Source organism: Cornus florida, unplaced genomic scaffold (genome assembly GCF_030987335.1).
Source record: "Cornus florida cultivar Cherokee Brave unplaced genomic scaffold, ASM3098733v1 CherokeeBrave_3.0.0_Hap2_Chr08, whole genome shotgun sequence".
Lineage (NCBI taxonomy): Eukaryota > Viridiplantae > Streptophyta > Magnoliopsida > Cornales > Cornaceae > Cornus > Cornus florida.
The window spans coordinates 51667831-51739919 of record NW_026775578.1 but is presented as its reverse complement, the minus strand read 5'-3'; the positions used below and the strand labels follow the sequence as shown (position 1 = coordinate 51739919).

Here is a 72089-nt window from a genome sequence, read left to right as displayed (position 1 = left end):
GTTATCTTTGGTGAATCGAGGCATTTGAAATGGAATCGAATTGTTTGCCATTTCTTCTCTCTCTCACAAACTAGCTCTGATAGCACTTTGTTGGAAATAGTGGCCTAGTTATACACACAACTCCATACTATTTTGAAGAGAATAAAAATAGAGGAAGAACACTTTTTATTTCACTTTATTGAAAATGAGTACAATGCATGAGTTTATATAGGCTTAAAAACATAAATGAAAATGAAAATTAACACCCCACTAACATATCATTTAGTAGGCAAAACTCCCACTAACCCACTAACATGACCATTTAGTAGGCAAAACTCCCACTAATCCACTAACATGACCATTTACTAGTTGTAACTCACATGCCTCCCACTAACTCCAATAAAAAAAAACTCACATAAATATAAAATATCAAATAAAAAAAACACCCATGACCTTCAAAGACATTTTAAAATAAAATAAAATTTAATTTCTAACATCATCAACCAATTTACCAAGCAATTCAGAGTTAGAAAGTGATCTCAATTCTGGGGTTTTGGAGCTGAGCAGCTAATCGCAATTGAAAGGCAAGGTGGAGTTGATGAAGGTGATGAAGAAGAAGAAGTCCACGGAAATGAGTTGCACTTTGACCATAAGTTTGGCGGACAAGGCAATCAGAGATTTAAATTGCAGATGAAACTTGAATTCCACGTATTCTTGGGGTTATTTAGTGCTTGGCTTTCCTTAAAACTATTGTGATCATGTAAATTAATATTGGGTATAGGACCCAAGGTGTAACTTTTTGAATATTCATTTTATTTATTTATTGTTTTTAATATCTTATATATATTCTTTATATAAATATGTGTCTTGGAAAGATGGAACGCTTTATATTATTTTGAGTCTGTTTGGTTTGTGAGCCACTAGATTACGAGTAAAAAGGAAAAAAGAAAATGTTAAATCGCAATGACTTCAGCTTTGGTGAATATAAACATGGCTCCATCTAAGCCTTTATCATAGGCCATGTGAAGATTGAGATTTTTTATTTTTTTTTTATTTTTTTTTTATTTTTTTGGTAATTTCAACTAGGCAACATTAAAATTTCATGGATACATTACTCAAAAATGGAAAAATAACTATTATATATTCCATTCCTCTCAAATTAAATGTCCTGTTTGGAGAATGCGTAAGGCAACATTAAAATTTCGTGGATACATTACTCAAAAATGGAAAAATTATTATTATATACTCCTTCGATCCCAAATTATATGTCCTATTTGGGGAACCGCGGTTCCCCACACATGACATCTAATTTGGGACAGAAGGAGTATATTCATAAATTGTGAGTCACGATTCCTTAAATAAAACATCTAATTTGAGATGGAGGTAGTAATATTTAAAAAAAATTAGTGGGGCAACCATACACTAGGTCCATGCCTAAATGGGACCTAGTCTTTTCTTCATAAGCAGTTACACATTTTTATAATCACAACCATGCTGAGGTTTGAGGGAACTAACCACATAGCCAAATACAAAGCATGGATGCTGCAAGAAATCGACCGTTCCTCAATATCATTTGTTTGTTTTTTTTTTTTTCTTTCCAAAGGTTAAAGCAATTGACATATATAGGCATGCGAGAAATCGACCGTTCCTCAATATCATTTTTACCTCTTTTTCCTAATGTTTTTTTATTTTTATTTTTTATTTTTAAAGGTTAAAACAACTGACATATATAGGATGGGGAATCGAACTTGGGCCATTTGGCCACAAGCACAGCGCGCCCTCATTTTCTTAATGTTGCATTATATATCACTATACTATCTCTTACCTACCGCCTAGGATTTCTTGCACAGGTGCATCTACATATATAGTCACCATGTATAGATGACTTCACCATCAATTGCATACTCTCAAATCTTCTACAATATATAGGACCTTTATTTACACTTTGTAGGTACCTGATTTTTAGGCGGGTTCCAGATCATCACAAAGTAACAAATGGTGAGGTAATTCTTGCAACATGATGGAATTCGAGGTGGATTGAGAGAGGTGGAAGCCCAGGCAAACTAGAGAGAGAGAGATGGCAGTGTATATATGAAAACACCATTGACCCCTTGATCCATCTTTAAGGGTTGTATAGACAACCCCTTTGAGAGAGAGAGCTTAGAGCTCTCCATGTTTAGGAGGAATTTTCCTCCTCTTATGTCTGCCCCCCTTTTCTTGGCCTTTGGTTATTTCCTTTTATAGGCCAAGTGAGGGTGGGTGATGTCATTAATGACATCACAAGGTCCATTAACAAAATAATTAAAAAAGATTAATTTCTTAAATAATTATAAAGTAATGTTAAATAAGATGGAGTTAAATGCTTAGGAGTCAAGATGGTATTTCTCTCCCTACAAGTCAGGCCGAGTATCGACTCGGCGAATCCTGAACTTCAGCCACCAAACCAAAACCTCCTCAGATCCCAGGAAATCCTGAGTCCTGCTCCCAACTCAGGTCTTCGTTCTTTTGTTCGAAGTATGTTGATGCCGTGGTAACTTTGACCGTTGACCATGTTATGTGGGTCATCGCTACTGATGTGGCATAGCTCATTGACCATTTGACCGAGCTGTGTAGGCCGTTGTTGATGATGTGACATTTGCCATGTGGACTCGAAATATAAGTATCCACATTAGTCCCCCTGCGCGAGTGAGTTTTATAGAAGGTAGAAGGTTAGTCGGGTAAGATGTGTTGTAATCGTAAAGGAAAATAAGGGATCCTTCGAGATTCCTAGAGGAGAAAATAAAATTTATAAGAAATACGTTTAAGCAGCAAAGCGTGTCTCTATATAAGGTATCTCATCTTGGGTAAGTGCTCTGAGTCCTTTAATGGACTTGATTTGTTTAAAGTCTGAGGCTCTGGGTCGCTTGATGGAAGTCGGATCGAGGAGGAGTTCATCGATCGACTAGTGATAGTTCAGGACTGGGTTGCTCGATGGACTTCGAACGGTGAAGTTTGATTGATGCCTTAGGTTACTTGATTAACTTTTATGATAGTTCATTCGAGGCTCTGGGTCACTCGATGATTTCAAGCCTGGTTCTAAGTTGAGGTTGTTGGTTATTTATTGATGATATATCACCACAAATATATAGGTATCTATAGTAGGGTAGTCCCCCTGCGCGAGTGAGGATGCCATGATTGGTTGACTTGAGGGTGTGGCTCGTCGAGGTTCTGGATAACTGGGTATGGATGCTAGGGGGTAATGACCTGAGGGCGTGGCCCGTCGAGGTTTTGGGTTTATTGCTGGACTATACATGGTGTTGGGACAGAAGCTCTAAGCGCTCAAATGTCTAAGTCAGAACGAGGCTCTGGATCTGTCAAGTGACTAATCATGGTGCTAGGACAAAGGCACTAGGCGCTCGATGTCTGAATCAGATCGAGGCTTTGGGTCCGTCGATTGACTAATGGCGTTGGGACAGAGGCTCTGGGCGCTTGATGTCCGAGTCAGATCGAGGCTCTGGGTTCATCGATTGACTAATCATGGCGTTGGGACAAAGGCTCATGACGCTTAATGTCCGAGTTAGATCAAGGTTCTGGGTCCGTTGATTAACTAAACATGTATATATAATTAAATATATATGTGTGCACACAATGTAGATTTATATATGTGTGTGTATGTAGATCTATATATATGTGAGTATATATGTATATATATTCGTTTTAGAGCCAAAGTTAAACATTTGTAGCAGTTTTGAGCTATGCGAACATGCACTCAGCAAAATTTAAGACATAAGGTACAAAGTGAGAGTATCAGGTTAATGAGCATAAAGATGAAATGTCATGTCATGTGATACATCTGTGTAGATTGATTTAGTAATGGAAATCTTCATGAATAAGATTTAAAAGGATGTTTGATATGTATTGTAGACATAAAGTGAACTTAAAGTTCATAAAGTATAAAGCTTGTTTTAAGAATGACACAAAAAAGTGAACTTAAAGCATAAAGTGAACTTAAAGCTTGTTTTAGGTATATATGTATACATGTACTGAGAGGTAGCGGGAACTCAATTGAGGAGGGTAGATTTGTTGTTCAATGTTTAGATAAGGACTTGTCAAAGGTCTCATCATTGACAACATGGTAGTAAAAAAAATAAAAGATTTTGCCGTCGACTAGACTGTAACGAATTTTTGTGTCGTTAAGTTCGTGAAGATGGATGGGTGCTGAAATTTAGTTTCATTGAGTAATTCATTGATATTACCCAAAAGATCGTGTTTTTTATTGGGTGGTGGAAGGTAAGTAAAGATTTATTACATATGTAGATATATATGTATAAATATTTTTCACGTCGAAACAGACATGTTTGCCTAGGAAAGGACTATAGAAAGCTGTGTTTCGTGACTGTTTTGTGGCAGCAAAAGTCATGTATGCAAGGATACATATTGAACATATGTATGATATATATAGATGTGACTAATTACATGGTAGAAAATGTTTTAACTATATATGTACATATAGGTCAAAGTTGAAGAAGTAATGTACAGTAGGAGTAGGAGTAGGAGCATAAAAGAATATTATATACTCCGTATATATAGGATTATATCTATGTGATGGGTGGGTACTGGGTAGTAATAGAAAACGTGAAATAAAATTGATTGTGGCGTGTAACTTGTACATTAGAGAAACCTCTTAGACATGTGGAACATGTGCATTAGTCTGAGTACTATGATGGTAGGTGTAAGAAAAAAAAATATATCTATATCAAATGTAGTCATATTTATGTGACTAGGAGTATGGAACAAATATATATAAATGAATTTATAGTACAGACAGAAGATGTGTGGGAATCGCACACATATAAAGTCAATGATGTGTGAGAGGTTCGGTAAGGAAAGTCTTTTTCTCAACAGTGCTACAGTTGAGTGTGCGTGTGTGTAGTTTGAAGAGGAGTGTCAGCAGCTAACTCGAGTAGTGCTCAATGCTTTCTGTGCTCACAGAGGCGATATCACTCAGCAAAAACGCAGAGTAAAGCCACCCTTTATTCTGTGGAAATAAACGAAGCTTGGAAGGTGAAAACTATTACAGACCCAAAACTCCTCCCAAGGGCAAGTCTCAGGCCAAGTATGAAGCTGTTACTTTGCCCGTGGAGCACGAGGAAAGGCTTGGAGAGATTGAGCAGTCCCTTCGATGCGCTACCGCAACCAATGGGAGATAGTCATTAAATAATGATTTGTCAACTATAAGTCCGTCGATGGACGGCCAACGAAGGAAGTGGGAGCACGCAATCGACGGGCGACGTCGTGAAAGCGATGGGTTGAAGAAAGTCGGCAGCTACAACTGGTGCGAATTCGATGGGCCTTGCCATCGACGGGCCTGAAATCGACAGGTTGTCGACAAATGAACGGACTTCATCATGAACACTGCGCACAAGATCGACCGGCGTTGTTGTCAGACGGTCAGCAAGAAATCGACAGGCTGCGTCAATTAAAACGGGTTCAACAAAAGTCGATGGTTGTTGCCGGAGATCGACGAGCGTCATCGATAAAAGCAGTGGCATAGAATGGTCGGACAAACTGGTTTGTAAGAAATCGACGGTATAGTTAATTGAAAACGGCAGGGTTTGTCAAAAAATCCCAACAGGACAGGTCATCGACGAGTAATTGATGGCGTCATCGAAGGGATGGAGGCTATCGACATGGTGCACCCGTCAGGCTTAGCTCCAAAATCGACGGTCATCAACTGGTTTGTCATCAACAAGGTCTGCTTGCTCAGAATCGACGGGAGGATGACAAATCGAGCGAAGAGTTGCATGAAATCGACGGGTGGATGACAGACGGATACATGCAATCGACGAGGTTTGTTGATTAAAACGATGGCATGGCGGGACATCGACGAGTTGGTATCGACGGGTTGGTGTGGAGACGATTGTATGAAATAGATGGTTGTCGTAAATCGACAGGTGAGTTCTTCGATGGGGTCATGAAATCAAAGGGCTCAACAGCAAAAAGAAACGGCAGTGTCGTCATCCAAAATTGATGGATCATCGTCTACAAGGACGGCGAGCATGCAACCGACGTTGGTCGATATGTCACCCAAAATTGAGGGGTCATCGATAATTACAAATAAAAATGTTGGCATGTTCAGCGATTGCATAATCTGTGTTAATACTTAGATTATGTAATGCAGAGTTCTGGGTATGCAAAACAAATGAATGTTAAGTGTGAAGAAGCACTAGTAAAGGACAGAGGAATGTGTAAGGTTGGTTGTGAGGATCACTGGTCATCAACAAAACTGGTGGTCTGAAATCGACAAGTTTTGTCGACGAGAATGGTTGAAAGAAATCGACGGATCGCGGACAGGTGCACTACGGATTCGTCGATTAGGTACCCCAAAAGTGAAGACGTCGAACAAGTGGTGTCCTAAAATCGACTGCTATCGTCGATAAGGCGAGGAGCCAAAAAACAAAGTTCCTTCAGAAAATGGATGGCGAAGGACTATATATATATTTGACATCTGTAGTTTGTGTTGAACTTTTAAAGCAGTATATGGAATAGTAATAAAGGAAGCAAATATATATATAAACTTTGAAATGTGATACACCTGTACAGTGTGTGTGTATATATATATATATATAAACAAGTCATGTCTATGGGGATTAGGGGCAGACTTTAGACTTTTGTCCATGAGTAGAACGGGCCATGGTCCAAGAAGGTATTTGACAGCTAGTATCTTATACAGATGCATGTATGTATGATAAATGAGATATCCATTGATGGGATATGGGCAAAATGGTGACAGAGAAACAAAAGTATTGCTTACAGCGCGCTGGCTCATTATGGAGATGTATGTGTGTGTGTGTGTGTGTGTGTGTGTGTGTATAGCCTCACTAAACGTGCTTTATTATATTTATTGCCTAATTTATTGTACTGGCAAAGAAAGAAACCGTAGGCCTTTGTCTTATGTAACAGTAAAAAATAATATTAAATACTAGATATTTATTGTGTTCATAGACAGAAGAGTGTGAAGGTGGGTTTACAGGAAAAGAGCTAGATAATTGTGTTTTATGCTTCCTGGATGAAAGAAATTGACGTATTGTCCCTCAAATCAATTGATTGTGAAAGATATATATATATATATATAGGTGGGTTTACAGGAAAAGAGCTAGATAATTGTGTTTTATGCTTCCTGGATGAAAGAAATTGACGTATTGTCCCTCAAATCAATTGATTGTGAAAGATATATATATATATATATATATATATATATATATAATCTAATTATGATTTGGGTGGATACAAGCAGCAATAGTAGTTCTGTGAGATGCAAGATACGGAGATATTAAGATCCGCATAACAACACAAGTAATAAAGTGTGCATGAGCAATATTTGTAAGAGGAAATATATTGAAATAAAGAAAGGAATAGAGTGGGATCACCGTATGAAGCGTGATTGCGCCCCCAGACTAGTAGATCAATGGAGGGCTTTTGAGTTCTTTCATATCCACAAAGGACTCTTCTCACAATTTACACGAGAATATCTCCCCAGCAGAGTCGCCAAATGTAGGTACCTGATTTTTAGGCGGGTTTCAGATCATCACAAAGTAACAAATGGTGAGGTAATTCTTGCAACATGATGGAATCCGAGGTAGATTGAGAAAAGTGGTGTGACGACCCTGGTTTTTAGGCCAGCGTGCCTGTGATGAACCGTAAGGATGATCCGATAACGGATCCGAATGCGAAAGCGAAAACAGAAAATAAGACTCTAAGAAGTCAAAGTGACCTTCCATGAGGTCGTGGAACTCAACAAGAACTGATGCGGAAGCAAAAGATCGAAAATATGACAAATAAGCCCCCAGGGGCAAAATAGTCATTTCTAAAAACTGTAGATTCGGGTGCCACCGAGCACACCGCTGGAAGGGCAACGAAAAACTAATCAAGATGGACTCAAGAATCGCATGATTCGGAATCCGAACGAAAGAGAAACGGCATGACGAAGAAAAACGAGCACTTAAAGCAAAAAGGGTAAACTGGTAATTATCCAGAAAGAACCGGGTGCAATCGAGCACACCGTTGGAAAGACAGCGAAAAATTAGTCAAGTTCAAAAAAAAATTCACTTGAATCAGAGTCCGGACGAAAGAGAAAAGCTCAAAAGAATAATTGATGTCGCGGCGGCCCGACGAGGGGCCGTGGCACACACGGCGCCTATGCGCGAGCCCACCTGCGTGCATGCCGGCGCCCAAAGACATGGCTGGTGCCAGCCCTTGGCTGCTGCTACATTTTTTTTTATCTGCCCAGAACTGAGGCTTGAAACGAAGGTCAAGACGAGTTTTTCTGGAAAAATACGAAGAAGAAACTCCCCCTAAAATCGAGTTTTCTACCCGACCATGCAGACGGAATCGAAAAAAACTCACTGTGAAATCCCCAAAATGCCCCTAGGTCGAAACTGAACAAGAGGGTCATAAAGCTGCTAAATGAAAACTGGAAGCTGAAACTTCACGAGGGATTTCCTGTACCAAGACGACATTTTCTGGAAAAACACGAAGAAGAAACCCCCCTAAAATCATGTTTTCTTTTCAATCATGTCAAAAGAAGAAAATAAAACTGATGTGAAAGGTCCATAATGCCCCTAAATCACAATATGCAAAAAAAATGCGAAATGAATTCACAAGAGGCTCAAAACACAAACGATAAGGTTTTGCCCGGAAATGACCATGCACACAAACGTAACTTACCTATTTAGATGCGCTACAATGGTCCATGGCTTAAAAATATAGCCGATACAAAATCCGACCCCCCAACGGGCAAAAAGGCAAAAATGGACTTGGAATGGAAAACATGGAATCCAAAAATGTAAAATGGAGTCAAATAACCATTTGGCCCTTGGTCACACTTCATACAAGATTAATAAGACCCTATGAAAGAATGAAAATGGAATTCCCACACCCGATGCAACCATGGTGAAGCAATGACTTGCGATTTTTCAAGGTTTTCATAATATTTCATGAATTTAAAAAGTTGTATAGAATATAATACACATGTCATTGGCCTTCGGCCTCATCTCATACATGTCAAATACATTGAAAGGAGTGCACTTATGTACACATTACATGCATGGAATCAAATATACATATTTTGACATATAAGTCTACAAAATGACATTTCATGCTAACATTTGCATAAAATGGAAACTTGAAAGTTACACGACATCCAAGGAATGCTAGGCTTCACGAACTAAGTCTTCAGACCTGAAATATGCCCCAGTATCGTAGGGGTGAGTAACATAAAGCTACTCGTAGAAGATGAGCATGCATCGACCTAGCATTTTACAAATTTATCACCTTAAGGTGAAACATGTTAAAGGGGCTCATGCCACCTAACGTTTATGTCCAAGTGAAACTCGGGGAGCATCCTAAGCTACCTTAGAGTCTAAGCAACAAGAATCATGATATACATACGTGTATGAAACGAATCATGGTTGAGATAATCTAAAGAACACGACAAGAAGAATGCTTGAGCATAGATTAACATGAATTGCATTTTCAATACAATTGAACTAGGTCTAGAGTAATCCATATAACATGACAAAAGCATATTTGAATACAAGTTAACAAGAATCACATTATCCATGCAATTCAACAACAAAAGAGCATATTATACAATGCAACAAGGTTTAAGTTCTCAAAGCCATCAACTTAGAATCTAAAGCACACAATAACAGTAGTGGTTCATGCCACCTAACGTCTATGTTATAAATGAATCAATAGGATCAATCCTAAGCTTTATTAGAACGTTAAAATACGATTTTCAATATCGATACAATTTAACCAACATTGGAACTACCAATACAACGCATAAAGCATAATTTCGCAAAGTTAACATCCTGTAACTTAAAATGGAACGACAAATAAGAAATAACAAGTTACAACATCATCTAGTTATCAACTTGAAAATGAAATGCGAAATCAAATAAAGTGGATACTCGGACGTCACGCCGGATCAGACCGACAACATAGTTACTTTAGATTTACTAGCCCATGGGTAACCTCCCTATGTGCGCACTAGACCATATAGAGGGACTATCCCCCGTACTATAACCACGTCCTAGCCATAGTCAAACAACGACATCCCCAAGTTTCCAAAATCAACAAGTTGTGCAACAACGCATATATCAACAGGAATATGCAAGATAATCAACTATCTACTAAGCACAACTAAATTTGGAAACCTATACAATACATGCTCTAAATCCACAACTAATATGATATGATGAATGTCGAATCTTTAGTGTGCGATTCGTTACACGCTATGCATGAAAGATGTTAAACACGAAGTGTGCAAATCATTACACAAGGCAACAATATATTCAATAAGGAAAGCATATTATCACGAATACAAACATAGCAACTATGTTATCCAATATTCAAAACATAACCAAATGAATATACAACAAGTCTAAGTCTATGATTTGAATATAGAAACCACTTCTAAAACACAACTAGATCATGGAGCAAATTAAAAGAATTTAAATAGATAAACACAATTAAATTCTCTAAATTCCGATTCAATTCCAAATAACCTCAATTTAATACATGTTAAAGGACATCGTATGGTCATCACCTATATCTATTCTAAAACTCAATTAGGTTGTTAGAACAACAAAGTAGAACTTTAATTAAATCATGCTAATTTAATTACCAAGGTTCTAAAACAACTTCTAATAGTCCCAAATTAATATATACTAGTAAACAAGTCATGGCCAATACAAATATCAAGTTAAAACCTTAATTAAGCTAATGGGACCACAAAATAGATTTTAATTTCTCTAGATTTTTAAACTTAACCAAATGCTCTCAATTTAACATATCTTAGAGAATATGCAACGGACTAATGTAATATCACATTACAAGTTTATTTCATTCAATTTAAGACCATGTGACTTAACCTTTCACTAAAATTAAATATAAATTTAAAGTTGCAATTCTCATGCAATTAATCCCAATTTAATATATGTGAACAACTATACCTAAGCTTAATTTTCTAGCATGCCACAATACAATCCCAAGTTGTATATCACCATGAGGATTAAATCTTAAACATGGAATTTAATTAAATAAAAGGTTTCAAAACCTAACCAAATATTCTAAATCAAATATATGTGAAACTATATGGCATGTAAATCAAGAATATCAAGTCGGAATTCAAATAGAGTGAATAGTGCACTCGGGGCAAATTAATTAATCAAATTAATTAATAATTACTAATTTTCAAAACACCTCCAATCACTTTCAAATTCAACTATGTTGGAGAGCATGCTAATGCCTAATTTAGTATGCTAACACATATTGATTTTAAACTAGTTAAGGTCATGTGAATTAATCTTTCACCTAAGATAAATATTAAATAAAATCTTTAATACTTATTCAAATGTTCCAATTTTAATACACGACAATGAGCATATCAAGGGGCAATATAAAATCATGCTATATGTTTAAATCAAGTCATGAGTAACTGGGAAAATTAGATCCCGTACAAGAAAAATAAATAATAAAATCTTTAAATTTTATATTTAATCATGCCAACAAGTAGTATAAGCATCACAAGCATGCTATATAACAAGAATTTAAACCTAGAACATCTCCAATCTCAATTTGAGATGAAAATCCCAAAGGCCCACCAAAATAAAAGTGATCCGAATTCGATGATACCGAGAGGTTTTGTCGGGGACAATACCGTGAACATAACCCCACCAAAACCCCATCAAAATCATAACTTGATCTCAAAACCAAACTCAAGAAATGGTCAAAACTGAATTCTAATAAGGGGGAAAGGTAGAGCACGGCGAGGGGAACAACAAACGTTAAGGCCGAAGACTTTCCATTAAGGAAAAGTGAACCAAAAGAGAAAAGAGAAGATGGCAGCACCCCTTGGGCTGCCATGGGAGCTCCAGGTTGTGCATGAAGAGGGGAGAAGATCAAAAATGAAATGTCTCACCCCCCTTTTATAGAAATCTCAAAAAGTGCCCTGAACGGGCCCCGCCGGGTCCGAAAAAGTAAAATTTGAGCAGACGTTCTCAAATGGAAAAACTTTATGAATGAAAAAGATTCAAAATGATAAAATATGAATAACGGAAGAAACGGATTCAAAAACCGAGTCCCGAGAAAAAAGTTATGCCCAAAACAAGTTTGGCAAAAACCGGGGCAGAAACCTTGAAACTAGAAAACATCGACCAGGAGGAAATTCCAAGAGTACACAACTTGATGAAATGTGAAAATGAATCCCGTACAAGGATCCAGGCTCAAAAAAAGACATTTTGCAATAACTTTCGTTAATTGCACAATGGCCCCTCCAAAAAGTGAAAACTGCACTTATGAATCAGAATGAAAATATCTTCAAAAAATATTTTCTTAAAAACCCCTGAAATAAAATATCTTCAAAAGATATTTACGAAAAACAACCCAAGAAAAGAAAATAATTTCAAAGAATTTTACATCCATGCCCCCTATGGATACCGGGAGTAACCAGAGTACTTTCTTGCAAAAGTAAAGATACGTATTTCGTGGAAACCACTCAAGATGAAGACACATGAAGTCAAAAACCAACTCCGAGCATGAGAAGTGAGGTTGTGCCAACAATGTGACAAATGGGGAAAAGACAGAATAGGGAAAAAGACGAAATAGGGAAAAGGACGAAAGACGCATAGTGTCCGAAAAGTGAAAATGCAGAAATGATTCGGTCCTCAAAGGAAGTTGTCAATCCACAGAAAAGAGTCTCAGGAACCAATTCCGAGCACTTGAGATGACATTAAGCGACATGAAATAGAGCTCAGAAAAGAAAATTAAATGAAAAAAAAATTCATTCGTAAAATTTCAGGAAAAAGGAAAGGAAGGCAAATGACCGGGTCGTTACAGGTGGAAGCCCAGGCAAACTAGAGAGAGAAATGACAGTGTATATGTGAAAACACCATTGACCCTTTGAACCATCATTAAGGGTTGTATAGACAACCCCTTTGAGACCATGTCTAGCAGGAATTTTCCACCTCTTATGTCTGTCCCCCTTTTCTTGGCCTTAGGTTATTTCCTTTTATAGGCCAAGTGAGAGTGGGTAATGTCATTAATGACATCACAAGGTCCATTAACAAAATAATTAAAAGAGATTAATTTCTCATAAAAGAGATTAATTTCTCAAATAATTATAAAGTAACATTAAATAAGATGGAGTTAAATGCTCAGGAGTCAAGATGGTATTTCTCTCTCTACAAGTCAGGCCGAGTGTCGACTCGGCGAACCCTGAACTTCAGCCATCAAACCAAAACCTCCACAGATCCCAGGAAATCCTGAGTCCTACTCCCAACTCAAGTCTTCGTTCTTTTGTTCGAAGTATGTTGATGTCGTGGCAACTTTGACCGTTGACCATGTTATGTGGGCCATCGCTACTGATGTGGAATAGCTCGTTGACCATTTGACCGAGCTGTGTAGGCCATTGTTGATGATGTGGCATTTTCCATGTGGACTCGAAATATGGGTATCCACACACTTCATTCAATGCAATACAATATTCATTTATATATATTTTTAACATGGTGTCATTGTCTATAGATTACTGATAACATGCTTATTAGATTAGTTTATCATAATAACCGTCAGGGATAGAACTATCAGCCCCATCTTCAGTGATGGTCAATCTTTAAACTTACGCTCCTGCACATGCTGTCAGGAAGGTTCCAAACTCAACTATGGAAACTAAACACGAGGGTTGCACTCTTTGCGAGAACCCAACACCTTATGGCACGAGCTGACGATAGCCATACACCACCTGTGTCTACGTTCTCGAAGGCACCCCTCTTCCAAGAGGATTCGTGGCATATCAAACCCTGGTAAGGTTCTTCGCTTTGCATTAAATTAAACCACATGTTCCACCATCTAGGGTGGGAGTTGTGCCATTGGTGGCCTTATCAAAATCCCACTATAATCTCCATTCACATCTCTGGTGGATGGCCAACACCACCGTCTTCGGTGGGAGTCCGACCACGATGGACATATCAAGCATCGAAGATTGTGGAGGAAATCAACATCTAGTTGGAGGACAATCAACAATAGTACCACTTCAACAACATTCTCAACAGCCTACTTGGTCAGTTGTCATGCCAAATATAGTCAACAGTGCAGCAGTAGTGTCATGTCACCTTCAATGTCAGTTGCCATGTTAAACACAGTGAGGTGCCACCAATAGTGTAACGTCAGTTGTTTCGTCATACCTCTTTTATTATCTTGTCTCCAAACTTAAGTTGGTTTTACACTCACCATAAGTTTGAGTTTGAAAAGGACTATTAGATTATATATCACTATAATATCATTTAATTACCTACCAACTAGGATTTCTTGTACACTTACACCTACCGGTTGTCAACATATATAGATGACCTGATAATTAGTCACCTAACCTCAAAATCTTCGCCAATATATAGAACATTTATGTACTCTTCATTCAATGTAATACAATGTTTATTCATACATGCATTTAACACCTAACATGATAAAAATTGAAGATATGTGAAATATGAAGTATATCACAAGAATGGTCATTTGCAAGTAAGTTGATGAAAATTATAATAGTTATTCCAATGTGCTTTCAACAAACCTCTTCAAGTTTTTAGATTTCTCCAATAGCACATGAACAATCACAATGCTATATAGTTCAAGCACACAAACACCTCCCCCATATGGTGCTCAGGCATAGATTTCTTCGCCGTCTCAACCTCCCATGAATTGTTGACAAGTTTTTCTTATTATGAATAAATTCTGTGAAACATATCAATTGATTAAGGTAAGAAACTTATATTTTAAAATTCTCATAAACGCTCTCTGAATCCAGCATTTGATGGCTTACACATGTTTTTGGTAAACTTTTGACAAAAATCATTTCATTACATGTCAAATCTAATGTTTTTCATTCTTTTTGATATTTTAAAACTCTAGATGAAATCTCTTTTCAATGTAATGGAACCGTGAAGTCACATGAGATGCCTTCAAGGATTTTTTTTAATAGTTTTGGTATTACCATAAAAATCTTTTAATCCCACACTTACAGCAAAATAGTATTGCTGAATGCAAACATAGTCACACCACCGTTTCATCGATCTCGATCTCTAAAAATGGACTTATCTTTATTCTTTCTGTTGGGAAACGTGCTAGTTTTAAAAACTTTTCGAGGGATTTTAATTCATAGATTTTGATTCATTACATAGAGACAAGTTTTATGCAAAAATAAAACATGATGTATCATTCAATTAAAAGATTGAATACTTACATCAAGGTTTGAGTAAACCTTAGATCTCTCCTCTAAAGTGAATGTTCTCACTTATTGTAGATCCCTTTTGCTCGACACCTTTTCCATAGATTTCCATCTCCATCTTCTTGGTAATGGTCTTGCCTTTAGGTATCACTCATAAGCCTCCATGAATGACCTTGGAAAACTAGGCTTGTGGGAGCCTCCATTAGATGAGAACATAAACCCTAATTTTCTAGAGAGAGAAAATAAATTCCTTTTTCCTTCTCATTAAAAATCACCCCTAAAATATACATAGACCATGTATATTTATAGGCAACATAAAGATAAAGAAAAGGAAACAACTAATCCTTCTCAATCTCTAATTCACATGTTTCAAATCTAATATGATTCCAATATCAAGTTGGGCTATGAGTGAGAATCCATTGGGCCTATTATTTTATTGGCTACAATGAATTAATGATTGGCCCGGTCCATGGACCCAATTAAATTAATTCATAAATTAATTTCTACTCCACTAAAAGAAATTAATTGAACTCCAATTAAATAATAAATAACCTCTAAGTCAATGTTGCACTTTGACCCCTCTATGCATAATTAGTTATCGGATAAATAATGCCATCAATCCGACTACTTAATTAATATATTTATTTTGGTACCTTTGATTATTTCTGGCTCGATCACAATAAAACATTTGTTCGACAAAAATAATAATTTAATAAATAAATATATAATAAATCATTTTGTTTAAAATCATACGAAGGCCTTCGAATTTACTTTGTGATCAATCATAATCAATACAAAATAAATACAAGTAGCAATGATGCAAATATTGAAAATATAACCCTCTAACTATTAATTACATAACTACCCGAAGTGTCGGTCTAAGGATCCCGAAGAATCCGCCGAACAAATCAAAGTAATTATTAATTAATAAAAGAGTCTATACTTTTCTCATGCTTAAGAGTCAAATGCCATGACGGTGATAGGGAGTAATTGCATACGACGGCTCTCGCAATATATCTCAACCTAACGCGGATCCAGTTCAAGTCTTAATTAATTATGAGTCCATCCATAATTACCGACTATGAACAATTTATAATTACTATTTATATATCATGCATTGATTGCCATCACATACATATACATAAATATTTCTTGTAATTACATGGACACTATCAATTTCATAGTGAATCGAAATATAATACATTGAATTCACCAATTGTATAAAATATAAATATTTCAGAAACGTCAGGAACATATGTCAATTAATCCAAACAGGAATTTGCTATGCCAGGGCATATAAATCCCAATAGCTCCCACTTGCCCTCATAGCCAATTCAAATTGCACCTAACTCTAATGTTATCCAGATGATGATCAAAATTATTGATCAGTGACACCTTTGATAATGGATCAACAAAGTTGTGTTCCAATGCAATGTTCTAGCTACAAGTACATTTTCTTGCCGGATAATATCATGTAGAACATGATACTTCCTATCAGTGTATTTTGTTCATCTATGGAACCTTGGGTCATTGGTTTGGACTACTTCTGCACTATTGTCGCAATATAGCTCGATAGGCAGGCTAGTATGCTCCACAACCTCTAAATCAGTGAGATCAAACCAATAGGCTTATATTGCCACCTTTAAGGCTGCAATATATTCCACCTGCAGGTTTGAGTCAACAGTTGAAATCTGTTTGACAATCTACCAACTGATTTCCCTTCCATTAAGTGAACATACACTAAGTCATGAACCTCATAGTATCTACTTCTGATTGAAAATTAGAACTAGCATACCTGACTAGGACCATATCATCACATCCATAAATGAGTATGATATCATTGATTCTCCTTAGGTACTTAATGATATTTTTCACAATAGACCAGTTGTCAAGTCCAGTATTGGACTGATCTCTACTGACTATCCCTACTATGTAGCGGATGTCCTGTTTGGTATAGACCATGGCATATATGAGACTCTCATATGCCGAAACATATTGTTCTAGTCTCATTTGCTCAATCTCCTCTGCTAGTCTTGAAAAACTACTTATTAGAGAGAGCGATCCATATCAATAAAGCAAGAACTCATTCTTTGAGTTATGCAAACCAAACCTGGTCAAAACTTTATCAATGTAGGATTATTAAGATAAGCCTATTTTCCTTTTAACCTGATCTTGCAAAAGCTTGATCCTAGGAATATAGCTTACATCTTGAAAATCCTTCATTTAAAAGTAATTGAACAACTACCTTTTAATTGATGACAAAACTTCCACGTCATTATAAATGAGTAGGATGTCATCAATATATAGAATTAAGAAAAATAATGACATTCCCTTGTACACTCATGATTTATTCACTAAGAAATCTTCTGGTATCTTTTTGTAGATTAACTTGCCTTCCATAGGAATCACCCTACTAGAAAGTTCTACAAGATCCCAGAATTTATTAGAATACATAGATTCCAACTCTGATTTCATAGTAACTCACCAAAACGATCTGTATCCACATCGGTTCACGCTTCCGTGTAGCTTACTGGGTCCAACTCATGTTTAACAGGGATGTCCATAATGGTCTCACCTAAAAACATGATTCTGTCGAATTGGATGATAATCTTCCCACTACATCAATGTACCGATGCAAGAATCTGTGTAGTAGATGATGCTAACGCATCAATAGGGAATTCATATATTATTCTCAATCTCTATAATAAGTGTGTTCACATGTGGTACATCTGGTACTCATACCAAATTCTCTAACATTATGCTACTAGGTATGTGATTCATAATATGATTCTCCTATAGATAAACAGTGAGTGAAAACAATCAACTTTTATCTTTGAGATCATAAAATAATCCATCCTAGTGACATTTAGAGTAGCTATCAAATCTAGCATGCCTATGATCTGATTCCAACTTACTTGTCCATATCAAACGCACGTGTGCAAGACTACCCCATATGTGCATATGATTCAAACTAATATTTAGTCAAAAACACAGCTCAACGGTATCCTTGAGACAGACTAAGATGGAATGCAGTTCATAATGCGCATCGATGTCATTAACGCTAAACTCTTAAATGAAAGAGATAATGTGGCATTACTGATCATAGATCTAACCATGTTAAGTGGAATTCTGTTATTCCTATTTGACACCTAAATTAATTTAGCGTCAATTGCGGAAAACTGGTACACAACACCCTCATTGACCATATAGTCTTTGCACTATCCCAAGAAATACTCAAATACTCGATCAGATCGAAGTGTGTTGATAAGTTTACCTAATCTGTGCTCCACATCAGTCTTGACCCTCTCGGAATATACCAAAAGTATAAGACTTGTGTCGCAACAGGTAAATTTATCCAAAACGTGAGTAATCTTGATTGGATGTTCATAAGACTACACGTGTACGTGTGTACCGACTCCAATTGTTCTTTATGTTTATTTCATTTGGCTGATTAAGCCCTTAGAGTTATCTATCCTTCAAAACAAGATTCACAAGTTTGGTTTAAGCTCCTCTGCCTCACTAGGTAATAAACCTTCTTTAACCAATCTTTAAATCTCATTTTGATTGATTACAACCCAAAAATAGACACCAAAAATACAATGAGTCAGGAATAACAAATTTTCTCTTAACATTCAATCTAGAAGATGCAACATTAGTTTCTACATCCTGCAAATCTTAAGAGCTTGTGATTATAGTATATTAACCATCTTTCAATGCACCAGAAGCAATCACATATCTATTCAATTTTATAAAACCAGTTTTACAAAATAACAATCTAGTTTTTATAAGCCAAAAGTGAAATAAGAATGAGATTGCGTTTCACTTCTGTGCATAAAGATAGTTCTCTAATACTAATATCCTCATACTCTCTAATTTCAGATGTAATACTTCCACTGACTTAACTACAACCTTGGCATCAGGTCAAAAGATAAATATATATCCATATCATCAAGGCTTCTGGATTCCTGAAATCCTTACAATAAATTGCAAACATGTTTAGTGGCTCCAGAATCTATCCATCAGGAATCAATAGATACAACCACACAACATGGCTCAATGATTAAATATATATTTTCCTATGCCACATCATTGCTTAGACAGTTTGTCCTTTAGTGTCTTAGTTAACGGCAAAAGAAACAGTTTCATTCGCCCTCAGCATACACTGCCTTATTCCCTTTAACCTTTTAGATACCTATGTTTTGTGCTAGCCTAGTCCTATTATCATCCTTCTTCTTTGCTTTGCCCGTCCACTTGGGCCTAGAAGAAGATGGTATAGACTAGGTTAGATTGATAGGAACGCCCATACTCTTGATTATCCCTTCATCTGTTACCAATTCTATAAGAATATCAGCGAGTGTGAACTCAAACTGATTCCTTATTTAGTTCACTATAACAGAATCGAACGAGTTTGGTAACAAGACAATAATCATGTCAACTTGAAACTTACCACCCAAGTCAGCCCTATTGATCTCCAGCTAATTTTAAATAATAAACAATCATTTTCCAAAATTTGATTTCAAACTGGAGTTCATGAGGCTATCTTGATGGTATTTAAATTTGACACAGTACTTAGGCATATGCTCTATCTAATCTCACCAAAATATCTCATTGACATTTAATATGATGCTTGAAGAAAATAAAATAATACAAATGTTAGCTTTGGAGTATATTCGAGCTAAACTCTAGAATATTGCACCAAGTCATTTCATTTGCCTTATCTAATTTATTAAAAGCATTAATGTCAAATTTGGTATCTCAAAGTAAAAGAGATAGGTATAGGAGTAATAAACACATTTTGTACCCTTACGTTGTGAATAAAATATCTAAGTTCATTTTCCAGTCATTATAAATAAGGTCCAATATCAGAGAATATGTAAGCAAGCAGATAAACTAGATTAGACATAATTAACCTGAATATAAATGCATTCATACAATATGCAAGGTGAACTATTAATAATGTCATGCATATTTAAAATTAAAATGAGCTTGTTAACCACATAATACAATAAATCTCAATCGAACAAGAGATCATTATCATTATTGGTGAACAATCCCTTTTAATTAATGCGGGTCCCTCAACTCTGTAGCATAATAAATCAACTAATCAATATGTCAATAACTTATCCTGTTGGAGGAGTTCATTATTACTATTATTGAGATTCATTTGCTATTAAGCGAGCACTTAATAATTGTGGGTCCCTTAACCACTGCATGAAAAATCGAATAACCAATACGCCAATAACTTATTCGGTTGGCGAAGTTCATTATTGCTATTGGCGGGCAAATCCCATCATTTTCATATCTCTTAAGACAATGCCTTGTCTATCATATGAAATGATTCCCGATTTAATTTAACCTTTCTAAAATCACCTAGTATAGACCACTTCGTTGGGAAGCTAACACTATTGATTTTAGATTGAGTGTATAACGTTATTAAAACTCTAACGAAAAATTAAACATTAAATATATTGTCATTATAATCTAGACTCTTTAAATCATGCGTAGGGCCTTATTTTTAAAGATCTAATTACAATGAACATTTAATATTTGTATTTTCATGAGACAACCATTCTTGTAATATTAAGACTCTTCAAATCATACGTGGGGCCTTATTTTTGAAGATCTAATTACAATGGTGTTAATAACGAAGGCCATGGGGCAATGTATAAAAATCCCCGCTCCCACTCAATTTTTAATCATTCATAATTAGGGTTTTCATTTTATTCATTTACATGATATAATGCATGCAAAACGTCTTGATTTTAATCCAATTAAATTTAGAAAATATTTGGACTTTAAACGATTCACTAATATTTAATTTAAAGCACACTTTAAAAATAATTTACAAAAAAAAATAATTTTGCGTTTCCCAATAAGTGCCCTCAAATTAATTAGTAATCAAATCCAATTAATTTTCATAACTTAATTAATATAAATCAAGCCATTTAAATAAATATCATGGATCCAATGCATGAATAATAATTAATTAACAATTATATATTCCATGCATTTCATACATCGCATAAATAAACAAATAACAGATAAAGCAAATAAAATGGCCAATGGAATCAGCTTTTAACATTTAACCACTCTAAGTATTGCGCGAGGATCATCCATCGGCTTGCAAACACCCACATAAGGCTGGTACGCACCGGGAGAAGCAAAACACCGCTTGGAACGCGCCTGGAGGGCCCCACACGCGCTTACACGCGCCTGAGGCATGCTGCAGGTGAAGGCACGCGCCCCCACGCGCTGGCACGCGCCTGGGGCGCGTGGGACGCGCCCCCACGCGCTGGCACGTGCGTGGGGCGCGTGGGACGCGCCTCCACGCTCCTGCACGTGCGTGGAGGCCATACCTCCTTGGCTGGCGCGTGCAATGCACGCGCCAGCATATGTCTCCTCCTGGCGCGTGTTCCTCACGCGCCAGGCTCACCCCACCTGCACCACATCTGATCCCAGCCTTCTCCGACGCCTCTTCTCGCCGCCGGCGATGCTCCGGCCACCGGAAAAACGCCGAAAAATTTCAGAAAAATCAGAAAAATTCCCAGAAAATTAAATTAAGCCTCAAAAAATTCCAGAAAAATTCTAAAAAATTCGGAAAAATTTCAGAAAATTACTGAAGCATAATTTAACCCTTTTGGACCTTCTTGAAGCTTCATAGCATCCTTTGACGAAGATTACATGGCTTTAAAAATATTTACAATTTGAAATACAATGGAAAAAATTAAATTACATCATTGAACTTTCAAACGGCTAAATCAAAGCCTTAATTACATTCATCCAAAGATAAAATTACATTAATTTAACCTATAAGCTTCATCCATGGCCCAACCATACATCATCATTCATTCACAATCATTCATACATCATTATGTATCAATATATATCAATATATTAAATCATACATCAACATACATCAATAAAAATATATATGAATATAATTTTGGATCCATGAATGATGATTTTCATAAAATCATAATCTCTAGTAATGAATCAAACCATGCTCTGATACCACTGTTGGGAAACGTGCTAGTTTTAAAAACTTTTCGAGGGATTTTAATTCATAGATCTTGATTCATTACATAGAGACAAGTTTTATGCAAAAATAAAACATGATGTATCATTCAATTAAAAGATTGAATACTTACATCAAGGTTTGAGTAAACCTTAGATCTCTCCTCTAAAGTGAATGTTCTCACTTATTGTAGATCCCTTTTGCTCGACACCTTTTCCATAGATCTCCATCTCCATCTTCTTGGTAATGGTCTTGCCTTTAGGTATCACTCATAAGCCTCCATGAATGACCTTGGAAAACTAGGCTTGTGGGAGCCTCCATTAGATGAGAACATAAACCCTAATTTTCTAGAGAGAGAAAATAAATTCATTTTTCCTTCTCATTAAAAATCACCCCTAAAATATACATAGACCATGTATATTTATAGGCAACATAAAGGTAAAGAAAAGGAAACAACTAATCCTTCTCAATCTCTAATTTACATGTCTCAAATCTAATATGATTCCAATATCAAGTTGGGGTATGAGTGAGAATCCATTGGGCCTATTATTTTATTGGCTACAATGAATTAATGATTGGCCCGGTCCATGGACCCAATTAAATTAATTCATAAATTAATTTCTACTCCACTAAAAGAAATTAATTGAACTCCAATTAAATAATAAATAACCTCTAAGTCAATGTTGCACTTTGACCCTTCTATGCATAATTAGTTATCGGATAAATAATGCCATCAATCCGACTACTTAATTAATATATTTATGTTGGTACCTTTGATTATTTCTGACTCGATCACAATAAAACATTTATTCGACAAAAATAATAATTTAATAAATAAATATATAATAAATCATTTTGTCTAAAATTATATGAAGGCCTTCGAATTTACTTTGTGATCAATCATAATCAATACAAAATAAATACAAGTAGCAATGATGCAAATATTGAAAATATAACCCTCTAACTATTAATTACATAACTACCCGAAGTGCCGGTCTAAGGATCCCGAAGAATCCGCCGAACAAATCAAAGTAATTATTAATTAATAAAAGAGTCTATACTTTTCTCATGCTTAAGAGTCAAATGCCATGACGGTGATAGGGAGTAATTGCATACGACGGCTCTCGCAATATATCTCAACCTAACGCGGATCTAGTTCAAGTCTTAATTAATTATGAGTCCATCCATAATTACCGACTATGAACAATTTATAATTACTATTTATATATCATGCATTGATTGCCATCACATACATATACATAAATATTTCTTGTAATTACATGGACACTATCAATTTCATAGTGAATCGAAATATAATACATTGAATTCACCAATTGTATAAAACATAAATATTTCAGAAACGTCAGGAACATATGTCAATTAATCCAAACAGGAATTTGCTATGCCAGGGTATATAAATCCCAACACTTTCAACCCTCCATGTCCATGCCAAGAAATATTGGTTTGAAGTATTTTTATTTTTATCTAAATTTTATTTTTAATTGCCTTACATCACATGTTTTGTTAGGTACATCACCATATAAAAACTGTTTGGCTCTCAACTTGATTATAATTTATCCCGTGTATTTGGTTGTCAGTGCTTTCCATGCCTACAAATTTAGTTCTAAATCCATTGATCACACAAGATTATCATTGCTTAGAACCACTAAACGTATTTTTTTTTTTTGCCTAATATATCAAAGCCTAAAAAATTAAGCCTTCCGTCCCAAATTAAGTGTTGCATTTAGAGCAATAGATTTGCACACAGAAGAAAGCTTCAAATCAATCTGTTTTTTTTATTATTCTTCCATAAATTTAATATTCCATGACACCAAACCCATCTAAGTATTCTAGAAGCAATCGATCACCAACTTTTTCTTTTTATTTTAATAGTAAGCCAGAGCTTAAAATTGTCCTATATAAAAAATTCAAGAAAGATAATTTAGCTTGATCCTTGCCTAAATTAATTCACTTTTCTAAGATTACCACTGTAGAATTATGCATCATTGATTTTTTTTTTTTTCTTTTAAAAATAATTTATTTTCTATAATTTTTAAAAGATCATTAAATTATAGAAGTTTTATATGGATCATTGATTTTTTTTTTTTCCTTTAAAAATAATTTCTTTTCTACAAATTTTAAGAGATCATTAAATTACTGAAGTTCTATATTTTTTAGATTTGAAGATGTATTGAATGGTTTATAGCTGTAGACACTGCAACTCTTAGTGTTTTTGTTTCCCTTAATCTTGATTGATATTTTTCTGCAACTCTTAGTGTTTTTGTTTCCCTTAATCTTGATTGATATTTTTATGGTTTTTTGACTATCACATATAATAAATATTAATAATAATAAATAAATAAATAATTCGCCCATCCATTCCCCGTTGGACCATAGTCACATGCTATAATCTCCTAACAACAAGGTAAAGAGGGTCCCAACTTCAGCACCTTTTTTAACGGATACATAAGTGAACTGCAACCGAACGGAACTCTTTTCCTTGCTGTACGTAGGTGAGAATCCATATATGAGGGAATTCAGATAAAGGGTCAACTCTTGGGGCCTTGGGCCATTAACTATGTAATAAGACAATAAGGAGGACGACGGAACACTACAAAATGCACCTATCCGCAGAATGGATTGGGAAGCAAGGGGGAACCACCAGAGGACCTCCTTTTTAGCTTGTTAATCTTCGTAGACGTTTATGAATATGCCGTTCCCCCGATTGGGCCATTTAATGGGTTCGCGCATAAGGTATATTGTCTGAAAATCGAACAAACGCTCTTCCACTTACTGGTTAGTAAAGCTCCGGGCTTGTTGGAATCAAAAGAAGCCCTAGCGGTGTGGCCCGTTTCCCCGGAATGTCGCCCATAAGTGAGTGGCATCGTGGCATAGTCTTCTCGTTGATCTTTGAACCTACACACTTCAACTCGTGAATCACTTTCCGAAAAGAGAGAGAAGCTCGCAAAGGGTTGCAGAGAACCCCCTCCCCGAACTAACTATTTTGCTGTAGCTCGTAGACTTCTTAGCTCTTCGCTTGACTTTTGTTGAGAGCATAGGCCTTGGCTTCGTTGGGAGGCTCGCGTAGTTTGTTACGTCAGCTCCAAAAGGAGAAGTTGCGTTGGAATCGAGAAAGTTCCGCGGAGTTCATAATTGCATAAAAGGAGTCAAAGTAGTGGCTACGGCACGTTGAGGCACTTCTTCGACGGTCCCCGTCCGCCCGGCCAGCCGGCCCGCTCTGAAGAATTAATGTTTAGGCGGGTTGGCTTGGCTGGAAACTACAGAAACCTTCCAAAGGTTGTTATTAGGTCGTAGAGCAGGGCGACGTAAGAAGAGGATGGCTATTACACTGCCAGGCAAGCAATCCCAAGGGTGACTGTTGTGAGGTTCCGTGGCGACAGTTGTGAGTCAAATCTTAGTCTTTGGCTTTCCTTCGAGAAAGGCACATGATTCGGGATCTCATAATCATTTGAATTCCATTTTAGTGATTTGAAGCAATCCTTCTAAAGAAATGTTGTGATCTCAATCGGTCAGCCTAACAAACTTACAGCACACAAGCAAGGCAGATGATAACTCTCCTAGGGGAGAGGAGAGTAGGTAGGTCATCTCAGTCAGCTGGTGGGTTTCTCCCCCTTCCCAATGCATCAAATCAAACCACTGACAACAAGAAGTTGGCACATACGATAGATCTGGTTCTAACTAGCTATAGTTCTATTCTATTTTTTTTAACAAAAAAAACTATAGTTCTATTTTTATTGAGTCAATTGGTACATGGTCATACAAACGCGTTACAATTGCCAGCACCTAAAGAAGGTACTCCTGAACTAACTAAACACATTAACTCCGCGTATACGCAATGCTTTAAACCTATCTTTCAGGAAGGTCTCTCGTGTACCAATACCCCACAATGTATAAAGCTCATTGGTACTCTCTCTACTTCACAACATCAGCTCTTTCACATACCTAGCAATATTTCTGAGGCATCTCTATAAAATTTCCATTTTTCGCTTACTATATATTTCTAAAACCCATCAATGGCAGAGAAGGATCAACAAGTCCATCCCATGCCTCAATCCAACAACACTCCCGCCAAGCAGGATGAAGAGGACGGCGGCACATTGCTATCCAAAGAGCTTCGTCGCAAGAAACGCATGAAATGCTTGGCTTATGTTGTTGCCTTTGCGGTGATCCAAACCAGTATTATATTGCTCTTTGCACTCACGGTCATGAAAATCAAAACTCCCAAGTTTCGCGTTAGGTCTGCTACATTTGAGAGCTTTAATGTTGTGGCAACAACTAGTCCTCCTTCATTTGACATCAAGATGAATGCTGAACTTGGTGTCAAGAATACAAACTTTGGTCACTATAAATTCGACAACAGCACTATTTACTTCTTCTATAAGGGTACAGAGGTTGGGAGTGCCGTTGTTTCGAAGGCACGAGCTAGAGCTCGATCCACCAAGAAGTTCAATGTTCTTGTAGGCCTGTCATCAACCAATTTACCAAGCAATTCAGAATTAGGAAGTGATCTCAGTTCTGGGGTTTGGCAGCTGAGCAGCCGATCGGAATTGAAAGGCAAGGTGGAATTGATGAAGGTGATGAAGAAGAAGAAGTCCACGGAAATGAGTTGCACTTTGACCATAAGTTTGGCGGACAAGGCTATCAGAGATTTAAATTGCAGATGAAACTTGAATACTATGTTCTTGGGTTATTTTGTACTTGGCTTTCTTTTAAAGTACTGTGATCATGTAAATTAATATTGGGTATATACCCAAGGTGTAACCTTTTGAATATTCATTTTATTTATTTATTGTTTTCGGAATTTTATATATGTTGTAAATTGATATTGGAAATGTCACGTGCCTTTAATGATTAATTATCTTAATAGTATTAACTTAAAAGCCTTTTATCCCGACATATTAGAGTAACGTGGTGTTCCGATTCCCGAATGCAAACACGGAGACAACACCATCACAGCTTGCCTTTATTCTTTTAACCTTCTTTGTCAAATACTAATTTGAAGCATTTTCTATATCAATCTATATTTTTAACCGTCTTCCATCACATGCTTTGTTAAGAAAATCACTGTAAAAAAACCATTTGGCTCTCAACTTTATTATAATCTTTCACGTGTATTCAGATGTATGTGTTTTTTAAACCCTCAAAGGCTAGTCTAAATCCATCGCATGTATATTTTTTTGGTTATTGTGAATTTTTTTTTGAAACACTAACCGTCTAAACTTATTGTGGCCAATATAAACGACGGCTAAAATATTTCCACGCGGAAGGAAAACTTCAAATCAATCTTATTTTTATTGTTGACAAGAACTGTAGCCCTTTTCTTCCACCGAAATGCTTAGTTTAGATGGCTCTAATATGACAAATCTCAAAACATGTTACTGTAATTAACCCAACTAAGCATTCCAAGAGAATCATCAATCTTATACCATCACACCAAACCCAACTAAGCATTCCAGAAACAATCATCAATCTTTTCTTTTTATTTGAATAGTCAACATAAGCTTATAATTATTCCCTAAAGAATAAAGTTACTTTTGATCCTTCCTTAAATTCACACACTATTCCAAGATTCCCACTATAGAAATTTTTGAAAAAGAAGATTCCCACCATAGATTTATGCATTATTGATATGTTTTTTCGTAGGTTAATATTAGCACTCCCACTATTGTAGGTTCCACTCTTTTAAAATAAAATTAGAGATAATTACATTTACCTTTCTTGAGGATAGACGTAATTACAAGCAGTACCCCTAACGTTTTAAAAATATCACTTACCTTCCTTCAATGTGATCGCCGGTAAGTTGTGTTAGAAATCTATGTAAATGTACTAATATACCCCTATTATTATATTAATATTAATAATTAATTATTAAATTACTCTTTTACCCTAACAACTTTTTTTATTTGAAATTTTTTATTTTTTATTTTCCATGTTTGGAGCCTTAAATCTGGGGAGCCACCATCGTAACAGCCATAGCCACCGCCTCCGCCATTCCTAACTCCACCACAACCACCACCATAGCTCGGGTCCCGGGCTTTGTAAGCTGTACAACGATTTCTAACGTACAGGTGAACGACGTTAGATCCATCATCGAGCGACCCAGTGTAGAGACTTGCAATCTGGGCCCATATCAAGCAGAGAATCGGCTCTTTGGTGGCGATCGGAGCAGCGGCTTTGACGAATCTGTTTCCGGCAAACTGAAAGAGGAACCCCCTGCAACGGCGAGCTGAGGATGAGCGGCGGTGCTTGGCGGGTTGGTTGTGAGCGGTGGCTGTGATGGCAGCGGGCACAATTGATCGGAATTTCCCAGCTAATGTGGTTCTCGGGAACGGACGGAACCTGGCCGGTGTGTCACTCTATGCCGGAGAGCCTCTAAATGGGAAAATGTATCCTCGAGAAACGGCTTTTATGTGATATTTAGCGCCGAAAAATCGTGACGTCTGTCTGGGGCTATGGCGGCGACGGCGGTGTCAATTTCAGTGAGAATGATCATTAGCTGCAGCAACCCGGGACGGAGGTGGTGAAATCAGAGCCGTCAGAGAGCAGCGATCGAAGTAGTGGTGATTATTGGAGTGCCGGTGAGACAGACTTCATTATAACATTACTATGATAGGCTCCCCTACCTCGTTCAATATCTCCTTTGTTTATGGATCTAATTGTGCTATTGAAATGAGGGTTCTATAATGTTGCATCAAATTCGCTGATTTGAGTTGTGAAACCCACTGATTTGTATTGGATTTTTTTTTTTTTTTCGTTCGTTACAGATGTATATGTGTGCGCGTGTGCTTGATTTGGTGCTTCATTCGCGTGCTCGGACAGCTAGATTGTGAATTGGGTTCAGTTAGTTCACAAATTAAGAGGGACGATTCGCGGCTGCTCGCGGTACCGGCTAGGACAAGAAGACGGTTGTGATGTCCGGCAACGGCGAGACTGAGTTTGGCAGATCCGGCGAAGACTAGATGGATGGGTCGACAGATCTTCAGAAGGTCGCAGAGAGGGAGAGAGAATGTTTTCTGCTCCTTCGGAGTTCATGCGTACTGATTCAATGCATATGGCGGTGAGGTAGCCGATGATTGGCTCAATCAGGGGTTGCGCTCACGCTGGAATTCTAATTTCAAGGAGGAACTCCAACGAAGGATTATTATGTATGCCTCAGTACCTCCGTCAAGCCATCGCTAACGCCATTCAATCAAAGACATCAATGCCAGTGATCGCCATTACCCCCTATCGCCGCCGCCACTCTGCCTTCCTAAGCTCCTTAGTCTCCATGGTCATGTTCTTTGAACCCTTGAGGCTCTGTAATAATAAGTTTTAGAGAGAGAAAATGTATACACAGAATAATCAAATGTGATATTTGAGAGTGTACGAGGGTAGAAATGTCTTTGTAATTATAATAAGGGCAAATATGGTACTTCATGCTCAAAATTTGCTGACATCATCAAAAATCTTTATTGACCAGCATTGACCATCACCGGAAGGGGCTAAGTGTTACGACGGAACAAACCTTGAGGGAGAACGGTGTAATTTTTGAAACGTTGAGGGTATTGTCTGTAATTACGCCTAACCTCAGGGGAGGTAAGTGTAATTATCCCAATAAAATTATCAAAGAACTCCTAATATACACTATTTTGTTTAGTTTTTAAAATTTTCAATTTCGTAATTGCTTTTTTATTTTTTATTTTTATAGTCTCTCTGACCTCTCTTTAAAAAGTAAAAAGTGGATACTGTTAGACCACTGGCCGTGGGTAACAAGGAGACATTCATTGATTTTACTTTTGCCTTTTTTTTTTCTTTGGTTGATTTCTTGACGTTGAAGTTTTTGAGGACTGGAGGCTACTCACGATGAAGCAAGATGGAGACTGAAGTGGACCATCAATTTATCCTTTGAACATCATTGAATCTTTGTTAAGTTCGTTTGAATTCTTCTCCGGCCGGCGGATGCTCCGTTCAAGAAAGTCAGTAATTACTTCTTCCAAAAGTCGTATAATCTCAAACTACACCCTCTGATCCAAACTATAAACTAATTAACAAACAATACCCAAAAGCAAATCTAAACAATCCCACTTTTAACATAACCACACCATCCAATAGAAGACTGAAAAAATTTCTGAAATTTAAGAGCAACAGAGATGTGATGGTGATTTGGTTAGTTTGGAGTAATAAAAACTAAAATATTCTTGGAGAGAAGCTTTGATGATGTAAAGAATGCGAAACACTATTGATGAGAGGAGGGATAGGGCATTTTTTAATCAAGAGGTGAAAAGAGTGAGCATGTGGTAGAGAGAGATGGAAGAGGACGAATTTTAGGTTAACGTAGAGGGTCAAATATGACATTAATTTTGTTTTTGGGTAAATTAAGGACTTTTTAATAATTTTATTCTGCTATTTGCACTCCACTAAAATACTTTAGCGCTCTAACCTCTTGTTGTAATAAATATAATAACCAAACTACCCTCTTAATATTTTAGTTCATAAAAATTCTTTGTTTCTCTTTTTTCTGTATCCAGAGTTTTGTTCTCTCTTTTTCTGATAAAACTCCATCTTATACCTAACTTCAACCACCACCACCACTACCACCGCCTTCCACCACCACTGCCTCCATCGACTTTTGATCACCATCACCCGCCACTTCCACCACTACAATCGCCACCGCCTTTTATCACTGACACCGCCTTTCTTTGCTGCAACCACCGCCACCGCCACCGCCACCACCGCATTTTACCACAACCATTACCTTCCACCACCACCACCTTTCACCATCGCCATCGCCACTGCCTTTCACCACCGCTATTGCCTTCCACCACCGCTACCGCCTTCCATCGTCACCACCTTCCATCACCATAACTACCACCACTACCACTGGCTTCCACCCCCGCTATCTCCATCGCCACCGCCTTCCATCGTTGCCACGGCCTTCCACAGCTAGGGACGGAGCCATAATTTTTTTTCAGGGGGGCACATTGTACACTAAATACATATAAAATAATATTTATGGAGTATATATACATAAAAAGAAATAGGTGGATATGTATAGATAGAAATTGATATTTTTGGAATGAGGTAAATTAATAAATTACATATATAGAATATAATGAAACAATTTAAGAAAAAAAAAAATAAGGAAACATATAGAATATACAAGGGGAGGAGAAATTTGAGGGGGGTCACTTTTACACATTTTCAAAAAATATATACCTATTATAGGAAAATATATATCTATCTACTAAGGAAAGGAAAAAATCCAGGAGGGGCACGTGCCCCCTCTGGTCCTATACTAGCTCCGTCCCTGTCCACCGCCATTACCTTCCACCACCGCTACTGCCTTCCACTGCCACCGCCACTGCCTTCCACCACCCCACCACCACCGCCACCGCCACCGCCACCGCCACCGCCACCGCCACCGCCTTCCACCACTGTCATCGCCTTCCACCACTGTCATCACCTTCCACCACCCCCTCCACCACGACCTTCCATCTTTACCACCATCCTTCCAACATCATCATTGCCACCTCCACTGCCCTCTACCACCATCACGGTCACCTTCATTGGCTTCTATCACCGCCACCTACATCACTATCTCTTTCCACCACCACCACCACACTACTACCACCACCTTCCACCTCATTGTCGCTGCCTCCGCCTTCCACCATTGCCACCACCGTCACAGTCCAACACCACTACCTCCACCACTACCGTTTTCCACCTCTACCACCATCGTTACCACCACCCACCACCGCCACTGTCACCATTTATTTTTAAAAAATATAGAAGAATGTCATTTTGTTAATTTAATTTATTTGTTAGTAAGAGGGATATTTTAGAGAACTCAATTTGAAATTTATTTCATTTTAAATTTTAAATTGATTCAACAAAACACTACAATGATTATTATCATTCAATTCCTACACAATTCATATTTACAACCAAATAATAGAATGGGAATGGTTATTTCATTCCATTCCCATTTTCATTCCATTCCATTTATGCGCACCAAACGTAACATTAACTTTTAATTTAGAAATTGGCAAGGCCCTGCCGATTTAGAAATTAGCCTACCAGAACCAATGGATTTGGTTTGATTGAAGAGATCTGGTTAAATTGATTCTTTAGTAAAATGATAATATTGAGGTCCTCGCTAGTGAGGATTTACAACATATTCACCGCTAATGTGGACCAATAATGAATGAACACGTCCTATTTTAATTACCAAGTCATAAATGGTAATCAAATCACTATCTCCGATTTATTAAGTGAATATCTATCTACCTTCTTTGATTCGGTAATTAAAGATCACATGTCAATTTATTATTAGTCCACATCAGTGGTGAGTATGTTGTAGATCCTCACTAATGAGGACCTAGGTATTGTAAAAATAATGGAACAGGCAATTGTAGAAAGAGAGATCACGGAAATTTCTTTATGGTTCTAATTGACTTAATTAAAAGAACTTTTAAATCAAAAGAATTGCGAAAAAAAAAAAAAACTTGGAATTGAAATGAAATAAAAATGGAAAGCAATTATAGCTCCTATAAACTTATTTAACGGAAATTGAAATTCTAAGAATGGAAATAATAATAATAGAGGTAATGAACTACTAAAGGAATTAGTCCTGCAAAAGGAAATGGTAAAAAATGAATTAGTCCTGCAAAAGGAAATGGTAAAAAAGTCTTTGATTAAACTAAGGAAGTTGAATAACATTATAATAACTAACTAAGATAACTGAATTAAACTACCAGACTAGTAAAGAAACTAAATTAAATTAGGAAGCATTGTACTAAAAAGAGAAATTCACCAATTTTTTCTATAAATCACGGCTTACTTCCCTTGAGACTGGTTCATATTCCAAAAGACACCAATTCTGATGCATTGCATTCTTATATGCTACGTTTGGTATGCAGGAATGAAATGGAATGGAATGCTCATTCCAACCATTCAGTTGTTTGGTGTGCATGAATGGAATGGAATGACCATTCCAATGGAATGAAAATCCATTTCAGAGAATGAAAATCTATTCCATTAGTAAACCTATGGAATGGCCATTCCATTCCATAGTAAGATAAAAGATTTTTGTAATATTCCCAATAAGCCCTTAATCACATTCCAATAAGGCAAAAATATTTCGCATTCACCAAAAATCTTTCACATTCCATTTTTCATGTTTATCGGCTTCTTTATTAGACGTGGTAAAGGGCTTTCATCTTCCTTCTCTTCTGAATATACCCAGAGCTGCCATTGACAAAAAAGTTGCAGGACTTTCAACCAAATTACAAGTATTAATTTCTTTGTTTATTTATTTTTGATAAGTAGGTATTAAATCTCTTTTATCTTCTGAGTATATCACTTTTATTATTATTATTATTTTTTTTTTTGTATCTTTGTGTTGAAACATTTGTGTAATCATCTGGAACCAAAAGTGGACTAGTTTGACTTTTGGACCCTTAGTCAAGTTCATCAAGTTCATCGTTGGATGATTGGAGAACCTTAGTTGATTAGAATTTTATCAAAACTAGAATTTTCAAGAAATCTACAATAAAAAAAATTAAAAAAAAATTACATAAGTACTTGGAAATATTACCAGGTTTTTTTGTTAGGTTAATGATTTATTTATTTCCTTAATTTATTTGAGTTGATCTTATGGTGCAAGATTTTTTATATATTATTAAGATTGATATATCATTAAATATATATATATATATATATATATATATATATATATATATATATATTATTTTTTAGCCTTTACATTAATTTCTCAGATTAAATATTCAATCATGGTGAGTTGGTTTAGTTATAATTTTTTTATTTTTCTTTCCTCCAATGAAAAGGGCATTTTTGAGAAAAGGCATTCCCTTCCAGATTTAATGATACTCAACCAAACAATAAAATGGTAATAATCATTCCATTCCATAACGATTCACCGTGTCACACTAAACATTAGAATGGTAATACTCATTCCATTCCATTCTCATTCTCATTCCATTCAATTCCATTCATGCACACCAAACGTAGCAATAGTCTTTTGGTTACTTTTCTTACACTTGTATTTTGAAATATGTGGGGGATTTTTGTATATATATTAGGTATTTCAAAATACCTCAATATATTTTATTAGTGAATAGTTGATATTTTGTTGCCATTAACGTTCACATGATTGAGTCTTTCAACCAATGTGCATATAAGATTATCCATTTGCACGGTACCCTAATATCCTCCAACTACACATGTTAACGTGATAGTTACCCTAATATCTGTAACTTCAGATAATAACATGTTACCCTAATATTCTGGTACTATGCAAATATATCGTGCAACGTGTAAAAGACTGTTGTAATATCTAGCTATAAATACCATTCAACGTCTCACCATTTCAATACATAAACACTTTCACTCCTACATGTTACTCCTAATCTCAATTCTTCCAATTGTTTTGAGCTGTTATTTGTTCTGAGAGTTTGGCTAAGTATCATCATTTGCCTACTTGTTGTTCTGAGACTTCTACCAAAAATCATTTTTTGTTGTTGTATCTTAGAGGGTTGAACGCCGTAACCTGCTACACCAAGAGGGTAGATCCGCCCCTCTGAGACAATGTCTCAAAATCAGGAAAATTAAACAGGAAAATTTTCAAACTCTCAAAATCATATTAGCAACCATGATCCCCATATATCAGTTTAATCACATGTTTAACAATCCCGATTCCTAAAAATCATTTTTAATAGTGAACTCACAATTTTAAACATGTTGCTTACTATTCAAACTTATATCTAACTCATGTTATCCCTTAATTCACAAGTAAACCTTTAAAATTCTGATCCCCAAGGTATTTTTTTTTCTATTTTCTATAAGTATGTATCTATTTCATTCGTCACTCATTTTTTTAACTCTCTTTTTTGTCAAAAGTGTACTATGCAATGCTCAGGTCTATTAAGTTTTCTAAATCAATTATGTAACGAATTTTCAACCAATTACTTCCACACCAGACGGTTTTAGTGCATTAGGTGTCAAAACACCCCTAAAGACCTAATTGCTCAAGTAATCTAGGAAACCTAAATTACTTAATGAGTACTCAAATGTGACGCATTTTAGCACCTAAGAAGGTATTTTAGTCTAATCATCTATCTTATTTTCATGTCTTAGATACTTATTTGTGTTATTACCTATTTCAGGTGAATAATGTTCAAACAGGCTAACAAGAGCCATTTAGATCATTTTTGGAGCTAAGGAGCAAAGTCGAAAAGAAGCCAAGAAAATGCACTAGAGGAACTTCGATCGATCAAAATGGCCTCCAATCGATTGAAATGAAGTCAGTGCCAGCTCAGCTAATGGGATAAACTCTGGAAGATATTTTGGGTGCTGCGTTAGCTTTGATTGATCGAAGCTCTAGTTTTCGATCGATCGAAAATGCTACTGGCAGTGACTGTTTAATTCCCGAGCGCGCCGTTTTCTACCTAACTGTGCAAGTTGCGAATTTCTTCCAATGAGAGGCTATTATTCTGACTTGGTCCTTACTCAAAGGAGTGTAATTGGTATTATTGAACAAGAATTGTAATAGCTAGATAGTTTTAGTTTTACAAAAGATATAATAGAAAATTTTACTCTCAATAACTAGGGTTTTTGGGAAGAAAGTAAGGATGAAGATGATGATGCCAACTTCCAAGCTAGCCCTTGAGGGTTCCATGACCACTACAATGAGTGGCTAAATCCTTCACTTGGGGCTAGAGATAGCCCCTAAGTTTGTTTCCTAGACCTAGTCTTTTGTATATTTTTATGAATTTAATTGTAACAAATGTTTTGATCTTGGATTAATATATATCATGTGGTTTCTACTTGATGTGTATAGATTTTAATGCTTTCAATTGATTCTCTATCTCTAACCATATGTCTATGTATGCTAGAATGGATGATTCATATGCTTTTCTCTAGATTTAATGAAATTAATGCATGTCTATGTGTGTTGATGATGTTAATCTAGAGATGATCAAAACATAGTGCTTAATTGAACATTCTTGTGATTTATTTGATGGTTCACACTTGTTTCTTGATGGATTGTCACACCTTTAGTTTAATTAGATTAAATTTTATGTCTCTAGCCTAGATGTAGTGTAGTTGCTTTAAATTCTTAGATAGGTGGACAATCTATTCTTGTTTCTTGATGTTCCATACTTATGAATGCAAATGATGTATGCTTCTAGATAATTGTGGTTTTATTGAATGGAAATTGGTCTCATTTGATAGGTTGTGTTTTTCATTATATTGGCTAGACAAGCTATACTTATTTGCCGTCCAGGCTTAGTATCAATAGATGTCACACACTCACCCAAGTTACAATTTAATTTCCCTATTAATGTACAATTGCTAGTGTCCAGTGAAGTCAAGCTTAGAGGTGAACTCTAAAGCCCCAAGTCCTCTTTCCTATATCTTTTCTCTACTTTCTAGATTGCTCTCTTTTACTTATATTAATTTTAATTACATTGTAATTTAATTAATCAACCACAACCAATCTTTGATCACTCGACCTACTAATCCAACCTTAATTTCCGTCACAAACACACCTCCTTTCCCTTAGGACGATACCTACTCATCCTAGCTGTATTTTTAGTTAGAATTAGTTATGGTTCTCTATAAATTTTTAGACGTTGGTGTCGTAATCACACCAATAGTTTTGGCGCCGTTGCCGGGGATTGGCACTATCATGTTTGGAAATTAATTAGGAATTAGTACTCTTTTAATCTTATTTTTATTTTTATTTTATTGTTGTTACTTATTGTGTTTGTTCTTGATTGGCTAGGTGCATTGAGCCAAGGAGGCAAAGTAAAGGGAAATTAAAAAGCAAAGAAGCAAGAAGCCAAGTGAAGCTAAACAAAGAGTATAAAAAGCTTAAAAATAAAAATTTGCAAAGCAAGCAAGGCAAAAAGAAAGAAAAAAAAAATTTGAAAAATCATTTGAAGTTGCTTAAGGACCTTTTGTGAGCTTTTTTAAACTCAATCTTTAGTTAAATCGTGAGCCCGCATGGAGGCATGTTTTTCTATTCTTAGATAGATCTTGAGACCGCGTGGAGGTAATTTAATTTTCTTGCATATTGTTGAAAGCATAGGAGTATGGGATCAATGTATGTGGAGGAAGTTTGTTGATTGTTGATTTGTTGTAAATGTGAAATGCTTGTTTTTGTCTTGTTTGTGCATATATGGTCGTAGGTCGTTAAATCCTGCTCTTGTCCCACTTAATTTGACTCTTGAATGCATTGTTCGTAATTCTAAGGGAATAGGTAGATTAATTGACTCCATTTCATCAATGGAAGAACATAATGAGGACCATGTGGAGGACCTTGGTCACATTGACCAACAAGGTATCCTCCACCCCGATGTGCATTATAACAATATTCAAGTACCTTTGGGCATGCCAAGACCATTTCTTCAACAACAACAAGGCCAAGTTCCATTGGGAATGTCTAGGCCAATTTTTGTTCCACAACCTCCCATAATTCAAGGCAATCAAGGTGCTTATGTAGCACCACCAATTGTGAATCCTCCTCTTGCTTTAAGAGACCATTATGTGCCAAATGAATACAATGCACCCACTTGCATTCAATTGCCCCCATTTAGAGCACATCATTATGATATTAAACCGCAAACCATTCAAATACTTCCAAACTATCATAGACTTCCAAGTGAAGAACCTTACAAACATTTGGATGAATTTCTTGAAGTGTGTTCTACCGAGAGATACACGGACATGCCGGAAGAGGTTTTAAGACTTAAATTTTTTTGTTTTACCCTTAAAGATAAGGCAAAATATTGGTTCAACAATCTTAGGCCTTCTTCGATAACTTCTTGGGCGGAAATGCAACAAGAGTTCTTGAACAAGTACTATCCGGTTTCTAGGACCAATGCCACGAGAACTTCAATTAGAGAATTTTCTTAAGGGGATGGGGAATTATTTCATGAGGCATGGGAAAGATTCAATGACTTGTTTAGGAAATGTCCACATCATGACATGCCTAAGTGGCAATTAGTTCAATATTTCTTTGAAAGTTTGCCGGATAGTCACAAGGGTATGGTTGATGCATCTATTAGTGGTTCTTATCTTGATAAGCATGAGGATGATGTGTGGCGTCTTTCTGAAAGTATGAGTGAAAATTCAATGCATAGATCCTTATACTCTAAAAATGGTAGAAACTTAGGTGGAAGGAAGAATGTTGGCTTATATCAAGTTGACAATTTTAATGACATCGCCACTGAAATGAAATCATTATCTCAAAGGTTTGATCAATTCTTGATCAACCATAAATCGGTGAATCAAGTGTCTTCCTCCCCTAATCATGTTCTTCATCATAATTCTAATGAGACATGCATGACTTGTTCTAGTGTTTTACACTCTACTTCCAATTGTCCCCATGGACATGTGCAAAGTGATCACCAAGAACAAGTAAATGCCACTTTTGTTCACCAAGGGAATAATCCCTATGGCTCACATTAAAATTCTGGGTGGAGGAACCATCCAAACTTCTCTTGGAAAAGCCAAGGGGAAGGCTCAAACCCTCCCCAATATGGTTTTCAAGGCAAGTATATTCCGCCCCTAATGCAAGGCTAAGGTTTCCAAGGTTATAGTCATCTTTTCAATCACATGGAAACCAATTTTCTAATTCTCATTTTCCTAATCAATCATCTTACTCGCAAGAAAATTCTAGGAGTCCCGCTTTTGAGGAAAAAGTATTGATCGCATTAGGCACTTTAGAGGCCAATACTCAATTGCTTCATTCCCATTCTCAATCCATTGCTAAGCCAGAAACCCAAGTCAGAAAAATAGCTAGTACCTTGAATGCTAGAGAGAAAGGGAAGATGCCTTTAAATGCCTTACCAAAGTAACAATTTGTGGTGGAGACCAATTCTTCATCGGAAGGTCACGCAATTGAACATGTTAATGCGGTGACAACCTTGAGGAGTGGAAAAATTGTTGATAACCAAGTTGGTGTCCAAAATGAAGAAAGTGAACCGGTACAACCTAAGGTTGTCACCCGTCACGTTTCACATCCTATTCCTCATTCATTGCATGTGCATGACCCCTTTGTTGAAAAAGTAATGGAAAATGATTTTAACAAAGTTTTGAAAGATGATCTGAAAAATTCTTGTGACAATTTGAAAAAGTCTTATGTTGAAGATGCTTTGAAGAAAGATTTTGAAAAGTTTTTTGAGCCAAATACTCCATTTCTAGATGCCTTAAAAGGATCCATTTCTCTTGAAAAACAAAAGACCAAAGCAAATGAAATTATTGAAATATTTAGGCAAGTGAAGATTAATCTTCCACTTTTGGATGCAATTAAGCAAATTCTGGCTTATGCCAAGTTTTTAAAATATCTTTACACCCAAAACAGGAAGAACAAAAGCCAAGTACCAAAGAAAGTGGTCTTGACAGAGCAAGTAAGCTCCATTTTGCAACATAACACTCCCAAAATTTAAAAACCCCGGTTCACCTACTACTTCTTGCATTATTGGTGACTATGTCATAAATCGGGCTCTTTTAGATTTAGGAGCAAGTGTTAACCTTTTTCCATATTCAGTGTATGTCAAATTTGGCTTAGGAGACTTGAAACCGACGTTGGTAGTTTTGCAACTTGCCGACCGATCTATTAAAAAGCCCCACGGTATCATTGTGGATGTCTTGATTAAGATTGATAAATTCTTTTTCCCGGTCGATTTCGTTGTCATTGACACGGAACCAGTCCCAAATCCCAAAAGCCAAATTCCCGTTATCCTTGGCCGTCCATTCTTGGCAACCACAAATGCCAACATCAATTGTAGGATGGGGATAATGAAAATTTCATTTGGGCATATGAAGGTGAAATTGAATATATTTAATCCAACCCCAAGTTTGAATGACAAGCATGAAGAATTATGTGTTGTAGAGAAGTGTTTTGAAAATGAATTTGATAAAGTTAAATCTTTGCTTGAAAGTGGAAGTTCCAAAAGTTCATTTTCCAAAAAAATTTCAAAGAATGTTGTTTTGAAACCAAAGCTTGAAAGAGCAGGGAAGCCCAAAAGTTGCATTGACAAAGGACAATCAATCTCGTTTGATTCAAACCCAACAAGTTCTTTAGGGAGCCATTTGTTGGGTGGGATTCAAAATGTCATTCACTCCGTCAAGTAGGGGATGCCAAACAAGATTTTTAATCCGGACTAAAAGAACCCAACGTCTTGCTAGAGACGTTAAAGACTAGTGCATTTCATAGGGTTTGACAATCCTATTCCCCCCTCATTTCTATTTTTATATGTTCTTGGGTCGTCTAGATAAGAATTAAATTGAAAAATCCGGCTTGAGAGCCATTTTCTGCATTTTGAGTACTGCTAGGGACATTTCGATCGATCGAACTTAAATTCAATTGATCGAAGTCCCACTTCGATCGATCGAACCATTTATTTTGAGGATTCTTGAATTTCCATTTCGATCGATCAAGGGCAGGTTCAATTGATCAAAATCCAAGTCGATCAATCGAAGTTAAGTGTTTGATCGATCAAATTACTTCGATCTATCGAAAATACGAGATTTGAAAATTTTCAGAAATCTTCTTTTTCTTTTCCTTTTCTTTTCTTTTTCTTTTCTTTTTCTCCTCCCCTATTCACCTTCTCCCTCACTCAAACCTTAACCCTAACCCTAACCCTCCTCCATATCTCTCTCTCGCCGAGCCTCCATCTCACTTTTCCATCTTATTCTCTCTCTAATCTCTCTCAACCTCACTCCCTCACATCACTAATCTCGTCTCCCTTCTTTCACTCCGGCGAGACCCAAGGAAGCCGAAGCTCCTAAGCCTCCATCGTCGCCGGCAAGTTTTGGCCCAAAAGTGGATAAAACAAGTTTTTTTCAAGACTCTTTCACCTCGGATTCCAATATTTTCATCACCTTCGGCCGATTTAAGCTAAAGAGGGTTCAAAATTTAGCTCCAGCGACCACCTGCATTTTCTAGTGAGTTCTGACGAGCTCCGGTCATCTTCTCCGGCGCCAGCGAGCTTAAAAAATTCCAGTTTTGATCCTGATTTCTTCCTCCACTCTTCTCTATTATCTAAATTGTCGGGTGAGTTCCAAACTTCCCAGTTTTCATTTTTGTATTATTTTATTTTTATTTTTATATCATTTTGCTTTTTTGCTTTTATTTTATTTTAGCATGTTGATTTTCATCTTGTATATATACTTGTGCATATTTAAAAATCCAAAAGTAAAACAGAAAATTAGAAAATAACAAAAACAAATAAAAAATGAAAAAATGATAATAATAATAATAAAAATCTTGTTGCCAATGGTTTTAAAAATTGCTGAAGTATATGACTTGAACTGGAATTTCACATTTCTTATATGGTGATGGGCAAGCATTAGAATGATTTCAAATGTGGTTGATTGTAGTTGATAGAAGGAGAACGGGCAATTTTCATTGGATTTTAGGTTTGGTTGTGGGCGGTGTCCCTTATTAATTGTTGAAATTGATTATGTTGATTGAATTGCTGAATTTTTGTGTTAAAAATTGTTTGGGATGTCTAAATTTAAGGGGAAACCATACTGGATTTTTGAAAAATTTCCACACTTAGACTCAAAGGGGCATGAGATTTGATTTTTGAATTTTGAGTTGGAATTTGGAAAGGATTTTACAAGTTGAAAAGTTGATGTTGATTTTGAAATGGCTTTGAAAGTTTGGATTGTATGAGCATAGTTTCTTCTTGTCCCATATACTTGTCTTGAGAATGAAATGCATGGATTTGTTGTCTACATTGCTTACAAGTATGACTTGATTCGATTTTGTGCTTTTGAACTAGAAATGCTAAGTCTTGCCTTCAATGCATTAAATGTTTCAAATGGATTACTTTGCAAAGTTTCAGTGGACTAAGTGCATTATTTTGCTAAAATGATCTCTAATTGTTGAAATGCTTTGTGATCACACTTGTTGGGTTTCAAATGATTTAAAAAAGAAATTTTTGAACTTTGTTTGAAGATGTGAAGTTGAGTTGCATAATTCCTTCTACAGTTGTTCATTCATTGCATGATTCTTGTCCTAAAGTTTTTCTATAATGCAATTGAATGTCTTGATCCCAAAGTTCTCAAAAAATTTAATTTTGTCCCAAAATTGTTGAAAAATTCCATAGTTGACCAAAATGCCCTTGATTGAGTTCAAGCTTGGTTCCTTTGCATCCATTGCATGTTCTAAGTGCCTTTGATCTTGTATGTGATTCAATTCTTAATCCTTGTCATACTTATTGACTTTGAGACATACCTAATAAAGTTTGAGCCTAAGTTTGGGTGTGTCTTATAGCTTCTTGGTATTTCAAATGCATGATTTAGATGTTGTATCTGTTCTTTGGCCTTAGTTGAGATGTTGAACTGAAACATGATCCAAGTTAGGACTGTATTTATTTGATATTGATGTATATCTGTTTCATTGCGATTTGCTTCATATCTTCCACTTGTGATCTATTCTTAATGACCGAGATTCTTTCCGGTCCAGATTCTGACATTCAGATGGTAAGCTTCTTGTATTCTCATACTTATCCATTCTCTGCTTCATTTGAGCATTAGAGGAAGTCATGAGTTGTGTATGATCATAGGATGTTGATTTTGTTGCATTGCTGTACATGATATTTCTTTGTCCGGAGTTGTTCTTACTTGTGCTTCATTCAGATATATGCTATATATTTGCATACCATGTCCAAGATTCATTCTTGAACTTGCTTGTCATAATATACTTTGGATTGCTATTTTTTGAAACCGTGCATTTCACTTAGTCTTTATTGCATGACTCGCCTGTTCCTTGAGTCCTAGGTTGACAGTTGCCATGCTTATCCACTCCATGCTATCCTGTTCATTACATTTGATCTTAATGCATGCTGTATTATTTATGTACATCACAGCCTATACTTGTCCTTTTGATCATATTTATGCTCACTTTGTTTTATATGTGACTTTTCTGTCCTCTATGCCATCTTTGCATATCTGATTTAATTTGTTTAGCTGAAGCATATTTGAATAACGATTCTGAAGTTTTCTTATTCATTTCTTGCACAAGCATGATCCTATTTATTTACCTTATCTACTTATACTTGATTCAGGCATGCTTTCTGTTTTTTTATCAGTTGCTTACCTTATCCTAAACCTGTGTACTAATTTACAATTGTTTTTGTAAATGCCGGGTAGACGAAAGACTCTTGCTAGGAAACGAGTTCCTCCAGTGTCACAACCTGCACCTCTAGCTGCAGAGTCTTCTTCTTCATCTTCTTCCTCCTCGGCATCAATTCATTCTGATACATCTGCCATGGATGCCGTGCATGATATTATTAGAGAGGTCCCCACTGAGTCTTATGTTAGCAGAGCCTGGGAGACTGAGTATAAATTTGATACAGCTACATTTTCTACATTGGATCAGACCAAGTAGTTTCATGATGAGTTTGTGAGATGGGGTAGCACAGCCATTATGACTTCTACAGACACAGTTATCTATCCCCGGTTGGTTGCTTTATTCTATCAGCACCTCTGGATGGATGAGGATGACAGACTTCTTCTGCACACCACCATTGATGGTCATGAGATAGACATTTCTTTGCCGGCTATAGCCGTTGCCCTCTCACTTCTCCACTAGGTGAGGATACTCAGAAGCCTCTTTACCCTGACCATCCACCATTTCCTCTTGAGCTGATTATGGTAGCCACAGTATCACCACAGGTGGCATATGAGGGGCACTTATTTTTAGACCAGGTCGAGATAGATTCCCGGTACTGGTTCTTCGACTCTGTGCTTCACCTCAATGCCTACCCTACCGGTCATGGAACACAGAGGAGAGAGGGGATATTCCAGGCTTTATACTATGTTGACCAGGGCTATTAGTTATCTATTTCTGCACTTATTTGGGAGCTTATCCACAGGTTCTGGAAGAATTTGCACTTTACACCAATTGCCCGAGTAGCGATATGGCTGTTACCTTTTGGTCATCTTATCACACAGTTACTTATTGACCAGGGATACCAGTTTAACCCTGAGGAGATACCAGAGCTCGACACTGATAGAGCTAAGAGAGATTATGATCTAACCTGGTGGAACAAGACCTTCAATGCTTGTTGTAAAAACAGAGCCAATAGGGACATGAAGAGATTACAGGTACAGTTACAGAGAGAGCCATCACAGGCAGTAGTAGGCGATGCTCCAAAGGATGATACAGCTGATAGATCTTCTCCCAGACAGAGACGTTGCGTTACTACTTTCGGATCCACGTCCCAGCCAGATGTACCGGTTACACCACAGCAGACTGGCCCGTCACATGCCTATCCTTCCGCACCTATAGCACAGGCCAGCACTGACTCCAGCTATCGATAAGAGGTAGCTCAGTTGCATACAGATTTTATATCTTTCAGAGCTGATATGACTGGTCGTTATGAGGATATCATGAAGAGGCATGATGACCTGGTGAGGAGACACAACGATCTGGTGGGGAGACATGTTGATTTAGTTCGGAGATCTGATGCCCTACATGCTGAGGTTGCTGAGGTGAGACACGAGCTTGGAGCTTTGAGGATCGACCTTACCACTTCGCTCACTCGCCACAGTACCGAGATGTCTGCCATACTGTAACATATTGCTGACATGATTACTCTAGACCCCTCTGTCTGATGCCATCATTTTCTTTCTCTCTCATACTTATGATTTCTATTGCTCTGACTGTGATTTTTCTGTATGATAATTAGATATTTGCACTATCTTGGATATTTGTTCTTAGATATTTGGTATGTTAGATATTATTTCATATTATTGTTTTGGATACTGTTTTGGATATTTCTTGGATAGTATTTGGATTTGTCTTTGGATATTTTCAAATCTATATGGATTTTTGGATATTTGATATCAGTTCTGTATGTTACGAGCTTTACTACATGCCATGATTTTTGCCTAGTTCTCAATTTTATCTCTCAGTTATACCATTGATGCATATGTTTTGACAGTTGTTAGTGTAACCTTTTTCAGACAGGCTTTTGGTATCTAAGTTTGGGGGTGCGCCTTCCAAAGCAAAGCTTCCGTTGCCGTGTCCATTATGCTTCATCCATTTGGTATACTCTTTCCATTATCTGTTGCTTCTTTGTACATTGAGGATAATACACAGATTAAGTTTAGGGGTGTTTTAACATATCTTACATGTCGCACTTCATTTCTATACATGTGGTATGATTTTAGAGTCTGGGCTATAATTTTGATCTTTTGCGGACCATGATACTTAGAATTTAAAAAATTGCTTGACTTAAGAGTCCAATACTCCTTGTATGCCTTGTAGGAGTAAATTTTTCGAAAGATTGATATCTTGCTTGCATTTGTAGTCCACATCATCCTGATTTTGTGATTGTTTTGAGATTTACTCTAGCATTCTACACTAGCACAGGCGCACACTAGCATTCATTTGTGGGGTACATACTTTGTTGATTATTGAATTGGTTATATCCTAATTGGGCAAGTAATGCATTAAAAGATTTCATCTTGACAAAAATGGATAACAAACCCTTTTCATTGAGTACCCAGGATTCTAGCCTCATCAAGCATTGAATTTCTCGCGCCGAAAGGTGGATGGCCCAAACTCTAGGTTAATAATTGAACATGCTAAAAAAAAAATAAAAAAAAAAGTTACAAAAGTAATAAAAAAGTGTGGACTTCTCCCAAAAGGTGGGAAGTGGGAAATGATTAGATGGAGGTTGTTTTGATTTGTAGCCTAGTGGATTTGAGCTTGTAAGTCCTTAAGGGTGTTTAAAAGCCTAATGCCCCAAAGCCGTCTGGTTTGGGAGTCATTGACCTAACGCTCGACCTCATGGATCGCTAGAAAGCTTAATAGATCAACATATTGCACTATGCTTCCATCTTTGATCCTTAGGATAGTTTAAAAAAAATTAAAAAAAAAATAAATAAATGATTGAGTGAAAAGAATAAGAGCACCTAGTTGAATAAGCTTTAATAAAAGGTCTCTTTGTTTTGATGATCGGGACTATATTTATGTGCTAGTTTGAAGGTAAGGATGTGATCATTCCTTTAGTTATCTTAGATAGCAATATATTTGATGCCGGTTCACTCAAAAAGGATTCTAGAGTTGTTTTGATTTACATGATCATTTTCTTGATGTGTGGAGGACTATATTGTTTGCTTGGTATTGAAATTTTGGGAGATTGCTTGGAAAGGGTTGAAAAATTACATACTTGAGGTAGTTTTCTTCCAATGCTTGTTTTGTATATTGGTACCTTTTTAGTGAAAAAGAGCTCAAAGTTTGTAGGTATCATTTCTGAAAACCCTCACAAGACTTCACTCATCCACTAGGGGTAACCTAGAGGTTTAAAAGGCTTGTTGCATACGTTAAATGCAATCGTGTTCCCACGATAGTGGCGTTATCGTTTTATTGCTTTCTAGTTGTATAGTTGTTTATTTCTTTATTTCCTCCATAGTTTATTGCTAGGGACTAGCAATATCTAAGTTTGGGGGTGCGATGAGTGCTCAAATGTGGCGTAATTTAGTACCTAAGTTAGGGTTTTTTAGTCCAATCATCTATTTTATTTTCATGTCTTAGATACTTATTTATGTTATTGCTTATTTTAGGTGAATAATGTTCAAACAGGCTAACAAGAGCCATTTAGATCATTTTTGGAGCTAAGGAGCAAAGTTGGAAAGAAGCCAAGAAAATGCACTAGAGGAACTTCGATCGATCGAAGGGGAGCTTCAATCGATGGAAATGGTCTCCAATCGATTGAAATGAAGTCAGTGCCAGCTCAGCCAATGGGATAAACTCTGAAAGATATTTTAGGTGCCGTGTCAGCTTTGATCGATCGAAGCTCTAGTTTTCGATCAATCGAACAACTTCGATTGATCGAAAATGCTACTGGCAGTGAGCTGTCTAATTTCCGATTGCGCCGTTTTCTACCCAACTGTGGAAATTGCAAATTTCTTCCAATGATAGGCTATTATTCTGACTTGGTCCTTACTCAAAGGAGTGTAATTGATATTATTGAACAAGAATTGTAATAGTTAGATAGTTTTAGTTTTACAAAAGATAGAATATAAAATTTTGCTCCCTAGAACTAGGGTTTTTGGGAAGAAAACAAAGATGAAGATGATGATGCCAACTTCTAAGCTAGCCCTTGAGGGTTTCATGACCACTACAATGAGTGGCTAAATCATTCACTTGGGGCTAGAGATAGCACCTAAGTTTGCTTCCTAGACCTAGTCTTTTGTATATTTTTGGGGATTTAATTATAACAAATATTTTAATCTTGGATTAATATATATCTTGTGGTTTCTACTTGATGTGTATGGATTTTAATGCTTTCAATTGATTCTCTATCTCTAACCATATGTCTATGTATGCTAGAATGGATGATTCATGTGCTTTTCTCTATATTTAATGGAATTCATGCATATCTATGTGTGTTGATGATGTTAATCTAGAGGTGATAAAAAATAGTGCTTAATTGAACATTCTTGTGATTTATTTGATGGTTCACACTTGTTTCTTGATGGGTTGTACCACATCCTTAGTTTAATTAGCTTAAATTTCATGTCTCTAGCCTAGATGTAGTGTAGTTGCTTTGAATTCTTAGATAGGTGGACAATCTATTTTTGTTTCTTGATGTTCCATACTTATGAATGCAAATGATGTATGCTTGTTGATAATTGTGTGAGCATTAATTGTGGTTTTATTAAATGGAAATTGGTCTCATTTGATAGGTTATACTTTTCATTAAATTGGCTAGACAAGCTATACTTATTTACCATCCATGCTTAGTATCAATAGATGTCACACACTCACCCAAGTTACAACTTAATTTCCCCATTAATGTATAATTGCTAATATCTAGTGAAGTCAAGCTTAGAGGTGAACTCTAAAACCCCAAGTCCTCTTTCCTATATCTTTTCTCTACTTTCTAGATTGCTCTCTTTTACTTGTATTAATTTTAATTGCATTGTAGTTTAATTAACCAATCACAACCAATCTTTGATCACTCAACCTACTAATCCAACCTTAATTTCCGTCACAAACACACCTCCTTTCCCTTGGGATGATACCCACTCATCCTAACTATATTTTTAGTCAGTGTTAGTTGTGGTTCTCTATAAATTTTTAGACATTGGTGTCGCGATCACACCACTACTTATGCAACGAGTTTTCAGCCAATGACTCCTAAACTAGATGGTTTTAGGGTATTAGGTGTTGAAACAATCCTAAAGACTTAAGTGCTCAAGCAATTTAGGTACAGACCAAAACTTGACCCTTTATTTCTCTCCCTTTTTTTATTTTTATTTTATTATTTTATTATTATTATTATTTTTTTTTTTGTCTCTTTCACATCGGTGAAACAACTTTTTTTTTTTTTTTTTTTTTTAATTGCATACACACTATTTATTTTTATACCTTGGTTTTTAAAATCATCAAATTCACCTACATATTTCAGTTTAACACAAATCGGAATAAGATTTTTAGTTTATACCCCACAGAATGCATGTAAGTGTGATCATGTGCACAGTGAAGCATTCTAAGGATCAAAATCATCAAATTGTCACTATCCTGACAAAGTGGACCACGGGCCACCAACTGATATAAATTTTTTTGAAAAATCACTATTTGGCATGAATTTGGCATACAAGCTATCTTTAACCAATATAACACTGCATAAGGACATCATAACAATTAACAAACTCAAACTCATGCTTAAACAGTTAAAATTCATTCCATTGTGCATAATATATCATCAACAAAATTATAAAGGACACTGCCTTAACCCCAAACTTAATGTGCACATTGTCCTTAATGTATGAAAATAGATGTAGAGTTAAAAAGATATAACCAATGATACACAGAACCAACAAAGATTACGCAATTACAGCACGGAAAGACAAAATAGATATCTCACCCCCAAACTTAGTCCTTAGTACCTGACAACAGAATCACACTCCACAACACATATCAGAGTATAAAGTATATGGAGAAAACAGATATATATCACTATGCACAAGTGAATCAAATTTATTTATTTATTTATTTTTATCAAAACAAACCTAAACTTACATAATCTAAAAATAAAAGAAAAATACACAAATAAGTTAAAAACCTAAAAAATAAAATAAAATAAAAAAGGAAAAGAAAATAAAACAAACCGAACTAAAGTACAACATACAGAAGTTAAGTTTAACGTCGATAGCTCGACAAGTTTAACGTTGCTAGCTCGACAATAAATGACCTCTTTTGTCTAAGTAAATAGGATCATGAAGTTCTATAGTTTCCACTGTGCCTCTCTGCACACTACCCTCTACGTAGGGTTTTAGTCTCTGTCCATTGACTTTGGATAATTGTCTAGTCTTGCAATCTTATATCCCTACTGTGCCATGGGGCGCAACAGAAATAATCATGTATGGACCCTCCTAACGTGACTTAAGCTTTTCAGAAAAAAGTTTTAGTCGTGTGTTAAACAACCAAACCTTTTGCCTCGGGCTCAAAAGTCTTACGTAATATGTGCTTGTCATGGAATGCCTTGGTCTTTAATTTATACATCTTAGCACTCTTGTATGCGTCATTACGCAATTCTTCGAGTTCAGAAAGTTGAAGCTTCCTATTAAAGCCAGCAGAGTTCAAATCAAAATTAAGCTTTTTTATGGCCCAAAGAGCTCGATACTTTAACTTTACAAGAAGATGACAACCTTTACCATAAACTAGACGGTAAGGTGACATGCCAATCGAAGTCTTAAAAGTTGTTCAGTAAGCCCACAAAGTATTGTTCAGTCTTAAGGACCAATCTTTACGATCTGGCTTAACCGATTTCTCAATAATGTTTTTAATTTCACGATTGAATATTTCAACTTGGAAACTTGTTTGGGGATGATAGGGAGTAGCAACTTTATGGGTGATGGAGTATTTAAGTACTAAGGTACGAAAAAACCTATTACAGAAGTAAGCACTTGTAATACCCATAATTTTCAAAGGTTTATTTTAATTAATTTAATCATTTTAAATTGCTTATGTGGCTAAGTGTATTTATTTGTTCACTTGTCATTGAGTTAATTATTTATTTGTTTGTGTATTTAACCAATTATTTTAATATTGTGACTAATGTTATTTGAATTATTTATTATGTTAATTATGTGATTGATACAACTATATGTTGGTTTGCTTGTTTTGAAATTTAATTGTTAATATTTGATTGTTTATTTAATTTGAGTTATAGTTTCTTAATTGCTTAAGTTTACTTAAGTTATTAATGGATTAGGCTTAATGTATTTAGGGCCTAAGAATGGGCCTTGATGTTTAGTTTTATAAACTATATGTTATATAATTATTGGGCTACTGTTTGGGACAAAGTTGTTGATTTGCACCATGCCACTATATATATGTGTGTGCTTACTAAAGAGGAGAGAAGTCAGTCCCGGTTGATCGACCCCAAAGCGACATCCAGAGGCCAGGTTTTAATGATGATAGTTGTTGAGCGACAAATAAGATTAGCGAGGTCAGTATCACCAGTTTGATCACTAGTTTGAAGATGAGGCAGTTGGTCCTATCTATTAGTGGATAGGGCAGGTAGTGCATTATGTTATTTCACACTCTGTTTCTTCAATGGAACAAATTTTGGCTAAAGTAAAAAGGAAGATAGCCTATATATATAGGATAACGTTATACTGAATTATTTATTTGGATACATTTGTATATAAGTATTTTACCCAATTATTTGGTTAACGTAGTATTGATTATGTGTTAAATTGCTATATAGAAAGAGATATTATTATATAAATGTAACGTGTTAGATAACGTTTGTTTTAACCACTTTTGGTGTAGTGGTTGGTTGGTTTTACCAATGTTTCCTAAATTAAATAATTGAATATATTTATATTTAATTATTTTACCCAATTATTTGGATAATTGGTTACGTATATAAAAATAGATATTATTAACGTTTGTTTTAGCCACTTTTCGTATAGTGGTTCGTTAGTTTCACCCACATTTTCTAAATTAAATAATTAAATATATTTATATTTAATTATTTTGCCCAATTATTTGGATAACTTAGTATTAGTTACGTATATAAAAATAGATATTATTATATAATGTGTAACATGTTAGATGACGTTTGTTTTAACCACTTTTGGTGTAGTAGTTGTTCAGTTTTACCCACGTTTCTTAAATTAAATAATTGGATATATTTATATTTAATTATTTTGCCCAATTATTTGGATAATTTAGTATTGGTTACGTATATAAAAATAGATATTATTGTATAACATGTAACGGGTTAGATAACGTTTGTTTAAACCAATTTTGATCTAGTGGTTGGTCGGTTTTACCACTTTTGTGGAAAGTGGGAAAAAAATCCTATATTGGCTAAATTGGTGGTGTACTTGTTATAAGTTATTACACGTTGATTTATGAAGGAAATTAGTTCAACTAAATAAGTTGCAAATTAATTTGGGTTAATGCTTTAACTGTGCATTAAATTTTATAATATGTTTTATGATTTTAATCATATGCATTATTATTGATGTGATCTTATACATGGTCTGTATCCTATTTAGTATGTGAGTTATTCATATTTATAGGTGAGATGATTTAAATGCTTATGTAATTTTATGATTTGCATTTAAATGATGGAACTTATATAAACTGTTCACTTTAAATATTGTTGATCTTATACATAATCTATAGATATCTGTTTTGATGTGAGAGCCAATATCGGGATATGGCTAAAGGTGTGTTGTGATCATTGAGATAGTTAATAAGTTAGTCTCTCTGATATGGGTGCCATTTTCAAGGTATGGCTGTGTTGTGTTGATCACTGAGATAGTTATTAACCTAGTTTCTTTAATATGTTTACTATTGTCAGGATATGGCTGTGTGGGTTGATGAGATCATTGAGATAGCTATTCAGCTAGTTTCTTTGATATGTGTACCATTGTCAGGATATGACTTATATGTATATATATAGATATATATGTATGGCCCCAATACGAGCTTGAGTCTACTGATCAGTGGTTAGGACTGAGGCGTATATTATTAGAGATGAGTAACCAAATATAGGAGATATGTGTGCCTTGGTAGATGTGGTCCGCTAGTCCACCATTGTGTGTGTTTTGCTAGTTGGTATTGTCTATCCGGTTGAGTCTGCCCTATATTGTGGTGCGCGTCTTAGTGTGTATATATTTATTGACTATTTAGCTATTGCATGAGTATGGCTATGGATGTTGTTTGTATCAAGTCTCTGATTGGGTTGTAGTAGATTAGAACTTGCTTATGGGTCTAACCCACCATTGTTTTCAGGTCATCGAACGCTTCAGACCTAGAATAACTGTAGTTGCTGATCAGAGACGTTCTTCATCACTCTTCCAGATTGCTATGATGTAAGATCCTGTTTCTTTATCTTTGTTTCCTGTTTTCAAACTTAGACTTTTAGAAGTTTTAATTTATGTGATTTTATTTAGGGGTCCTTGAATATTGGATTCCCGAGTTGCACTAATTGGAGATTTTATTTATTTAAGGATTATTATTCATTAGTTAGTTTTCCTTCAACTTATTTATTATTCTTATTTATCCCTCCTGTATTTCGTGCTTGTTTAAATACCTTAATTGTTTTTGATATCCCCGGGCCTTCGGGTGTGGGTCTGGCCAACCTACACGTGGAAATTCGGGGGTATCACAGCACCTCCGTCACTAATAATAGCTCGTGGCATACCAAACCGAGGAAAAATGTTCGTTTGAATGAACTCAACTATGACTGCGTGATCAGCAGTTTCAGTAGCCACTACCTCAAGCCATTTGGACACATAATTAACATCTACAAGAATGTACTTATAAGCATGTGAAGTAATAAACGGGCCTATGAAATCAATACCCCAGACAACAAAAACCTCAATGATTAAGATTGGAGTCAAGGGCATTATGTTCCTTCTGGAAATTAATCATAACTGCTGACATCGAATACATAACCTACAGAACATATAAGCATCCCTAAAGAGTGAAGGCCAAAAGAAACCGCATTGAAGAATTTTAGTCGCAGTTTTCTTTGCACTAAAGTGACATCTGATGTGTGCTTAATGTTTCCACTAGCAATAGTACGAAACTTTGTAGGATAGGACTATATAGAGGGTGTCGATCCCACAGGGAGATGAGTGTTCTTTGTTTTGTTTTTAACTAATCTTATTTTTTTTGGTCTACAGGTAATTGATTGAATTTGATTAATTTTTTGTCATGAACATAAAATGAAATTAAACTAAAATTAAATTAAAGAGATCAGAGAGAGAAGGTCATAAGGCTTTGACTTCACCACGAACTTTGTACTATGGTTAAATGTTCAATTATGGGGTTTTAACAATTTATATTTTAAATGAATTAAACTCAATAACATTCATTTATTTCGGTTTTAAGGAAAGATGTTTTATAAATTTCAATTAACTATAACCTATCTGCGGTTAGCATGGACTAACCCCCTGCCTACTTTAACTACTTTAACTAATTTTGTAGTATAATCCATATTTCCTAAACATAAACTATGAAAACATTCATTTATAAAAAAACATTGGAACACCATTGCATGATCTCCATTCTTATGTCTGGTAGGGCTCTGCCAGATATCGTCCAATAAGAATGGGTTGAGAATAATTAATGAATTCCTAAGTCTAAGATAAGGTATTAAATACTCAAAAATTATTTAAAACACTAAAATCCAATTGAATTGTCTCAATTGCTCAGAATCATGCAATCAAAAATATAATCTATTAAAAGTACCCAAAGTTGAAACAATTAAACCATAGTACTTAGATCGAGTTACATCAGTGTCCTAAGAGAGGAATTAGCTACTCATGACGACGCAGAATATCATCTATGTTGTTGTCGTCTTCATCGTCATCAACGACACTTCTTTTCTCAAGATCTTCAGCTTCTAAGGTAATGGAAACCCTAAAAGGCACCATCACAATATGAGAACTCTAAACAATACGATAGAAAAATGACATATTTTTCTAAGGCCTTGTGCCTTCTTTTATAGAACAATTAAGATTATGGCAGGTCTTCTGGCCTATCTGGAATGAATTAAGACTTAAAAAAGGATAATTCCTGTAACATATAAATCCCATCTGTCATGGAGAGCTCGAGCTATTTGGCATGGGCTCGAGCTTTGGAAGCAAGGCTCGAGCTTTCTTGAATATGGCTCAAGCTTTAAAGGATGGTGCTCGATCTTCACTTTTGTACTTAGTCAAATTTCTTCAACTATTTTTCAAAGCGTCTTTTCCATCAGCGCTTAGAATATTTTTAGGTTTTCTTTCTTTTAACATTGCTCGATCCTTTCTTCATAGGGCTCGAGCTTTAGGTACAAAGCTTGAGCTTTTGGCTCAGGGCTCGAGCTCTGAATGACAGTGCTTGATCCCTTGAGGTCTGGCACGAGGCCCTAGGAGCTTAGCTTTATCTGAAATCAACTCTTCAAATTCTGATGCCTTAAGCTCGATCTTTTAGGCAAAGGCTCAAGCACCCCTATGTAGGGCTCGAGCTCTAGAGGTTAAAGCTCGAGCTTTAATGCCTTGGTAGATTTTCTTATTTTCTTGCAAAGCTCGAGCCTTAGAATTAAGGCTCGAGCCTTGGCACTTGAATTCCTCCAAAATTCACCATTTAAGTTCTTGGTTTGCTTTGAATGATCGGCAACGACTCTGTAAGCTTCCATATCAGTCTTTTCATCATAAAGTCTTGGTTTTAACCGTTTCTTTGGAAAAATACCTATAAACACACAATAAACATAAATCAGTCTAACAATTGATAGAAGTATCACTTTATGTCTTAACATATGTATATTTAGGGGCTTATATATGTAATATTCAGCGCTTATTAACCTCCATAAGCAAGAGCATGACAGAAGGTTAGAATACTATAAAATTCATTCTCAAGAACACATCTACGAATGATTTGGTCAGCATAATATTTGAAGAGTAGGGGATCTTCCCAGAAGTACATCCTAATTTGGGAGAAAAAGCGATATTTTTCCTACTTTGACCAATATAAAGAAATTTTGCTTATTCCAAGATAATTCACAATATTAGCAAACCAAGGCAAATTCTTATGAATAAACCTAAATAGTCGTTCATCCGGAAAAGAATCACGAATTGGAAGTGAAGTTGAGGTGTCCTCAATCAAAATTCTAGAAAGATGATCAGCTACCACATTCTTTGATCCTTTCTTATCTCGGATTTCATAATCAAACTTTTAAAGTAAGAGGATCCATTGAATCAAATGGGGTTTGGTTTCCTTTTTAGACAGAAGATGTCTCAAAGTAGAATGATCAGAATAGACCACTACCTTGGATCCTAATAGATATGATCTGAATTTATGTAAGGCAATGACAACTTCAAGCAACTCTTTTTCAGTAATGGTATAATTCAATTATGCATCTAAAAGATTTTTACTCGCATAGTAGATAACATGAGAAAGTTTGTCTACTCGTTGTCCTAGGACAACACCCATAGCATAGTCAGATGAGTCACACATGATCTCGAATGGAATAGCCCAGTTTGGAGGATTCATGATAGGAGGAGAAGAAAGAAGAGAGCAAAACTTATGGAAAACTTCAAGGCACGATTCATCAAAGACAAAAGGAGTGTCCTTTGTAAGTAGATTACCCAAAGGACGAGAAATTTTGCTAAAATCTTTGATAAAGCGTCGATAGAACCCGGCGTGCCCAAAAAATGATCGCACTCCCCTTATGGAGGTAGAAGGAGGCAATTTAGAGATCAAATGTACTTTGGCTCTATCAACTTCAATACCTCTCTCTAAAATGATATATCCTAAAGCAATAGCCTCTTAAACCATAAAATGGCTCTTCTCCCAACTAAGAATAAGATTTGTTTCCCTACAACATTGAAGCACTAGGGATAGATGTTGGAGATAGTTTTTAAAAATGGATCCAAAAGCAGAGAAGCCCTCCATAAAGACCTCGAGAAACTTTTTAACCATATTCGAAAAGATAGACATCATACACCTCTAGAATGTTGCAGGAGCATTGCAAGAACAGAAAGGCATCCGTCTATACGCGAATGTTCCTGTAACGACCTACTCCACCACATAGTATAATATTGTCCGCTTTGGGCCTGAGCCAGTACGGTTTTGCTCTTGGCTTTACCCCAAAAGGCCTCATACCAATTGGAGTGACACACCTACGTATAAGCACTTCACCTTCCCTTCTCCCAGGCGATGTGGGACTGTGCACCCGTAACTTGCCAATGTAGTAGCTTGTCAATGTCTCGAACTTGCCCACGGCACGTCCGCCCACAGGGTCATCACAATCCACCCCCCTTGGAGGCCTGGGCTCAAGCCTAAAGTGGATAATATCACAGCATGTGGTGGAGTGGGTATCAGAGCCAGGTTATTGTGATGACCCTGTGGGTGGGTGTGCTGTAGGCTGGTGCGAGACACTGACAGGCTACCATACTGGCGAGCTACGGGTACACAGTCCTACATCGCCTAAGAGGGGGAAAGGTGAAGTGCTTATACGTAGGTGTGTCACTCTAATTGGTACGAGGCCTTTCAGGGTAAAGCCCAAGAGTAAAGCCGTGCAGGTTTAGACTCAAATCGGACAATATCATACCATGTGGTGGAGTGGGTCGTTACAAATGGTATTAGAGCTTGACTTAGCCGGAAGTGTGCCGACGGGGACGTCGGGCCTCCAAGGGGGGTGGATTGTGATGACCACGTGGGCGGGTGTGCCGTGGGAGGGTGCGAGACACTGACAGGTTACCACACTGGCGAGCTACGGGTGCACAGTCCCATATCGCCTAGGAGAGGGAAAGGTGAAGTGCTTATACATAGGTGTGTCACTCCAATTGGTTTGAGGCCTTTTGGGGTAAACCCAAGAGCAAAACCATACGGGCTCAGGCCTAAAGCGGACAATATTATACCATGTGGTGGAGTGGGTCATTACAGTTCCGAATGGACAGATGAAAGTAGTTTTCTCTTGATGCTTAGGATCAACGGCCACTTAATTATAACCGGAATATCCATATAAGAAACAGTAATAACTCTAGCCAGCCAACCGTTCTAGGATCTAATTAGTGAATTGTAATGGAAAATGATCCTTTATAGTAGCGGAGTTAAGTTTTCGGTAATCAATACACACACGCTATCTTGTGGTAGTGTGCTGTGAAACTAATTCTCCCTCGAAATTCTCAACTACTGTAATACCTGACTTTTTAGGTACTACCTGAGTAGGACTCACTCATTTGCTATCTGAGATGGGGTAGATTATTCCAGCATCTAGCAACTTCACAATCTCCTTCATAACCACCTCATTCATATTAGGATTCAATCTTCTTTGGAGTTCCTGAGATGTTCAGGAAACCTCCTCTAAATGAATCCGATGCATGCAAATTGTGGGGCTAATTCCTTTCAAATCAACCATACTCCACTCAATAGCCTCTTAATTTCGCTTAAGAACTTTTAATAAACAACTTTCTTGGGAACTACAAAGATTGGAAGTAATTATCAGCGGGAGGGTATCATTTAGACCCAAGAAAACGTACTTGAGCTTGTTCGATAGTGGCTTAAGCTCAAGCTTAGGTGAAGACTCTAAGGAAGGAATATGTGGAATACCAGAAAGTGGAGGAAGAGGCTCAAGTCTAAATTTTTATGGAGGAAAATCTGTGATAGGAGTAGATTTGAGCAATGAATTCACTTCAGAAATTGAGGATTCAATATCAAAGTCCTCATAATTGAAGTGATTTAGACAAGCTTCTAAAGGACCTTTGGATAGAATAGTTGGGAGTGATTCCTCAACCAACTCATCGATAACATCAAGGAAGAATCATTTACTATCATCGTGGGGATGATGAATATCATTGAAGATGTTTAGCTTAACTTTCATATTCCTAAAAGATAAATCCATGGCTCCAGTCCTATAGTTAATGCACGCATACGCTATGGCAAGGAAAGGATGACCAAGAATAATAGGAATATACTTTTTGGAATCGTGGACCGGTTCTATATCAAGAACTAAGAAATTGACCGAAAAATAAAACTTGCCCACTTTTATGAGTACATCTTCAACAATACCTCATGGTTGTCTGACAGAACAGTCAATAAGCTACAAGACAACCGATGTAGGTTTTAACTCTCCCAAATTTAAATTCTCATACACCGAGTAAGGAATAAGATGCACACTTGCTCCCAAATTAAGAAAGTGTTCGCTCTATCACATTGTTTCCAATGATACAAGAAATTGTAAAAGCACTAGGATCTTTAACCTTAGGAGGAGTGTTGTACTGAAGAATAACACTGACTTGCTTGGTGAGACAAATTTTCTTAGGAACTTAGCTTTTTAATTTTCTCTTTAGAGAGCATAAGTCTTTTAGAAATTTAAAGTAGGCAGGGATTTGCTTTATAGCATCAAGAAGAGGTAGATTCATTTTCAACTATTTAAAGACCTCCATCATATCTTGAATTTTCTCCCCTTACTTGCTAAAGTAGGAGGGTTCCTTGAGACGTTCAGGTTAAGGGGCTCTTGGCTTATAAGCTGTCTCAAGGTTGGGAGCAGATGAAGAAGTGACTTCACCTTCAACTCCTTTGGTATTTTGTGGAATGGAATTTGAGGAAATATCCTTGGGATGTGGATTATGAATAATAGGATCAAGGGGAATCCTAAGCCTTTCTTTTTCTTCCTAACCTTTCTAAACTTGGTTATCAACCACTTTACCATTCCTCAATGTACTAATAGCCTATATTTGCTCATGATGAATACCTGACGAATTGGTTTCATCAATCATGTAAGACTGCCCTTTCGGGTTGGCTACTGGTTGACTAGGCAGCTTTCCATCCTCTTTTCAAGATAGAGTACTCATTATTTGCCCAACTTGTGCCTCTAACTTTGCTATGTTTTGTGAATGTGAATGAAAAAGTTGGATATTTGCTTTAAGATCAGTGAGAGCATTGAGTACTTGATCCTCAAAAGTAGAATTTCTAGGAGGAGGTGGAAGATTGGGAGCTTGAATGGATTGATTCCTAAATTGAGGTGGACAATATACGGAAGATTAATTGAAAGAATTATTTTGAGGCAAAGGATTAGATGAATTTTGGTACTGTCCCTATGATTGCGGAATAGTGGTTCTTTGGCTTTGATTCCGCCATGATAGATTTAGATGATCTTTCTAACCAGGATTATATTATAGGGTGGTCTGGAAAATGCAGCATTTACTTGCTCCTAAGGGATCTCAGATGATTATCCTATTATAGGGCAAGTATCAGCAAGATGGGATGGATTAACATAGATTGATGATACTTCCTTTGGCAAGGAAGTAGATGGATTAGCAATAGGAACATAGCCAGATGATAAGACTTGGTCAAACCTATGGTTTAACGCTTCTATTTGAGCAACTAACTCACTAAACTTTTCAACTTCAAAAAGTTTTTCAACCTTATGGATTCCAGGTGTAAACCTAGACCTAGAAGAAGAAGCGTGCTGCATTAAATTTTTATTTAGGTCCTCAAACGGTTCCCAAGCATCAGCTGCACTTTTATGAAGAAAAGCTCCATTACTAGTGCATTAATTATATTCTTATGTGAATCAGAAAGACCTTCATAGAAAATATGCATTAAGTGCCATTTAGCAATATCATGGTGCGGACACTTTCTTAGAAGATCATTATACCTTTCCCTGAATAATGGAGTTGTTCACCCAGGATTTGGGAAAACGCTATAATCTCTCTTCTCATTTGTGTAGTTTTACCTACAGTGTAGTACTTTTTCAAAAATTCATGTTACAACATGTCCCAATTAGATATAGAATTAGGTGGAAGGGTATGCAACTAGGTTCTTACTTTGTTCTTAAGAGAGAACTGAAAAAATCGCATCCTAAATGCGTCATCTGAAAGAGTGGACAACTTGGTAGTTGAACACAATTCCAGAAACACATCCAAGTGCTTATAAGGATCCTCTGTTGCAAACCTATGGAATGTTGGAAGCATTTGGATCATAGCAGGCTTGATCTCAAAGTGGGTTGCATTAGGATTTGGAAATTGAAAGCACGAAGAGGATGTATATGAAGTGGGAATGAAGTGATCCCTCAATTGTGGTTGTGGTGGAGGAACAGGTGTTGCTAGTACTTATTCTCCATTTGGTACATTAAGTCAACCATGTTATTTATAGAAGACCTTCCTAACAAATTCGAATCCTTTTTAAGTTTTCTAATTTGACTAAGAATTTTCTCTATTTCAGGGTCATACAAAATGATTGGTTCTGATAAAGAACGGCGACCTAACATGCACTAAATCAAATTGCACAAGCTGTAACAAACATTAAAATATTCCAAGTAAAGAAAATAGTAAAAACTCACAAATGGTCCAGAAACTGAAGCTTTTTTTTCTTAGGCGTCTTCGTCCTCACTGCTAATTTCCTACGCTTGAAAATAAAAAGAAACAAGATGAGATATCAGAAAATCCTAAAACTTATAAACCAAAATAAACTAATTAAAAATAAAATCAAATAAACAAATCTCCCCGACAACGGCGCCAAAAATTGTTGTATATCAAAATATACCACTAGTAATAGTACGAATCTTTGTAGGATAGGACTATATAGAGTGTATCGATCCCATAGAGAGATGAGTGTATTATTTTTATTTCTAATTAATCAAATTTTGATTCAAAAATAACTGATGTTTTGATTGATTGTTTGTCACGAACATAAAATAAAATTAAACTAAATTAAAGTAAAGAGATCAGAGAGAAAGAGTCTTATGGCTTGACTTCATCATGAACCTCGTACTATGGTCAACCGTTCAACCTTGGGATTTCAATAATTTATATATCATATGAATTAAACTCAATAACATTCATTTAATTCAGTTTTAAAGAAAAATGTTTAATGAATTTCAATTAACGATAACCTATCTGCGGTTAGCATGAACTATCTACTTACCTACTTCTAACTAATTTTGTAGTATAATCCATCTTTTCCAAGCATAGACTATGAAAATATTCATTCATGAAAAATGTTAGAACACCATTGCATGATCTCCATTCCTATGTCTAGTAGGCCTTCACCAGATACCGTCCAATAAGAATGGGTTGAGAATAATTTAAGAACAATTATATCTAAGACAAGGTAATAATTACTCAAAAACTATTATTTCATTAAAATACCAATTGATTTGACTTAATTACTCATAATTATGTAATCAAAATATATAAATCATTAAATTGCCAAAGTTAGAACTATCAAACCATAGTACTTAGATCAGGTTACATCGATGCCGTAAAAGAGGATTTAGCTACTCAGGACGACGTAAGATATCATCTGTATTGTTGTGGTCTTTATCATCACAGACTGCACTTCTCTTCTTAGGATCTTCACCTTCTAGCACTACAGAAACCCTAAAATCCGCCACCACAATATAAGAGAATTCAGAATAAATTGAGAGAGAGAGAGGGGGAACCCTTTTTTTCTATGGCCTTGTGCTTCCTTTTATAGAAGAATTAACTTATATTAGGGTTCTGATGGGCTTTTAGGTCTTCTGGTATCTTCAGGCCCATCTTAATTAAATTAGGACTTAAATAAGACAAATCCCGTATCTAAAAAGTCTGATTTATCATCAAGGGCTCGAGCTTTCAAGAAAGGTGCTCAAGCCCTAATATTTATACTTAGCCATTTTTCTTCAAATCTTTTCTGAAGCATCTTTTTCATCAACACTTAGAATATTTTTGGATTTCTCCTTTTAACGGTGCTCGATTCTTCCTTCATGGTGCTCAAACCCTAGGTCTGGAGCTCGAGCTTCTTAGCTGTGGGCTTGAGCTCTGTGGAACAACGCTCGATCCCTTGAGTCTTGGCACGAGGACCTAGAAGCATAGTTTTTTAGAAACAACCTTTTATATTCCAACGCCTTAATGTGCTTGAGGTTTTAGGCAAAGGCTTGAGCACCCTGAGGTTGGGCTCGAGCTCAGAAGATCAGGGCTCGAGCTTTGCTGCCTCAATGAATTTTCTTGTTTCTTTCTATTGAGCTCGAGCCATTGAACTGAGGCTCGAGCTTTAGCACTTTAATTTTTCCAATTTTCACAATTTTGACTCTTGACTTGTTTTAAATAACCGGCAACGACTCTGTGCAACTCCAAAGGTCTCATATTTAATGAGTGCATACCCTTTGACAAATCTATAAGCTTTGATATCACTCTTTTCAGCGCGCTAGAATGATCCATGACCTTAAAATACGCCTAATTTAAAATATGACACGTCAAACCTCAAATGCTCATAAAATTGCCTTGAAAAGTAATCTATTGAAATCATATGCATAGATGAAAACGAAAAGGTGTTTGGCCCTTGGCCACACCTCATACATCTAAAATGGATCCCAAATAGTGTGCTTAGGCACACTTTATATATTACAAGGTAAAAACAATATATTAAACTTATTTATACGTTACAACTTCAAAAGTGAAATTTAAACATGCTAGCACTTGCATGTGTGCAAAATTACAATAAAGGACATAAATAAAACTAAGCCAATCTAGGGATGTTATGCATCCCAAAACAAGATTTTCGTACCTGAAAATATCACAAACAACTAGGGTGAGTAAACAAGTTACTCGTAGGAAATGAACATACATATAACCTAAAGTTTTAATAGTATTGCAAGTTTAGTATAAGTCAATCCATGTAGTTCATGCCGCCTAACGTCTATGTCTAAGGTGAGAGTAAGGGAGCATCCTAAACAACCTTAGAGTACTTTTAACATAAACCAGAATATTTTGCAATTTAACAACATGGGAACATCTAATGCGTCACAACAAGTTATAAGTTCTCAAAGTTATTTCTTTGGGAAAGTACCTACAAACACAAATAAACATAAATTAGTCTAAAACTGTATAGAAGTATCACTTAAGTTCCTAACATACGTATATTTAGGGACTCGAATATGCAATATTGAGCGCTCATCAATAACCTACTACACCAAGACATCGTCTTAGAGGGGCGGATCTACACTTAAAGGCAGTGTATTCACACGCCTCAACTAAGTCCTCCATTCTATCATATATTTGATCCTTTACAATTATTTGTAGAAAATTAAAGAGTCCTAAAACAAACAACTTCCTAAATTTAAGCTATTAGAATACATTTAAATTCCCAAAATTACTCCAAAGGGTAAGCCTTCTTCTACACAAATTCATGTACAATTGCCTCTTTAATTGATATTTTCCTTCTTTATCTCTCATAAATTATGGATAATGAAGATAGCTATATCTAAATCCCCAGTGAAGATAATTATGTACAAGATAATCCTTGATAATGAAGATAATTATATGACATTGATAAAGCCTCACTACAAGAAAAATGACTTTTTACCACAGTGAAAAAGGCTTTCTACCACGGTTTTGAACCGTGGTGGAAATAGTCGTGGTAGTAAGTAGAGACTTTCTACCACGGTTCTGCACCGTGGTAAAAAGTCTATTTTCTACCACGGATCCCCACTGTGGTAGAAAGTCTTTCTTTCTACCACGGTTATGCACCGTGGTAGAAAATGTTATATAATTTAAAAAAAAAAAACAAAAATAGTGTAGGCCTTATGAAACGTTTTTTTTTTTTTTTTTCCCTACTACTAGCCTTGCAAGGACCCCAGATGCAAACCCTAAATAAAAAAAAAAAAATAGCATCATAATCAAAATAATTTACAACTGATCAATAATATCATATATATATATATATATATATATATAACTAATTCTAAATCATTGTTTTATACAAAAATTAATCATATACAAATTTCAAAGAAGAACATGATCCACACCTTATATATTTACTTAACCAAAATAAAACAAAAATTCTTCATATCCTCTTGCTCTGTTTTAGTCTCTCTCTTCCATATATGCAACTTCTTCATGAGCCATACAAAAAATATAGCGGCAACAAAAAGTAATGGCAACCGTAACTTGCAATCCTAGCTTTGACCTACAAAGATGCAATAGTTGAAGTAAGAGAATTAATGTAAAGCAAGTTGTAAAGTGATGAGCGCTGAAAAGTGCGTATTTAAACCCCTTAAGCTTAGGCATTCTAGTACCTTTATCTATCTTACTTTACCGTTTTAAATTAATTTTGTGTTATTTCCATTTTCAGGCACTTATCTCGAAAATAAGCTAACTCAGCCTAATAAAAACAGAAATGAAGCAATTCTGGGATGAATCAAAGAAAGGAGTCAAGTGGAAGTAAAAGGAAGCAAAAGGTGAAATTTAACAGCTATGATCGATCTCAGATCAAAGTTCGATCGATTCAACATGATCGATCTCAGTACTTCAAGATGGATCTGAGCTATGATGACATTTTCAAAGATCTCAAAAACTCGATCGATCCAACATCATTCTTCGATCGTTCGAACTACCTTGTCCTTATCTAAATGATTGATCTTATCTAGTTGTACCACCTTACCAACCACTTTTATCGTTTTCCCAAAAATATCTTTGAAATATCTCAGATTTGTTTTTATCTAAAAAGGCGCTGCCATTGAGGATCGATCCAACTTCAGTTCGATAGATCTCAGCCATGTTCGATTGATCCAAGTCCAAGGTTCGATCGATCGAACTTCCTCCAGTGCGAAAAAGTTAAATTTCCAGCTCATTGAAAGCTGTCATTATCCAATCATTGGGGAATATTTTGTGCACGACCCCAGCTCATTTTGTGTGTCACTCGACCTACCTATATATAGAATATGATACACTTTTTGAGGAAGGAGAACATAACATTCATCTATCATAATAGAGGCTATTCTTAGGGAGGAAGAAAGGAGGAGAAGGCTAGAGACACAAGCTTGGGAGCTCTTCATCAACCAAAGAGTAGATTTTTTCCATGGAGTTTGCCCTTGAGGGTTGGAGAAGCATTACTATGAGTGTCTAGACATCCTCTTGGGGCTAGAGTTAGCCCCAAACATGCTTTCTACATCTTGATTTTGTGTATTATAGAGGGATTAGTGTTGTAATACATGTTTTGACACTTTTATGTATATAGATCTTGTTTATTCAATGAATTATGTGGTTTAATGCTTCCAATTAATCATTTCATTCTATCCATATGTCCATGTATGCTATTATAGATGTTCATGTGTTATTGATGCATGTCTATGTGTATTAATACCATAGATCTAGAGGTTGTCAAAACATAGTGCTTAATGGAATGCTCTTGTAATTTTCTTGATGGTTCATTTCATTGCTTGATGGATTGTGCCTCTCCCTTAACTTAATTAGTTTAATTTTATGTCATTAGCTTAATTATAATGTAGTGGTAGTATAGTTGTTAGATGGGAGGATAATCCATGCTTGTTGTTTGATGTTCCATACTTTTGAATGTCGGTAGCATATGTCTCTAATCTTGTGGTGTATTTGTATTTTGAGCTTAATGAAAGGATTAATGACATGTTAGATATACTGTGCTTTTCACATGCTATTTAGACAATATATACTTAATTGTTAGATATATTGTGCTTTTCACATGTTGAGTAGACAATATATACTTAATTGGTCACCCTTGCTAATTGAATCAACCAAACACACAAACACATCAATATTGCAACACACATTTCCCTCATTAGTCACTTGCTAAGGGTGTAGAAAATTATTATTTGGTGGTGACCTCTAAACCCCAAGATCTCTCTCTCTTACTTACTCTTTATTGTATTCAATTATTTTGTTTAATTTGCTCTCTAGTTTAATCAACCAACCAACTATTTGTTTGATCACTCGACATACTAACCCTAATAGTGATTCCACAAGCTAGTACGATAACTCAATCCCTTGGGATGATCCCTACTCACCCAAATTATATTTTTAGTGAAGGTAGTAGTGGCTTTTATAAATGTAAAACTTGGCCCTCACCTTAATGCACACTCATAAGCTTATGGGAGGACGAATAACACCAGTTTTTGGCGCCGTTGCCGGGGATTAGGCAACGTCGTATTTGTGAAATTCATTAGGAATTAGTACTCTTTTGATCTTGTCGTTACTTTATTTTTAATTTTTGTTATTTATTGTGTTTGTTCTTGATTGACAAGAAGCATTGAGCTAGGAGGCAAGCAAAGAAACATTAAAGCAAAGGAGCTAAGCAAGCACGAAAAAATGATAAAAATTTTAAAAAATTTACTAAGCTAAGCTAAAAAAAAAAAAAAAAATTAGATTTGAAGTGCTAAAGAACCTTTGTGAGCTTTTCTTTACTCAAACCCTTAGATAAATCGTGAGGCCGCATGGAGGCATTTTAATTATTCTTTGCATTGTTATCAAAGCATGGGAGTATGGGATCATTGTATGTGAAGGAAGTTTGTTGATTATTGACTTGTTACGAAGGAGGAGTGCTTGTTTTGTTGTGATTTGTGGTCGCTTGTAGTCTTGTATTGACCTTGTCATATCATTCATTCACATGGAAAATCTATAGGGTAATCTTGGCTACTTAGACCCACGTTTCATGCAAAATCCCCCTCTTAATCAACATGGCCCCGGAGTTCAAGCTTAAATTCCTCCAATGGTCCTTCGTGATCATTATAATCTTCATGCATACCATGCACCTACTTGCATTGTGTTGCCTAATTTTAAAGCTAATCAATATGAAGTCAAGCCAAGAAGGGAAAATACATGACATGATGGAAGTTTTTAAGCAAGTAAACATCAATCTTCCTCTTTTGGATGCCATTAAGCAAATTCCACCTTATGCAAAATTCTTGAAAGATCTTTGCACACAAAAGAAGAAGAGTAAGGGACCAAGCCCTAAAAAAGTGTTCCTCACGGAGCAAGTGAGCTCTATTCTTCAACAAAACACTCCACTTAAGTTCAAAGATCCTGGTGCTCCGACTATTTCTTGTGTAATTGGAAACCATGAAATTCGTAGAGCTCTTCTTGACTTAGGTGTAAGTGTTAATTTGATTCCTTACTCTGTATATGTCCAATTAGGGTTGAATGAGTTAAAGCCAACCTCGATGGTGCTTCAAATGGCCGATAGATCCGTCAAAACACCTAGGGGCATGGTTGAGGACATCCTCGTCAAAGTGGATAAATTCTACTTTCCGGTTGACTTTGTAGTTCTTGATACCGAACCGGTTGCTAATCCTACCAACCACATCCCAATCATCTTGGGAAGACCATTCCTTGCCACCATAAAGGCAATAATTAATTGTAGATCCGGGATTATGGACCTTTCTTTTGGCAATATGATGGTTAAACTTAATGTTTTCCATGCAAGTCGACATCCCATAGATGAAGATGAGTGTTGCCTTGTTAATGTGTTAGATGAGGTTATTGAGGAATCAATTCCAACGATGGTAATGAAACAACCAATTGAGGATAGTCTTTCATCTCTTCTATCCGATGATCCTCTTGCTTCTTATCTTCTTGAAATGTATGAAAATTATGGGTTTGATGATGAAAAATCAATGAATGAAGTAAGCAATCTCATGGAATCTGTTGCAAGCTTAGATGTTCCATCTTGGAAAACTCTAATAGAACCTCTTCCTCCACTCTCTAGCACTCTACCGGTCTCATCATTAGTCTCTCCACCAATTCTTGAGTTTAAAACTCTGCCTTCCAATCTTAAATATGCATTCCTAGGACTAAAAGAGACTCTTCCGGTTATCATTTCTTTAAGTCTTAAAAAAGACCAAGAAGATGCTCTCTTAAGTGTGCTTAAAGAAAATAAGGAAGCCATAGGATGGAGTGTGGCGGATTTTAAGGGAATTGACCCTTCTATTTGTATGCATCGTATACTTATGGAAGATGATGCAAAACCCTTTAGGGATGCCCAAATGAGACTTAATCCAAACATGAAGGAGGTAGTTAAGAAAGGAAGTTGTCAAACTCTTAGATGTCAGAATCATTTACCCAATCTCCGATAGCAAATGGGTGAGTCCAACTCAAGTAGTTCCCAAAAAATCGGGGATTACGGTGGTTGAGAATGTAAAGGGTGAGGAAATCTCTAAGCGTACCGCCAATTCATGGCGTGTATGCATTGATTACCGCAAATTGAATGCCGCCACTAGAAAGGATCACTTCCCCTTACCATTCATTGATCAAATTCTAGAGAGATTGGCTGGGCAATAATATTATTGCTTCCTTGATGGCTATTCGGGGTACAATCAAGTAGCCCTCGACCCATTAGACCAAGAGAAAACCACCTTTACATGTCTATTCGGCACATTTGCTTATAGACAGATGCATTTTGGTTTGTGCAATACACCCGCCACATTCCAAAGGTGTGTGATGTCAATTTTTTCGGATATGGTGGAAGAGTATCTAGAGGTTTTCATGGATGATTTTTCTGTTTTTGGGTCTTCATTTAATGCATGCCTCAAAAATTTAGATCTAGTGCTTAAGAGATGTCATGAAACCAACCTTATACTTAGTTGGGAAAAGAGCCATTTCATTGTTCAAGAGGGTATTGTTTTAGGTCACGTTATCTCAAGGAGAGGAATTGAGATAGATAAAGTAAAAGTGGAGCTTATTGCTGAATTGCCACCACCAATTAACAGTGAGAGAGGTTCGCTCCTTTTTTAGTCATGCCAGCTTTTATCGCCGATTCATAAAGGACTTTAGCAAAATTACTCGACCCTTGTGCAATCTCCTTGCCAAGGAAACTCCTTTTGTCTTTGATCAAGCATGCCTAGATGCATTTCATAAATTACGTGATTTATTGTCTTCTACTCCTATCATGCAACCTCCCAATTGGTCATTGTCACTCAAAATTATGTGTGATGCTTTTGATTATGCCATGGGAGCGATTTTCGGCCAAAGAGTAGGTAAGCTTCCTTGTGCCATCTACTATGCAAGTAAAACTTTCTCGGGAGCTCAATTGAATTACTCCACTACCGAGAAAGAATTACTTGCCGTAGTGTATGCTCTTGATAAATTTCATTCCTATCTCTTAAGGTCCAAGGTTGTTGTTTATTCTGATCATGCCGCCTTGAGACATCTATTGACAAAAATGGAAACCAAACCTAGGTTAATTAGATGGATTTTGCTTCTTCAGGAATTTGATTTTGAAATCAAGGACAAGAAAGGCACCGAAAATGTGGTTGCTGATCATCTTTCGAGGTTATCGATAGAGCCTTTTCCTAGTCTACCAATTTGTGACTCTTTTCCGGATGAACAACTCTTTCAAATTTCCAATGGAAAAATGCATTGGTTTGCCGACATTATGAATTATTTGGCAATAGGCAAGTTACCAACTTCTTGGTCAAAGAACGAAAAGAATTGTTTCTTTGCCAACATCTAGAATTACTATTGGGAAGACCCTGTTTTGTACCGATATTGTCCGGATCAAATTGTGAGGAGATGCATTCGGGAGAGTGTAATTCCAAGTGTCCTAGTGTTTTGTCACACTCTTGCATGTGGTGGGCATTTTAGTGTAAAGAAGGTCGCCTTGAAGGTTCTTCAAAGTGGGCTCTTTTGGCCCACCATTCATAGAGATGCCTACAATTTTTGTAAATCATGTGAAAGATGTCAAAAGATGGGGACAATGTCTAGAAGAGATATAATGCCCTTGACCAATATACTTGTTATTGAGATCTTTGACATATGGGGCATTGATTTTATGGGTCCATTTCCTATGTCCTATGGTTTTCAATACATTCTTCTTGCTGTTGATTATGTTTCCAAGTGGGTGGAAGCATGTGTTACCAAAACAAATGACCACTCCGTGGTCATTCAATTCATTAAATCCAATATCTTTGCTCGTTTTGGTATGCCAAGGGCTATAATAAGTGATGGAGGAAAATATTTTTGCAATCAATTCTTGAAGCACTTATTTCTTAAGTACTCCGTCACTCATAAGGTAGCCACTCCCTACCATCCTCAAACAAATGGGCAAGTTGAAGTGTCTAACTGGAAAATTAAGCATATTCTTGAGAAAACGGTTAACACCACCCGGAAGGATTGGTCAAGGAAGCTAAATGATGCTTTATGGGCCTATCAGACGGCATATAAGACTCCTATTGACATGTCTCCTTATAGGCTTATATATGGAAAGCCTTGTCATCTTCCGGTTGAGTTAGAACATAAAGCCTTGTGGGCGGTTAAAAAGCTCAATCTTGACCTTGACAAAGCCGGAGAGAATAGGCTACTTCAATTGAGTGAGTTAGAAGAATTGAGACACAATGCTTATGATAATGCCAAACTCTACAAAGAAAAAACCAAAGCCTTTCATGATAAACATATTGTGAAAAAGTCTTTGGAACCCGGTCAAAAAGCTTGGCTTTTCAACTCTAGACTGAAACTTTTTCCTGGAAAATTGAGAACCAAATGGGAGGGTCCTTATGAAATCATCTCTGTCGCACCTCATAGGGCGGTTGAAATCAAAAATTTGAAGAAGGGGAACATTTTTAAAGTTAATAGATAAAGGTTGAAACCTTATATAGAGGGTTAAGTCTTTCAAAGACATTTAGAAGCTGCACATCTAGTTGACCCGGTGTATGAAAACATAGAAAATTGCATTAACAAGGGACCAAAAGCTTCTTTTGAGCTTAATCCAAAAAATTCTTCAAAGAACCATTTGTTGAGTGGAGTTCAAAACATCTATCACCCCAACAAGGAGGGGATGCGTAACAAGATCTTTGATCCGGGCTAAAAGAACCCAATGTCTTGCTAGAGACGTTAAAAACTAACAAAAGTATTCGTAGGGTGTCAAAACCCTATTCCTCCCTCATTTCTATCTTAAATTTCATTTCTTGCGAAGTCTAGATACTTGTTTTTGATTTATATGCATTGCTAGGAACTGTGGTTAGGATTGCATGAGCTTTCATGTTGGAGTTGACCATTTTGCATAAGTTCGATCGATCTCAAATGAGAGTTCGATCGATCGAACTTCTACCTGCATCCAACACTTAGAAAAATTTTCGACCTGTAGCCACCTGCATCCAAATCACCTCTCTGTCCCATCGTTCGAACTTATTCTCAGATTGATCATAACTTTTTCGATTGATCCAAACTTAAAGTTCGATCGATCTTAAGTTCTAACACTTAGCCAAATTTTTGAACCAAAAACCTGCATATTTCAGTTCTCTGTCTCATCGATCGAAAACATTTTAAGATCGATCTGAAGTTCTTCGATCGATCCAACTCTATCATTGGATCGATTTGCAAGTCCCAACACTTAGAAAAATTTCTAAACCCAAAAACCTGCATATTCTACCTCTCTGTTAGATCGATCGAACATTTGTTCAAATCGATCTCAATTTTGGAATTTATTGTTTTGACTTTGTTTTGACTTTTAAATTGTTTATTCAATAAAAAAAAAAAAGATTCACCATGGTGCCCTTATGTGTAGTTATGCATACTTTATCCTTGAGTTAGGGCTTGATCTCATATCTCATTTTCTTATTGTGCTATATTGTCTTAGATTGCATGTTTGATTATTCTTATCCAATTTGATATTTGATGTGAGTTTGTTAGTGTGGTTATTCAAGTAGGTTGTTGATTCCAAATTTGGGGGAGACGTCTTTCGAATTGGATAATTGCCGAGCTTCATGTTTTCGCCACCACGGTATACTCTTTCCATCTTTTCCATTGTTCTCATTGCACATTGAGGACAATATGCGGTTTAAGTTTAGGGGAAATGTGTCTTTGTTGCATTCTACTTAAAGTTGAGTTTTAAATGCATAATTGAGATTTGAGATTGATTAGGAATGATTTTGATTTTTTGAGGACTATATTGCTTAAAATTTAAAAATTGTTTAACTTGAGAGTCCAATACTCCTTGTATGCCTTGTGGAAGCCATTTAGGAGTAAATTTTTCGAAAAATTGATATCTTGCTTGCACTTGTGGTCCACATCATCTTGATTTTGTGATTGTTTTGAGAT

At 36.2% G+C, this 72089-nt stretch overlaps 1 protein-coding gene and 1 pseudogene across 1 annotated transcript; one reads left to right on the top strand and one right to left on the bottom strand.

The window, feature by feature from the left end:
• The first annotated feature begins 26279 nt into the window (after positions 1–26279).
• On the top strand, positions 26280–27041 carry LOC132268648 (late embryogenesis abundant protein At1g64065-like). Its single transcript, XM_059769466.1, has one exon. The coding sequence runs from the start codon at positions 26294–26296 to the stop codon at positions 26942–26944; it is 651 nt and encodes a 216-aa protein (XP_059625449.1). The 5' UTR covers positions 26280–26293; the 3' UTR covers positions 26945–27041.
• An 11132-nt stretch (positions 27042–38173) lies between these two features.
• LOC132272100 (small nucleolar RNA R71) lies at positions 38174–38272 on the bottom strand (annotated as a pseudogene).
• Between the last annotated feature and the right edge of the window lie 33817 nt (positions 38273–72089).

Bases quoted from the DNA above. Each gene is read 5' to 3' on its own strand.
- LOC132268648 (XM_059769466.1), top strand. From the start codon at position 26,294: ATGGCAGAGAAGGATCAACAAGTCCATCCCATGCCTCAATCCAACAAC.